The sequence below is a fragment of the Sorex araneus genome, chromosome 2, assembly GCF_027595985.1.
Source record: "Sorex araneus isolate mSorAra2 chromosome 2, mSorAra2.pri, whole genome shotgun sequence".
In the NCBI taxonomy this organism is placed as follows: Eukaryota; Metazoa; Chordata; class Mammalia; order Eulipotyphla; family Soricidae; genus Sorex; species Sorex araneus.
The window spans coordinates 182831854-182903375 of NC_073303.1; the positions used below are offsets into that span (position 1 = coordinate 182831854).

General features: G+C 47.2%; 1 protein-coding gene across 1 annotated transcript; it reads left to right on the forward strand.

Moving 5' to 3' along the window:
• The first annotated feature begins 3747 nt into the window (after nt 1-3747).
• Nucleotides 3748-56676, forward strand: CXADR (CXADR Ig-like cell adhesion molecule). Its single transcript, XM_055126061.1, has 7 exons — nt 3748-3923; nt 34888-35054; nt 42627-42831; nt 48433-48588; nt 49643-49765; nt 51418-51556; nt 53709-56676. The coding sequence occupies exons 1-7, from the start codon at nt 3881-3883 to the stop codon at nt 53971-53973; spliced, it is 1098 nt and encodes a 365-aa protein (XP_054982036.1). The 5' UTR covers nt 3748-3880; the 3' UTR covers nt 53974-56676.
• Nucleotides 56677-71522: the final 14846 nt, after the last annotated feature.

Consider the following 71522-nt stretch of genomic DNA (forward strand, 5'->3'; position numbering starts at 1 on the left):
GCAAATGCCTTACCTACTATACTATGGCTCCAGCCCTTTATGTTAAATAATAATATAATGAAGAGGTATTCACAGTGTCACTGTCATTCTGTTGCTCATTGATTTGCTCGAGCGGGTGCCAGTAACATCTCCATTCATCCCAGTTCTGAGATTATAGCAGTCTCTCCTTACTCGTCCTTCCAAATGGTGCCGTATTGGAGGCTCTTTCAGGGTCAGGGGAATGAGTCCCATTATTGTTACTGTATTTGGCATATCAAATACACCACGGGGAGCTTGCCAGGCTCTGCCATGTAGGTGGGATACTCTCGGTAGCTTGCCGGCCTCTCAGAGAGGTATTAATTTTGTAAAATTTACATTTTTAAAGGTATATTTGTTTAAAATGGATTTTGGGCTATACCTGGCTCTGTGCTCAGGGATCACTACTATAAGTCAGGTCACGAATGAAACCTGGGTCAGCCACGTACAAGTCAAGCACCTTACTCACTGTACTTTCTTAAAATTTTTTTTTTAATGTAGGAATACTGCTATTTATTCAGCCATTGATTAAGCTGATTGAATTGGGCATGAACTCCACATTGTACTATCTTTCCAACTCTAAAGTATACTTTAAAAAAGATGTAATGTGTAATGATTTGTAAGTTATTGCATATTTAAAAGATGAAAATATATGTCAATATATGTAATCTATAAGTTAACCTATGAATTTAACTCACTTGATTCTGTGAAAACTAGAGAATCTACTGTATACTTCTCTTTCAGGGGTCATAAAGTTGAATTATTGTTTTTTTTGGGGGGGGTCGTTCAAAAGTATTCTGAGTAAGAGAAGTGACTGTAAAGTATGAACATACCTATCATAGAAGGAAACAAAAGGTTAAAGGTTGTAGTAAAAAGAAAAATATATTAGGAAGAAAGGGTTTTAGATGCAAGTCTTGGAGCAGGACAGAGGTCTGTACAGCTTTTAAGGAGCTTGTGCACGGGCCAACCGACGTTTGATTCCACATTCGGTCACCTGAGTGCCACCAGGAGTGACCTCTGAGCCAAACCACCCACAGCGTGCTCCAAAAAAGGTGAAATTCCTCATTAGGTAAGCTCTAAAGACATTGTAGCAAGTGGTTAAGATGGCTTTTGAAGGGTGAGTTCAATTTCTACAGGAGGAGATTATCAAGATAGCAACTTTATACGAAATATTTACTCCAATAACACACAAACTACCAGAAGAGAAAGTGATGCTATGTTTCCTCTAAAAACAGCCTGAAACAGATAGGTACGATTACGTGTAGTCATACTCAATTCCATAAACTAGAAAGCGGTGAGTGAAATTTTAAGTTCCAAATGTCCTGTGCTTTTAATCAAGTTCAGTAGAATTCCTTTCCTTAATTTACAGGAAATCTCTACTGTTTCTCTGTTTGTTTTCCTTCCCCAAAGTTCAACCAGGATTCTACCTGTGATAAGTCACATCAAGAACTAGGAAGTGAGACTCAGCTACTGGTACTTGGTAAAAGTTCATTCTCCAGGTAGCTATATTTGGTTTCTGGGTCACACCTGGTGACTACTCCCTGCCCAGTGCTCAAGAGGCTGCTGGGGAGATGGATCCAGATTTTCAGCATGCAAATCGGTGCTCTGGCCCTGTGAGCTGTCTAGCCTGCCCTCTCCAGAGCGGCAAACTAACAAGCAGCTTAAATTCCAGTTGGTCAGTTTTGATTTTCCTATTAACTTTTTTTCTGGCTCAATAAGTAAAAATTTTCCAGAGGCCAGAGATAATTTTCCAGAGTACAGTGGGTAAGCCCTGGCTTTGTATTCGGCCAACCAGGTTCGATCTCCAGCATCTGGTTTGGTTCCCTGAGCACCATCAGGACTGATTCCTGAGTGCAGACAGGAGGAACCCCTTAGCATTGCCGGGTGTGGCCCCCAGACAAAAACAAAAGAGGAATTTTCCAATACTCACTTCTATTGTATCGAATATTTACTACTGTCAGACAGTCCCAAGCATTCTTGGGGGCATTATCTCCTCGAATTTTCATGAATAGTCCCGAGGGAGGTGTTATTTCTTTGTAGCTTAAGCAGTTCCAGCCCCGTTCCAGAACCTTAGAATTTAATTGGCTACGTGGTTTCTCTCCCCTAATTCGCTCCTGTCTGGGAGCTGCCGAGAATGCCAAAGCCTCACTGGCGCTATAAATAAGCGTTATCTGGAAAGAGGGACTGGGAACAGGCCACCGGGAGGCAAAAGGGACCTTGCAGGGCTGACCTGGTCCTTTCAGATCTTGCAATTCTCAGACCTCCGGGTCATGCGATTCCCCCCCCCCCCCCCCCCCCGCCACGCCTTTGCTTACTCCTACTCAGTCCCACATTCCAAGCTCACTGGTTCCTGCTGGTCAGTTTCGGGCCTAGAGTAACTTTTCTTGGTGCTGTGATTGTTTGGTGATATTTGGTTTGGGGTCACAGCCGTTGGTAGGGGGGATGGTTGTGGATCGCTCCCAGCGTTGCTGGAGGACAGGGGGTTCAGGGACCCATCAAACCAGAGCCACCCGCCTGCAAAGCACGCCCTCCTTAGTCCGCCCACTTTTTCTTTGGAGGTGTTGATTTACAATGGTGTTAATGTTACTGTGTTCCGCTATGCTGCGGGGTTTTGTTGTTTGTTGGCGGCCACCCCTCGCATCCCAGGGGCTATTTTCAGCTCTGCCCTCCCGGGGAGAGTGATTGATAGTGGTGGTGGTGGGTTGGGCACCCAGACTTGGGTACTGGCTCCATTTGAACACTGCCCGAGGCCTTTGAGGCCCTCTCTTCAGACCTTTCCTTAGAATAACTATTATTATTGCTATTATTTTTATTATTATGGTTTGGGGACCGCACCTGGTGGTGGTATTCAGGGTTTACTCCGGCTTCGTGCCAGGGCATAAACTTCTGAACCAAGGCCATGCATGGTCTTGCCCTAGTCCAGTCCCCTGGAATAACCTTTAAATGCCAGAGGTTAAAAAAAAAAAAAGAAAAAAAGAAAAGAGGGGCGTTTGCCTTGCACGCGGCCGATCGGAGTTCGATTCCCAGCATCCCATATGGTCCCCTGAACACCGCCAGGAGTAATTCCTGGGAGCAGAGCCACGAATAACTCCTGTGCATCGCCAGTTGTGACCCAAAAAGCAAAAAAAAAAAAAAAAAAAAAAAAAAAAAGAGAATGAGAAATAGGAAAGGGCAATCGGGTATCTTCAAAATTCGGGGCTGCAGATTTCGGGCTGGAAAAAAGGCATCTTTGGGGGTCTTCGCCTACCGCCTATCCAACTCAGAGAGCCGGGCACGATGCTCCGTTCTCACCTCCAAAGCCAGTGGGGACCCGCGGCCCGAGGTGCCCCACCCGCCTTTCCCGGAGGGTTGGGCGCCGAGAGCTTCCCCACCCCTCGCCCGAGGGTTCGCATCTGCCTCTCCTCCCGGGCCCGGGGGTGGGGTGGACTGCAGGGCGCGGACACCCTCGTCTGAAGACCGGGGAGTGGGGTGGGGTGGGGAGGCCAGACCGACCCTGCAGCCAACCCCCCAAGATTGAGCTCTGCACGCAGCGGCGGGCGCGGTGGAGCTGTCCGGACCGAACGTCGAAACCGCGAGCCCCGGGGGGAGGGGGGTGCGGGGCGCGCACGCACGGCCCCGGTTGCCACGGCAACCCCACGCGCCCGGCTCCGCTGGAGCGCGCCGCGGCCTCGGCGGAAGTGACGTCGTACACCTGCCGAGCGGGCGGGGGTGACGGGGGGGAGGGGCGGGGGAGCCGCCTCCGGGTCCCGAGGTGCCGTCGCCGCCAGCCGGTCGGGAGCGCGCGAGGCGCCGGCTGCCTGGAGGGAGAGCCGGGCCGAGAGCCGCCGCCGCCGCCGGGAGGGAGCCGCGGGCTGGGGACGCGGGCATGGCGCTGCTGCTGCGCTTCGTGCTCCTGTGCGGGGTCGCGGGTGAGTGTGCGGGGCGGCGATGCATGGGGCTCTGCTGGCCGCCCGGGAGACAATGAGCCGGGGGTGGGTGGGGAGGGGGGGAGGCGCCGCTGCTCGGGGGGCGCTGCGGCAGGCGTGGCGGAGCCCCGGGAATTGCAGCCCGTTCCTTTTTTTTTTTTTTTTTTTGCGGGGCGGTGCGTGATCCGGGAAGATTAAAAGCGGCTGGGAGGGGAGCCCGCAGTGGGGTGGGGGGCGTCCAGGAGGCCGGGGGCGGCTGGAGGGTGCTGCGGGGGGCCGGGGGGGTGGCTCCGTTGTTGGCGGAACCGAGGAGCGAGCCCCCGGAATGAGGGGCGGCGGTGCCAGGGCTCCCGGGGCGTTTGCACGGGTGCCCTTGGCGGCTCTCCCGGCCCCTTCTGGGCGGCAGGTGCGGACTTTGCCTTATTATTTGTCGGTGCCGTATTCCCCGGGCTGAGCCGCCGTGGCGATTTGTAGAGTCGCGGTTTTAAAGCCCCTTTGCAAATAATAATAATAATAATAATAATTAATAATAATAATAATAAAAGCCTTGGGCGGTGAGTTTTTTTTTTTTCCTAGGGGTGGCGGGGAGGCGGAATTCAGCAGGCCAGGATTGAATGCAGCCGGAGCGTCTCGGCGCGTCGGATCTGCCGAGGTCCCCTTCGAGGAACGAGGAGCCCGTTTGGGGCTGGGGGTGGGGTGGATGCGGGGGGTGGGGGTGGGAATCTTAAGAGGAAATAGCCTCAGTCTCCCAATCCGTCGCGATCCCCCAGCGCGAGCTGGAGACTGGACGGTAACCCACGGTAGGACCTGAGCGTGGACCATCCGAAGGAGGTTCCTGCCTGCCGTCCTGGGGCAAAGTGCAAAAGGGATTTTTTTTCTTCTTTTTTTGCAACCTGGATTTTGAGTCTCTGCCAGTATCGATTCATTGCTCGGAGCGGGTGACAGCGGGCGCGTGCAGGGCGATTCCTGAAGGATTCACCGAGTGCTTCTCCCACCCCCACCCCCACCCCCACCCCCGACTGCGCCTTTCTCCGGAGTGGGAAGGAAAAAAAAATAAAAAAAGGCATCTAAAAAATGCAGCTCTTTGACACTTCAAACTCCTGGTCTGTTTCTACCGCAGTGCTGGACGAACCGAACTTGCGAGTCGGATGCACCAACGCCTGGTCGCATTTTGCAACCAAAATGATTTAACGAAAGGGAAAATCCATAGGTGGGACGGTGGGAGGCTGCACTTCGTAAAACCTCCGGGAAGAGTTTTTTTTTTCCCATACGTTTTCCCCCCCCCCTCGCCCCGCCCCCCATATGCCCTGCGGCAGCAGGATCGGTGGCCCTTGCGGTGGGGATGGCTCTCTGCTTCCTGTTGAAATGTTAATTCCATTGTTGGATGCCCCAGCTGTGAAGCAGTACCCTGGGGATCGTCCTATTAGCCAGTGTAATCTTCGAGCTGAGTCTAGAGCACTCACCACCACCTTTTTTTCAGTGCATAGCGGTTTGGATTTCCAAATGCTATCCAAATTTCCAAACTGAAATTTCCCAAAACCTTCCCACATGTTCTCTTCCCACCTTTGTTTTTTTGTTGTTGTTGCGGGACCAACTGGAAGCTATTTGAGCTCACAGTATTTGTGCTCTCCGTGGGGGGGAGAGGGATGTTTTAGGCTAGTCTAAGCAGAAAATGTGCTGGAGTATAAGCCAATGTAGGGCGACCCCCCAACCCCCTCTACTTCCTAGCTATCTGGGTAAATTGTCCGTATTTTACTTTTTTTCTGAATGTCTAGCATTTTTCGGGATTGGCGCAACCGTGGATATGAAATCATTTTGCTCAGAATCTTATTTCTTGTCAGCTAGACGAGAAGACTATTTTTATTCCCATTTCCAGCTTAGGTAACAGCTAAGAATGGTATAATTAAGGTATGGCTTCCAGCCGCTCTCCAGGTTCTTTTTAGAAATGAACTCAGCGATCATGTGATTGATCCCTGTAACTGACAGAACAAGGTAGAGACTTCCGTAATTAGAAAGCGCCTTGTTGTCGGTGGTAGTCTTCCTTTCCATCTTTGTGTATGTGGGTTGTAAAGAGTTTTTTGAGGTCTACTTGTGCTTGTTGGTGAAACTCATCTTGACGCGTTTTCCTGCCTTTCTACTGGATAGCAAGCCCTCCTGCTAGTAATCGCATTCAGAACGGAGACCGTGGCAGTTGAGCAGTGAGCAGTACTAGTGAAATCGAAGTCTTGAGGAGCGATAAATAACTGGTAGACACGGTCCTAAGACATGATGTATTTTTAACTAGCAGGAGAGTCTTCATCTCCTTGTACCTGAGGCGGAGTTGCTGATGTGACTGAACCATCCAAGGGCACACATTTCCTCTTCGATTTCCTGTTCACTATTGTATGCTACCTCTAAAGTACCTCCTCTCCTCTGGTGATGTCTAATGAACATCTGTGTGCTCTTCTGCGGGCGCTTCACACTAATCCAGTGTTTCTCAACCTGTAATGACCTTGGCTCCCTGTCAGCTTTATTTCCTTCCTGTGGCCTCCCAGGCCTACTGTGGTTGGCCCGCTAGGCTTGTACCATGACCCCTCCATTTATGCAGTTTTCACTTGTGACTCTTTGGCATGTCCTGGGAGCCCATATGCCCACCCCCCATCCCCTCTTGAGAAATGCTGCCCTAACCAATATTCTCTTACCTGTCACTGGATATCTGTTTCTGAAGCATGTCCTGTTGCTTTCCCAGTCAGGGAAGCATTTACTATCATTTCTTCATCTTGGTTGGATACTTTCAGGCACTGTGAGGACAGATGGATCCAGGGGGTAGGCTGGTGTGAGGAACACATGTGACCCGTGTACCAGCTAGTGTACCAGCATTGTCACCTAGGGTCTTGTTAAGGTTTTGGTCCTGTTCTGTGTACAGTGAATGATTCAGGTCTCTCAGCCAGCCACTTGCTAATCATTTGGTGTTTGGTGTTCCTCTCTAGACCGACTGACCCTTCCTTCCGGGTTCAGTTGCTTTGTATGCCAAGATCCCAGGGTCTTGAAAATTTTGCAGGAGCGCAGTGAAATGTTTTTCTCATTTTGCTTTATCCCAAGTCTTACATAAATATCATAAATATCATTAGGGCTGGAGGGGCTGGAGCGATAGCACAGCGGGTAGGGCATTTGCCTTGCACGAGGCCGACCCAGGTTCAAATCCCAGCATCCCATATGGTCCCCTGAACACCGCCAGGAGTAATTCCTGAGTGCAGAGCCAGGAGTAACCCCTGTGCATGGCCGGGTGTGACCCAACAAGCAATATGTATATATATATATATATATATATATACATATATATATATATATATATATATATATATATTAGGGCTGGAGGGATGATACCGAAGGTAGGGCGATTGCCTTGCACGCAGCCCACAATTGAATTCAACCCCTAGGACCCAAATGAGTCCTCAAGCCCTTACCAGGATTATCACTGAGCACAGAGCCAGGGATGAGGTGGATACGGACCAAAAACACAAACAAACAAGATAATTAGGTGGAAACTTTCCTCTCCATACGATCTTTTGGGGAGGGGAGGGGGGCATTGCACATAGGAATTTTCAGAGTCTACTCCCGGGTCAGTGCTTAGCCGGTATTTCTCTCTTAGACATTTCTGACAGAACACTCCAGAGTAAAATTTGCCCCTCCCCTTTGTGTTTTAGCACCGTATCCAACAACAGTCACTCTTGGTGGTGCTCCGGGGACAGATAAGGTGGGTGGGGGTGGGGAAATTGAGCTTGTGCAAGGCTAACATCTTAACTCTACGCTAGTTTCCCAGCTTGGAAAAAGTTGTCCTCTCTACTTTACAGTGGCAGCTCTTGACTGATCTCTTAGAGGGTCTACTAACGTTATCTCCCTGCATCCCCTCACAGGGGGCATTACCGATATTGTTTATTGTTCCACTCCCAATGTTAGCTTGGGTAGCAACTAACGCAGGTTGGCCGTCGACCCAGGTCAGCCGTGGGCCAGGCAGGTGCCCAAACCGCTGTACTATCTCCTTCCCGCCCCATGACCACACTTTAGGTGGGCGCGGGTCCGAGGGCCATGTCAGGAGCTTGAAAGGAGATAGGCAGTGTTTGAAGGTTTTTGTGTTGTCACCCCATCCCTTAGGCCATGAGGCTAATAGCTTGGGGAGACCCTACACTGAGAGACAGTCTGGAGTGCTGACTCTGTAGCGGGTAGAACTCACAGATGTAGCATCAGAATCTCCCTGGGACAACGCGTAGTCCCATTTGAAACTCGCCAGGATGACCTTGGGTGCCCTTTTGATCAGGGAAGTTATTCTGAGGGGGATGCAGTCGCACCTGCTAGCTGGTTGATGAAATAAGTGACAAGAGCAGCAGTCAGGCTTGTGACGGTGATGATGTTCCTCACTGGCGGGGAATAAACAGGAGAGGAGCATGTTTATAGGGCGGTACTGGTGAGCTTGAGTTTGGACAGGTTGGTATTGGAGGTGCTGGGGGGGAAGGAAAGTGAAGGCAACATACCCAGTAGGATGAATTTAAAAAATCACACTGGGTCTCAGGAGAGAGTGGAAATTGGTGATACAGAATGGAAACCGGTGCCAAGAGGCAGAATCTCTGTAAGTAGGACATACCGGCAGGACTAGGGACTAGGCATGTGATGGCAGCGTGACTTGGGAGAATATCAACATCCATTAAGATTAGGAACCCAGGACCCGAGAGATAGTGCACAGGGTGGGAGGCTTGCCGGGCACGCTTCTTAACCGTGTCCAGTGCTTGGTATATGTGTTGCCAAGCGAGCACCGTGTTCAGTCTTTGGCTTCTTCCTTTTTTTTTTTTTTTTTGGTGTAACAACTAGCAGTGCTTGGGGGGGTCATTCCTGGGGTGGTTAGGATTGCATTCCGCACAGGGGGTGGAATCCTGGCCTTGTAGCATGCACTGCAGCACTGTGAGCTATCTCAAGGCCTTGCCCCATCTCTCACATCTGCATCCAGGCCACTTGAATCAAGTTTAAGAGCCCCGCCTTGGGCTAGGGAGGTGCTTTGCCAAAGCAGTGACTAGGGCTTGGGCTTAGTATCTTGCACAAAGCTGCTTTGCCCCCCCCCCCCCCTCACACACACACACACAGTGGAGGGATGAATATATGTTTCGGTTCCAGTCTCATCTTGATTCCTTGACTGGACCCTGCTCGTCCCCTTTCCTTGTTTCTTCCCTTCCTGTATTATATTCAGATCACCAGGTGTACTTGAATAAAAGCCAGAATTGAGACTTTGGGATGTTATTTGGTGATCTGCGCGTGCTGACTCTGCACTTACCTGTCTTTCATCTGTCTCTTGGGTTTGTTGTTGTCGTTCTGGGCCTTACTTTTTGCTCTGGGCTTAGGGATCACTGCTGGCAGGCTCAGGGGACCACAGGGGGTTGCTGGGAATTGAACCTGGGTTTCCACGTGCACTGTACTAGTTCTCCAGCCCTGGTTTCAGTTTTTAGACCACATCTGGCTGTGGTGCCTGCCGGGTGTGGAGGACCAGGAGGGTTCAAGGATTGAGCCCGGGGGCCCCAAAACCTTTGAGCTGTCTTCCTTTATTCCTGTCTCGTGTTTTTAAAGAAAGCATACCTAGGTAGGATGCATGCAGCCTAGTGTGTGCTCTGCATATAAAGGCTGTGAGTTCAATCCTCTCCCCAACACACACACACACACACACACACACACACACACGTACACACACTAATATGCTTTGGAATTATAATATTCTAAGTAAAAATAAAGCACAGTAACCCTTTCTAGCTTTGGTTCCTTACCTTTTTTTTTCTACTTAATTTTTTTTTTGGTGGAGTGGGACTAAAATTACAAATGGCAGAGTGTGGGGGAAGAGGAGAAGGTCACTGGCTTGGATTTACATCTACAAGAAGCTGGTATAATTAATGATTTGCTTATTGGTATGATTAGTGGTGTCTTGGAGTTTCTTTTTTGTTTGTTTGTTTTCATTGTTTTGGGGCACAGAAGTGCTCAGCCGTCCTCCTGTGCTCTGTGCTCAGGGTTCACTCCTGGAGGCCCAACTTAGTGGCCGTATCGGGTGCCAGGGATTGAACCGGGTCGGCCGCAAGCAAGGCGAGTGCCCTACCTGCTGTACTTTCTCTCCAGCCTCTGTTGTCATTTCTTTGTAATTTATTCACTTCGTTAAATTCATTGATGTCTTTATTGAAGAATGGGAAGAAAGTTGGATGTTTTCTGTGCTCTGGTAATTTGAAGACATTCTGTCACTTACACTTCTCTCTGCACCCTTGCACCCTTCCTGGTTTGTTCTGTAGCCTTTTCCCTCTCACCTTATTACCTCACCACTCAGTGAAGAACCTAAGTTGGAGAGAATGTGACTCAAATGTTGCTTTGTGTAGAAGACTTTGTCTGGTCTGTTGACTTAAGGGGGAGGGTGGAGTGAGGAGAAGGTGTGAAATCAGCAACAAGCTTCAGTTTGTCTTTTGTTTAGTTGTCTTTTGTTCCTGGGAAGGGGATTACCGAACTAACCCTGAGAAGGTGTTAGTCTCTTTAGATTAGATTGCTTCCTTTCAAAGATAGATGTTGGAATAGGAATGACTTTGGTTTCCTGACTTCTAAGAAATGAAAATGTGCTTAGATTTCCAGAAGAAGAAAACACAAGTGCGCACGATTACTTTCCCCCGTCCCAATAGGGGGAGTGTATAATCCAAATGAATTTTAAGGAGTTTCTCCAGAGGAAGGATCAGGAAAGATGTTTGGGCTGCTCTTGAGAAATGCTCTCAAGGAATCTCAAGGAAAGGGCAGGTACAGTGAATCCGATGTGTTTGGCCTAAGCTTTGTTAAGCTGGAGAGTGACTCCTCCACCTCAGGTTTCTGAGGAGAATAAAGAATACCAGATGATTCCCCAGGGGGGGTTCTCTAAAGGCCTGACAAAAGCTTCCCTGGATTTTCTGCCCTGGGTAACTAACTCTCCAGTAAGAATTGAGAAGACTCTTTAACCTACTTGGTTGTTCTGTGTGAAACCTAATATTTTGAAAACCGAAGGGAAGATCTGGGCTAGAAATGCGATCATACCTGACTTTCAAAGATAATTTCACAAAAAGTTCATTTGAAGCCACTCTTCTAATAGCCTGGGGGTAGAAAGGACACATTGCACCGTAGTCTCGTTTATAGGAATCCTGTTGGAAATAAAGTCTCTGGTAGGTTTGGCTTTGATTGATCCATATAGTACTTTCCAATAAAAATATAATGCAAGCCATGTGGATTATTTCATTTTATTTATTTATTTATTTTTTGCTTTTTGGGTCACACCCAGCGATGCTCAGGGGTTACTCCTGGCTTTGCACTCAGGAATTGCTCCTGGCAGTGCTTGGGGGACCATATGGGATGCTGGGGATCGAACCCAGGTCGGCCGCATGCAAGGCAAACGCCCTACCCACTGTGCTATCGCTCCGGCCCGATGTGCATTATTTTAAAGTTTAAGAATTGGGGCCAGCGGATAGGACAGTGAGGGGGACCCTTGCCTTGCATAGGGCTGACCCAGTTTCCATCTCTAGCACCCCATTTGGTCCCTCCAGACCCTCAGGAGTGATCCCTGAGCACAGAGCCAGGAATAAGTTCTGAGCACCTCAGGGTGTAGCCCCCAAACAAACGTAAGTTTAAAATATTCTGGTAGCGACATTTTAGAAGCAAAGGTTGAAATGAGCTTGACTACATTTTATTTAATCCCATATAAAATATACTTTCCATGTGTAATCAAATATAACATGAACAGAATTTATAAAAGATTTACACTGGGACTGGAGCAATAGACAGCAGGTAGAGCATTTGCCTTGCACTCGGCTGATCGGGGTTCGATCTCCCACCATCCCATATAGTCCCTGAGCAGCACCAGGAGTAATTCCTGAGTAACCCCAGGTGTGACTCAAAAAGCAAACGAACAAACAAAAAATTTTTTTATCCTGTCTTTGAAACCTGGTTAATATTCCACCTATTCCACATCTCTTTGCAGGAGCCACATTTTAAATACCCAGTAGTGGTAATAGGAGATAAATGGGGAATAGCTATTTATTGGGTCGACCCAAATCTAGAGCTTGGAGCTTCAGTTCTGATTACCTGTCTTCCTCCACCTTAGAACATTCTACTAATTAAAAGGACATGGGTGTGGTATACCATCTAAGCATCTTTCTGAAATGGAACTTGCCTTTGGTATTGGTGTCCTGAGATTTTAATCTCTAAAATAATTGTTTGTGTCACATTGTGTAGCTGTATTGCTGTTGGCAACAATCTAGTCTCTTGTAATCATCAGAGTGTTACACTAAAAATTATGTCAGCTGCTCTTGATAGTTAAATATAAATTAACATTTTAGGGATAAGGCAGAACAAACAAATATGTGCATGGAAATCACATTTTTAATTTGCCTTTGAGGAAATTGAATGCATTTATGGAAAGGGGGAAAATAAGGATAAAATGTCCCTGCTAGTGGTTGCTTGGGATTTTTAAATTTACTTTGAGATATTAGAAAGTAATGCAGAGATTGAGGCAATCAAGTTAGATACACTTATTAGGCAATCCTTTATTAGACTCAGGATTTTCTATAAGGAGACACTCGTTCATAAGTATCTTATTTTACTGTAATATTTATTTCTTTATATCTTTTTTTGGGGGATGTTCTCTTCAGGAGACATTGCTCCAGTATTTGGGGGGTGCGTGCTGACTTTTTCCAATTTGTATTCAAGCGGTGAGCCTGACTGTTTTGTTTATAAGCAAGGAGAGGTGGAAAGCAGAATTCTTTTTCCTTGTTTTTATTTTTGGGGCACACTGTGCAGTGCTCAGGGCTTACTAGCTCGGTGCTTATTGATCACTCCTGGAAGTGCTCAGGGGATAGTAGGTGATTCCTGGGATCAAACCCAGGTCATCCATGTGCATAAGCAAGTGCCCGACTGACCAAACCCAGAGCAGATTTCTTAAACTGGAGCAATACATTATTATATTATCCTGCAGAAGGCAATGAAAATACTCACCATGGCAACCCATCCACTTATGTAAAAATCCCCTATTTGCACTTGCTTAGCCCAAGAATTCTGAAATTAGCATCGCATATTAGAGATGAAGGTGAAGGTCAGACACCACAGACTTCGCCACAACTTCCTTTGCTTTGGAATTGTGAGCCCCGTGCTCTCCTGACAGCAAGCCTGGATCTGTGGAGGGCCGAATCCCGCAGAGGGCATCTCTCTGCGGCGTCACATTCTGAACTTCGCCTCCGGCTCCCTGGGCCAGTTCCTTCCTCTCAGGTTGCTGCAGAAGTTCAAAGGGAGAGAAGTAATAATGTGTGCGTTATGGGCGGGGAGTTGTAATAGGCGCTTCTGGAAGTAAGCTCGGGAAACACCATCTGCACTTTGCCCACCCCGAGCTGCAGGCCGGAGCAGGGGCTGGCCACTGAGTCCGGAAGCCCAGTTACTCGGCAGAGCAGCCGGGAGCCGGGCGCGTGCTTAGAAAGCTGGGTTTCTCCGGGCCGTGTCCTCTCCACCTGGTGGAGCCACCCCTGAGCCGGTGGATTCATTCAAGTGACTTGGCTGCAGGACTGAGAAATGGCCTCTTTCTGCCTCCACTTGTGCCCCAGCCTGGCCATCACACCGTGGCATTCCAGTTATCAGCTAGCTCTGTGGAGTTCAGTTTTCTAGCACATCCCCAAGCCTCGGTACAGGGACTTTACTCTCCACTGTTCTTGGCAACCCTCTTCTTACACACTGATTTTTATTTTCCCCCTCTCTCTGAAGTTGAGAGCCTTTATTTCACTCTCTCCCAGCCTTGGGTAAACTTCTATCACCTCACCCAGCTACACTCTCTAGGCCCTTAACTACTACTTCTCTGCTTTGGTACATTCAAACCAGTGTTTCTCCCCATTCCCAAAAGTGCTCTTTTTAATTTCCCCCATGGGTTTATAACTGGTTTGTGATAGTAAGGAATGTGTCCTTGTTACCACGCCTAGCACCCCAGTCACCCAAGTGGCCCTTTAACTCATTCCTCACTTTCTCCTGGTAACCACCATCCTTTTCACGCAGCCCAGAAGTTTTGTTTCTTGATACTTTATTCGCTTTAGTAATCCAGATTCCATGTTCTGAGCAAAACCACCTGCAGTTGTTTTATTTCTATTTCATTTAGTTTAGCCACCTCAAAAGTCTTACTCATTTTGTTCCAGACTGCACACTTTCTCTCTTTTTTTTTTTTCTCTTTCCTCTTTTTGTATCGCTGGGGATTGACATCAAGACTTGACACATGCAAAGCTTGGCATACTTTCTCTTTTTTCTTTTCTCTTTTTGCATTGCTGGGGATTGAAATTAAGACTTTACACAGGTAAAGCTTGTGCCCTGTCTGTGGACCCCCTCCAGTCCTGGAATTGCAAGCCCGGTGCTCTCTCTCTTTTTTTTTCCCCCTTCCTTTTAGGGGCTATTCCTGCCTCTGCTTGGGACTGACCCTGGCAGTACTGGAGGAATATAAGGTCCCCTTTCTGGGCTGTTCACCCCCACCCCCGGTTCATCTTTTTGTATTGACAACTTAGTAGTTGTTTTGTCAATACAAAAAGATGAACCGGGGGTGGGGGTGAATATATATATATATATAACACCACAGTTTCTAAAATTAGATTGTTCTCTCATTTTGGACTACCACAATCCTGCAGGCCAGTTGCTTTGCTGAGAAAACCTGCAGGTGTGCAGCTGCGTGTTTGGGGAGACTTTTTGTTCTCCCATTTGGCCACAGTGTTTAGAAAACATATTTATACAGCTTCTGATCATTATACTCTCCCCCCACCCCCCAGTGTCATGTTCAGTGTGTGGCGTCCGTGGTCCCTGGTGCATGGCTGTGGGGCTTCCATCTAGTATCTAGCAGAGCTGTTGGACAGTGCTCTGTGTATATGGGCCCCCTGGGGATTGAACTCATGGCCTCATGCTTGTGAGCCATCGTCATGTCCCTGTAGGGATTTTTTATTATTATTGTTATTATTATTTGGGGGAGGACCACCCCCAGTGGTGCCCCCAGTGCCTCGTTCATTCCTGGCTTTGCACTCAGATCACTCCTAGCTGGGCTTGGGAGACCATCTGGGGTGCCAGGGATAGAACTTGGGTCAGCCCTGTGCATGGCAAACGCCTCCCCGCTGTACTACTGTTCCAGCTCTGTAGCCTTCTTTTGTTTTTATTACAGAATAGTTAAAAAAAAATATTAAAACTGTGTAATGGTGTGAAATCCAAATTTTACCTTTGTTCAGGTTCATCAGCTATTCCCTCATCTTAGGTGGAGTCATGATACGATTCTGCAGTTGTTAACGTCTTTTACCATTTTCACAAATTTTTTTCAGACAAGAATGCAAAAATCCTCTTCTGTCATTTTTTTTTCCCTTGCCTGTTTTTAGCCTAAGTGATGCATATATACTAAATTTGATAAAGAGAAAATAGAGTCTCTCAGATACACATTATCCTTTTCTTTGGTTCTCTCCAGACTTTCTTTTTTTTTTAACCTTCCTTTTTGGGTCAGACCCGGCAACGCATAGGGTTTACTCCTGACTTTGCACTCAGGAACTACCACTGGCGGAGCTCAGAGGACCATGTGGGATGCTGGGAATTGAACCCGGGTCAGCCGGCGTGCAAGGCAAACACTCTACCCATTGTGCTATCACTTCAGCCCCTCCAGACTTTGTCTTAACTGTGGCCATGTTATGTGTCCTTCCCTTCAATCTTATTTACCTTTTATTTCATGTTTTATTTATTGTGCTTTGGGACCCAGCTGGCCTTGCTCGGGGCTTACTCCACTCTGTGTGCTCAGGGTCTCCTTTGATGGTGCTCCGGGCACTGGATGCAGTGTCTGGGGTCCAATCGGGGTCCAGGCGCGTACAAGGCAAGCAGCTAAGCCCTCTACTGTGTCTCCAGTCTTCACACTGAAAGGGGTCTTAGATCTCATGTCCGAGGTCTGTCCTTCGGTCTTTTACTCTGTGTAAAAGACACATTAGAAGACTGTGTGTATCTTTATATATCTATATATAGATATGCACACAGTAGGAGACTGATTGAAGGACATATATGTGCATATATATTATTCATATACATAAATATACACACATACATAATATATATTATATATATATATGGCTTTTTGGGATACACCCGAAGATACTCAGGGGTTGCTCCTGGCTCTGTACTCAGGGATCACTCCTGGTGGTACTCAGGGGACCATATGAGGTGCCAGGGATTGAACCTGGGGTGGGCTGTGTGCAAGGCAAATGCCCTATCTGCTATACTTTCACGCTGACCCCACTGCTGTATACATTCTTAGTATTTAGGCTTTTTGGGACACTCCTGGCGATGCTTAGGGGTTACTCCTGTCTCTGCATGTAGGAATCACGCTCCTGGTGGTGCTCAGGAGACCATATGGGATACTGGGGATTGAACCCAGGGCACCCGTGTGCAAGGCAAATGCCCTACCCGCTGTAGAATCGCGCCAGCCCCTATTCTTACATTTTTATTCTCTCCTACTCAGTTTGTTCTTTCCGCTTGAGTCATAAACAGGCTCCACATTCATTCCAAAACTATGTTTCTTCACTTTTTCTCTCTTGTCATGTTTCTCAAAACAGTAGTCTCTTCTGTGTCTACACATGACTGCGGTATTCAGTTTGAGGTTTTGCATCCCCCAGAGCCTTTACTCAGTTTTCACCTGAGTCACCAGTGGTGTTTTGATCACCAGATCACAAAAATATAGTACATATATTTCAGAGTCATGTAGTTGCATGAGCAGATTTTGAATTGTTTATGTGAAATGCATCCCTGAGTGTGAGGGATGAAAGGCAGAAGTCACTTCCCAAACACTATAGTGTATTCCTAAGGGAATACAGACGTTTTAAGATGACAGTAAATTCTCAGCTCTTCTCATAGCTTCATGACAAGGCATTATTTTACTAATCCCTATAATGAATACTGCAGTAATAACTGCTCATTTTCATTTTAGGATAACAGTGAGTTAGGGAGCTGGAAAGAGAGTGCAGCAGGTAGGGCTGTTTGCTTTGCACTGGCTGACCTGGCCTTGATCCCCAGCATCTCATATTTTCCCTCTGAGCACTGCCAGGAGTAAGTCCTTCGTGCAGAGCCAGAAGTAACCTCTGAGCACTGCCATGTGTGGCCCAAATATAAAGAAGGAAAAAAAAGAACGAGTGAATTAAAAAGACTAGAAAATGGACTAGGCCCAAGCAGTTTATAAAGCTCAGTTTGAATTTAAATCCAGATTTCCCTGTTGATTCCATGTTTTAATGGGTGGAACTACACCCACGGTCCACTATGCTCCTGTTAATTCTAAATGTTTGCCCCCGTGACTGAGCCCTCCGACAAGCAGGACTTGTGCTTTTGAATTGTAGGGGGGTCTTCAGGAAGTGGAGGGATGGATGTCAAGGGAAAGCTTCCTGTTGGTTGAGTCACTTAGGGCATATTTAGATCTGAAGTAGAACATTGGGGGTGGGCGGATGTGAGCTCAGGGGACTGTGTGCTGCCGAGGATTGAATTGGGTCAGCTGTGTGCAAGGCAAGAATCTTAAGCCCTGTACTATTTCCCTGGGCCTGGAAATAAATAAAATAGGTCAACACTTTTAATTTATATTTGAACCATAAAGAGTAGCATGTCCGAAACGATAGAGCATTTTTGTGAAAAATTTCACTCAAGAGATCTAATCTGATACTCATTAATTATTACTGCTGTGAAGTAGCACTGTAGCACTGTCATACCTTTGTTCATCGATTTGCTTGAGCGGGCACCTGTAACGTCTGCATTGTGAGACTTGTTACTGCTTTTGGCATATGAATACACCACGGGTGCTTGCCAAGGCTCTGCCGTGCGGGTGGGATACTCTCGGTAGCTTGTCGGGCTCTCTGAGAGGGTCGGAGGACTCGAACCCGGGTTGGCCGCATGCAGGGCAAATGCCCTACCCACTAAAGTAAAGAAATTTTATTAAGAGGGGAGAAAGATAAGGGCTTTTCTAAGAAAGGAGATTCTCCCGGAAGGAAAGAATAGGATTTGCTGCTTCCTAGTCTGTATGTCCTGGATTAACAAAAAAAAAAAATAGCCCAAAGGGTGGGGCCTTTGCATTCTGGGCCCCTGAGTTCAGCCCGAGGCACCTGAGCAGGACTGCATGGAGGGAGATTACTGGCCTCCGACCTCATCTTTGGAAGAGTTTCTGGGAGTTAGGAGTTAGAGTTCATACTGATAGAGTTGGGCAGAGTTTCTCACCCAGGGCCAATGTTCAGTCACTAGTAGTGTTTATTGTCGAAGATGCAGATTTCTCCATTTCTCTCACAGTTCTTTACTGGATGCCTGTTCTCTGAATTTCCCACTGGGGATGGGAAGCTGGGGATTTATATTTAAAAAAAAAATGAGAAAGCAAATAAGTATACTTAATGTCACTTCTCTTTGTTATTAACCTATCTGACTGTAAGCATTAATTTCCTTAGCTCTAAGTACATATTAGCATATGAAGAACACATGGGAATTAAACAGCTAAAACTCCAGGAGAGCAGTGTGTCTAATTTCTGCCTTCTTGTGTTTTCTTCTCTGCTTTAGGATTCTTTAAAAGCTTACTGGAGTAGATAACTATTATTAATATATTAACATATTCAAAGTGGGTTTTATTTTTCTTTCCCCTTCTAGAAATAGCATTTAGGTGATTTACAAAAGAAATTCTTACCTATTTTTTTTTTTCGGGTCACACCCGGCGATGCACAGGGGTTACTTTTGGCTCTGCACTCAGGAATTACTCCTGGCGGTGCTCAGGGGACCATATGGGATGCTGGGATTTGAATCCGGGTCGGCCGCGTGTAAGGCAAATGCCCTACCCGCTATGCTATCACTCTAGCCACTCTTACCTATTTTTATCCCCTCTTCCCTTTGCTGTTATGACCGGGCTCTTAGTACACACGCCTGGTTGTAGTGCCTAATCACTGTATCACTGTCATCCCGTTGCTCATCGATTTGCCCAAGCAGGCACCAGTAACGTCTCCACTGTGAGACTTGTTACTGTAGTGCCTAATATCTTTTCTTTTTCCTTTTAAAATTTATTTTATTTTATTTTATTATTTTTGCTTTTTGGGTCACACCTGGTAATGCACAGGGGTTACTCATGGCTGTGCACTCAGGAATCACCCCTGGCGGTGCTCAGAGGAACATCTGGGATGCTGGGAATCAAACTCGGGTCGGCTGCGTGCAAGGCAAACGCCCTACCCGCAGTATTATTGCTCCAGCCCCTTAAAATTTATTTTGAAAAAACGTTTTCGGGGATTGTGGTGGGGATTGACACAACCCACTGGTGCTCGGGTTCCTTCCTGGGATCACTCTTGGGGCCATGGATCCAACCTGGGGTTGCCTGCAAGGCAGATGCTCTCCCTGCTGTACTGTCTCTCCAGCCCCCTAATGTAGTTTTTGGTGATCGAGGCTCTGTGGTTTACAGTCCTGCTCTTGTGTTCCGACGAGTCTTTAGCTGTATTCTTGAGTGGTCGAGCACTGAGCACTGAGCCGCGGCGCTGTCCGAGGTCCGCGCCCCTTGAGTTGCGGCACCGACAGCCACGCGCGCATGCGCTCGTGGGCCCGCGGGCCTGGCTTTGGTGCTTGCACCTTTCCTTTGTCCAGTTGCTGTGCGCACTGGAGGTTGCCCCCTCTTCTGTGAGTGCAGCCACAGTGTCCGGCCGGGGTGCGACCATCCGTTGCCCGCGGTGTTCCCGACCTCCAGGGTGGCGCACGGTGTGGGAAACGGGGCTTTTGCTGACTGTTCCCTCGCAGGGCGGGTCCTGTAAGCCCTGTTCTCAGGCCTTCTGGGTGACGTTTTGGAAGTCTTAAGCTCAGAGCGGCTTTCTGGTGAGAAGGAAGTTGGCACAGGTTGAAGTCTGGTGAAGCAGGAAAGGGAAACTTTTTTTTTTTTTACAAGGCTTGGAATATTCCAGTGCATAGACATCTGTAATTATTAGACAACCAAAGCTGTTGTCTTGATAAAGCCCTTAAACATATGGGGTTCGCTCCTTTTACTTCTTAGTATTGTTTTATTATTTCATCATTTTGCAGAATTGTGGTGGTTTTTTTTCTCAAAAAAAAAAAACCACTCAATGCCATATAAGGTTTTTATAATTCAGGTCTTTATAACACACACTTTCTTAGGAACCAGAGTAATGCACAAGGCTTTTCGAGTGTAGGGGGCTGGCGCGATAGCACTGCGGGTAGGGCGTTTGCCTTGCACATGCCCAACCTGGGTTTTATTCCCAGCATCCCAGATGGTTCCCTGAGCACCGCCAGGGCTAATTCCTGAGTGCAGAGCCAGGAGTAACCCCTGTGAATTACCGGGTGTGACCCAAAAAGGAAAAAAAAAAGACTTTTCAAATGTAAATTAATTTTTTAAAAATTTCTGTAGGGAAAACATGCATAAGCACAGGCACTTCTCTTAATGTTAACTTATTAGTTCACACTTAATGTTACTTTTCTTAGACCTTCATTTGATACCATCCTATCTGGTCCCTTTAAATCGTGTGAGTCTGTCTTAAGTAGAAAAAAGTTTTAACTTTAGCCCATGTTAATTTCCCCTGCCCCTCACTTTGTACATAAACAATCTTTCATCTCTGATGAATACTGTTTCCCTTCTCTTACTTTTGCCTGTGACTCTTTTAAAAAATTTTATGATTTTGGTGCCACACCTGGCAATGTTTGGGGAATAACTACTGGCTTTAGGCTTGGGGGTTGCTCCGACAGAGCTCATTGGGTCACTCCTGGGGGCCACATGAAGCCAGGGATTAAGCCCAGACCCCCCTGCACAGAGCTTGCTTTCCAGCCACTGAACTGTCTCTCTGGCTATGTCTGCCTGAAAACTTTTGTTCTGCTAAAGGAAATCAATAATAGTTAAAAATGATCCCTCCCACCTTTACCCCCATGCTGGGATCAAACTCAGGGCTTCACAGATGAAAGGTATGTGCTCTGCTGCGTTTTCTCAGCCCATTACAATGGTAAATGAATTTGAAAATCTTCCCCGAAATGATGTCATTACCAAAACATTCCTGGAGGATTATATAGAGGGTTTTAATTCAGCCCTTGTTTGACACAAAGATTGCTTTCTTGGAGAAGTACTAACCTGAGACTAAGGTAGAAGGAATTAGTGTACGAGAAGGAAGTTGACATAAAATAGTGTGGGTGCTTAGTAAGGGGAAAGATGAAGAACTGGCTGGAGCACACACACCCGGGGGCGGGAGATACTGAGAAACCAATACAGAGGATTTTCATGAGAACTGGATGTCTGAGTCATTGTGCAGCCACAGAAAACCCCCCAAAACAAAAACCAGTTTCAGTGAAAACTCTCTTAATTGAAATATGGAAATGGGCAGAACGAGGAAGGCATATATGACGGAAGTCTGTTTTAGCAATCAGTCCCGTGTCCTTATGACGCATTAGTCACCTGGACTGAGAAAAAGACGGTACAGTTATTCCCTTCCACCCCCTAACCTCTATGGATGGTGGTAGTTGCTGTGACCAGGATTTGCAAGTTGCAAATCTGAACAAAAAGAACACCCTCTCCTGGTTGTTTAGTGTGGGGCCTGCGAGGGGGTGAGGGAGCAGTGCGTGCGGATGTCCACTTCTTTTATTTTATTTATTTAGTTTTTTGCTTTTTGGGTCATACCCGGCAATGCACAGGGGTTACTCCTGGCTCTCCACTCAGGAATTACTCCTGGCGGTGCTCAGGGGACCATATGGGATGCTGGGAATCGAACCCGGGTTGGCCACGTGCAAGGCAAACGCCCTACCTGCTGTGCTATTGCTCCAGCCCCCTATCCACCTCTTCTAGTCGCTGTGCTTGCACATGGGCTGACCGGTCGGTCTCCACACTCTTGAATTGTGGGCCGGACATCTGACTGTGGTGGCACTGGAAATGGCTCAAAGTGGCCCTGGGAGTCGAAGACAGCAGTGTGTGTGTGTGTGTGGGGGGGGGGGGGCGGGGGGAGCTGCCAGGGCTTAACCTCAGCCTGATGTTGGCACGGAGGGTGTTTGGGCCAGTGAGCCAGCTCCAGCCCCCAGCGGGCCGGACACCAATTCTGATGTGTATTTCCCTACCACCAGATACCGCTCAGACCTTGGCGAAGGGGATTTGATCTCTTTTTCCTCCCTTAATACTGGAACCTGAGCGGCGTGTGCTCAGCTACTGAGCCACACCCTCCGTCCACTGCCTGGGCACTTCCCACGAATTAACACCGTGGACACTGAGGGTATCCTTTGATCCCACAGATAAAGAAGACTTTGTGCTGTAATGGGGCCAGGGTGATTGTATGGTAGGTAGGGCGTTTGCTTTGCCTGGGGCTGGCCCAGGTCCAATCCCCAGTATCCCATGTGGTCCTCCAAGCTCACCTGGAGTGATCCTGAGTGCCGAGCCAGGAGTGAGCCCTGAGCATCACCAGGTATGGTCAAAAAGAAGAAAGAAAGTGCTGTAGTACTGCTGCTACCCTGTACTGCTGTGGGGGATAGGGTGCCCCACAGATGCCAGTTGCGAACCCAGAGTGACACTAGTATTCTGACCAACTGGTCATAGGCCAAAGGTTCCCCCACCCCCAGAAGACATTCTGCGTAGTAGATCACTCCGTAATCTAAACGAGGTTATAAGTCAGGAACAGCCAGACGGGAGAGATTCCTTGGGCAGATTCAAGGGCAGTGCATTCACTGCCTCGCCCCCCCCCCCCCCCCCCCCCGTCTTGGTAGCCTCACCTGATCTTCGACTCTCTGAGCACCCACCTTTTGGGGTTCTATGGAGGCTCCTTTGCACACCTATAGTTGATTAAACTCTTGGCCATTGGTGAGAGAGCACAGTTCAACAGTTCATAATCTAGTCTTCTGCAAAGTGGTTTATTACTGGCCAGAGAGATACAGTGGGTAGGGCATGTGCCTTGCATGTGGCAGGCCTGGGTTTGATCCCTGGCACCACACATAGTTCCCTGGTCACCACCAGGAGTAAGCCATGAATTACTCTGGATGTGGCCCAAGCCAACATTTTTTATTATTATTACTATTATTATTATCATTTTAAAATGAGCTATATTTATTTAGGGTTTTCTTCCAGCTCTGCACTGCACTCAGGAATTATTCCTGGCCGTGTTTGGGGCACCATATGGGATACAAGGAAGCGAACCCGGATTGGCCATGTATAAGGCAAATGCTCAATTCGTTGTACATTGCTCTGCCCCTCCATATTTATTATTGAAGCATACTATATGTTAGCTCATGATTCAGTGTTGTAAAGCTAACATATATGTTAGCTTTATGTTAGCTATATGTTAAGGGCAGGAGCGATAGCACAATGGATAAGGCATTTGCCTTGCACGCAGCTGACCCGGGTTCAATTCCTCCGTCCCCCTTGGAGAGCCCAGCAAGCTACTGAGAGTATCCCGCCCGCACAGCAGAGCCTGGCAAGCTACCTGTGGCGTATTCAGTATGCCCAAAATAGTAGCAGTAAGTCTCAAAATGGAGACATTTCTGGTGCCCACTTGAGCAAATCGATGAACAATGGGATGAATGGGACGACTGCGCTACTATATGTTAAAGATTGTTTTCTTCAGCTGTAGATTACTGATTGATGACTCGCTTTGCTGAAAAATGAATAGAACGAAACTGTAGGTGTCAGTGTTTTTAAGTATATAAATGCTCATACAGTTTTAAAAGGAGCATTCCCCCGGCAGCCCGTGTCTGTGTCTGCGCCCCGGCCAGTGGCCTTGCTCTGTCGCCGGGGGTGAATGTCCCCGTGTCCCCGTCTGGTCCGCTACTCCCAGGGGCCTGTGCAGTGAGCTGGAGTTGGCGGCTGGGAGTTCATGGTCCTTCGTGGCCGTGGCCTGGCGCTGGCTCTGGCAGTGACCTTAGCCCGGCTGGTTGGAGTGGGTGGGCCTGGGGCCGCTGCTGCCTCAGGAAACCCCCTGCACATCAAGACAAAGCAGGCTGGGCCGTGGTCAGGCGCCCGCGGCGGCGCCTCCGACAGGGCAGCTCCGAGAGGAGGCTGGCGGCTCTCGCCAGCTGCCTGGGGGCAAAGTCTGGTGGCCCGGGACGGAGCAGCCAGTGGGGCGTGCTTGCTAACGAGCAGTCCAGCTGTGGGCACTCCACGGGGTGCTCTCTTCCTGGGGGGGTGTGGGTGCCTCGCGCGGTGGTGGCCCTGCCAGGGCGAGGTCTGTTTGTCAGGTAGGCGGAATCTCTCCCGATAGCGCTCCTCCCCGCCCTGGTGACTGGAGTGTTTGCCCACATGATCTGTTCCTGTGGAGACTAATCCTCTGTGTGTGTGTGTGTGTGTGTGTGTGTGTGTGTGCGCGCGCGCGCGCGGTGTGTGCATTAGATCTGTTCCTGTGGAGAATAATCCAGTGTGTATGTGTGTGTGTGTGTGTTAGATCTGTTCCTGTGTGAATAATCCAGTGTGTATGTGTGTGTGTGTTAGATCTGTTCCTGTGTGGAGACTAATCCAGTGTGTGTGTGTATGTGTGTTAGATCTGTTCCTGTGTGGAGACTAATCCATTGTGTGTGTGTGTGTATGTGTGTTAGATCTGTTCCTGTGTGGAGACTAATCCATTGTGTGTGTGTGTGTATGTGTGTTAGATCTGTTCCTGTGTGGAGACTAATCCAGTGTGTGTGTTAGATCTGTTCCTGTGTGGAAACTAATCCAGTGTGTGTGAGTGTGTGTGTGTGTGTGTGTGTGTGTGACTGGAGTGTTTGCCCACATGATCTGTTCCTGTGGAGACTAATCCAGTGTGTGTGAGTGTGTGTGTGTGTGTGTGTGTGTGTGTGTGACTGGAGTGTTTGCCCACATGATCTGTTCCTGTGGAGACTAATCCAGTGTGTGTGTGTGTGTGTGTGTGTGTGTGTGTGTGTGTGTGTGTGTGTGTGTGTGTGTGTGTGTGTGTGAGATAGCGCTCCTCCCCGCCCAGGTGACTGGAGCGTTTGCCCACATGATCTGGGCCTGTCCTTACGCCTGCCCAGTTCCCGCCTCCCCTGCCAGGGTCCAAAGTTTGGGGCCCAGGGTTGGGGTGCCCAAGTTTCTTGTTCCCCTCCCCTTGCGCTCCCCAAGCGTAGACCCCTGGGAGCTCGCTTCCTGGGCCCAGCTCGTTGTGGGGCGCGGCCGGGCTTGTTCCTGGCGAGGGCGGCCCGTGGGGAGGCGGTGATGGCATCTCAGGTGGGCCGAAGGGCAGCCTGCTGAGATTGCAGGAGGCGGTGAACGGCCAGTTCCCCCTGTTGAGCCGCTGGGGCCGCACCCTCCCAAACTGAGCCTGATGTGTCAATATTTAGTCAGGCTTGTGTTGATCTGAGGCGGAGTTGGCTCTGACTGCCCCCCAAAATCACTTCTTTTGGTTTTTTTTTTTTTTTCTTTTTGGGTCACACCTGGTGATGCACAGGGGTTACTCCTGGCTCTGCACTCAGGAATCACTCCTGGCGGTGCTCAGGGGACCATATGGGATGCTGGGAATTGAACCCGGGTAGGCCGCGTGAAAGACAAACGCCCTACCCACTGTTCTATCACTCCAGCCCCCCCAAATCACGTTTTCATAGGGAGTTTTTGCTGCAGAGAACTGCGGTTGACCGAGGCTCTTTACCCAAAGCTCTTTTTTTGTCTCAGCTGGGTGAGCTTCGTGGGGGTCCCCCCTAATTTGCCCGCCTGGAGGCATTTTGGGGTGTCATCAAAACAAACTGTTTCCCCGCCACAGAGCACTTCAGTTATTAATGTTCTCGACGTGTTGGCTCTTGTGAGAGTGCGCCCAGCTCCCAGACACGGGCTCGCACGGGGATGTTTCTCAGGTGTGTCTGAGGTGTATGAATTTGTGCCATAGGCTGTTTCGGGCACTTTGCCAAGCTCAGACTTCTGTTTCCTGCTGGCGCCTGTGACCTTGGCCCTGCCTCCTCTCCTTTTCCCATGGCCCAGACCTGTGCTCTGTGGACTCGAGGCATCCAGAATTGCCGGATTGTTGCTTTATTCCGCTGTGTGTTTCCCTGAGTGGGCAGTGCTGCTCCTGGGCGGGGAGTGGAACAATCCAGGGTTGTTGCAGTCCTCTGGAGCTGGGGGTGCTGTCTTGAGTCAGTCAGGCAAGGCAGGTTTCCAGAGGGGTGCCGAGTTATTTCCTGAAAGGGGTTGTGTAGGCCCAGTAAGTTTGGGAATCTCTTCTGTGAAGTGCTTTGTAGTGCTTTGTAGATCTTTTTCTTCTCTCTCTCTCTCTCTCTCTCTCTCTCTCCTTCCTTCCCTCCTTCCTTCCTTCCTTCCTTCCTTCCTTCCTTCCTTCCTTCCTTCCTTCCTTCCTTCCTTCCTTCCTTCCTTCCTTCCTTCCTTCCTCCCTTCCTCTTTCCCTCCCTCCCTCCCTCCCTCCCTCCCTCCCTCCCTCCCTCCCTCCCTCCCTCCCTCCCTCCCTCCTTTCTTTCTTTCTTTCTTTCTTTCTTTCTTTCTTTCTTTCTTTCTTTCTTTCTTTCTTTCTTTCTTTCTTTCTTTCTTTCTTTCTTTCTTTCTTTCTCTCTTTCTTTCTCTTTCTCTCTTTCTCCCTTTCTTTCTTGCTTCCTTTCCCTTTCTTTTTTGCTTCCTTTCCCTCTCCTCTCCTCTCCTCTCCTCTCCCCTCCCCTCCCCTCCCCTCCCCTCCCCTCCCCTCCCCTCTTCTTGGATCCAGTTGCCTATCTCGTAATTCACACCTAGGTGAAAAGACCCAGGCTCTGTCACTAAATTCCCAACTCACACATTCTCTCTAATGCTTTTTGCATGTGCCATCTCTGCTCAGAGTTGACACTTGCCATCTTGCTGGTATAAGGAACAACAGACTTTTATTTTCCCCAGTAACAGAAGCACAATCTTTTCTATAGCACATACCTGTTGAAACTTCATTTCCTGCCCTAAAATTTTTGATAGAGTTACATTTGTCTTTTTCTTTCTCTTTTCTGGAGCCACACTGCACTGCCCAGGATTTGCTCTCAGCAGCCTCAGTGATCACAAGTGCTCTGAACTGAGCCTCAGGCCTCGGACCCAGACAGAGCAAATGCTGACCATCTAGCCACATTTATGGCCCCTGACTGATTGCTTTCTTCATGGTTTGTGTTCCCTATATTTTCCCTAAGGTTTTCCACATTAAAAATTCTCATCTCTAATTTCTCTCTCTCTCTTTTTTTTTTTAAATCAGTTTTGGTTTTGTTAGCACTTTCCAGCATCCTGATTTTAACATTGCCAGAGGGAACAGATAACTGAAGACCGTCCAAATGAACATGTAGTTAAAAGCTGAAATCAGTGAAACCAGGGCTTTGATTTTTGAAGCAGTTCAAACATAAAAATTTAATAAAAATTTTATGTGTTTTTAATTTTTAGAGGGAATCTTTGTGGGTTTTTTAATTTTTTTTTTTTTTTTTTTTGCTTTTTGGGTCTCACCCAGCAATGCTCAGGGGTTACTCCTGGCTTTGCACTCAGGAATTGCTCCTGGCAGTGCTTGGGGGACCATATGGGATGCTGGGGATCGAACCCGGGTCAGCCGCGTGCAAGGCAAACGCCTTACCCGCTGTACTACCGTGCCAGCCCCATCTTTGTGGTTTTGGGCCATACCCAGCACTGGCTCAGAACTAGCTCCTGGCTCTACACCGAGGGTGCCTTATGAGGTGCTGGAGCTCGAACCCTGGTTGGCCACAGGCAAGGCAAACACTTTAGCTGCTGCACTATCTCTCCAACCCCTAATTTTTAATTTTATTAAAAAAAGATTTATTAGTAGGCACCATGGTTTACAGTGCTCTTAAAGATAGGGGTTCCCTGTATAACACACACCCTCACCACACCTCCCCCCGAGTCTGCACTTTCCTCCTCCGCCGTTTGCCCCAGTCTCTCCTCCCCAGACCCCCTCATCCTAATCTCTCTCCATCCTTCCCCTCGGTCCAGCTTCCCACTGAAGACTGCTGCTCAGTGTCTGCTGCCTTTGGACACTGGTTATCTGTCGACTGTTTCTTTGGCTCCACATATGAGAGTGCTCCTTCCGCCTCTGTCCCTCTCCTTCAGGCTAACTTCACTCAGCTTGATATTCTCTATTTTTTTTTTAAATTTATTTTATTAGTGAATCACCATGAGACAGAGTTACAGACTTACATACAGGTTTTCGTGCTTGTGTTTCAGTCGTACAATGATCGAGTACCCATCCCTTCACCAGTGCCCATTCTCCACCACCCATGGTCCCAGCATCCCTCCCACCACCCCCACCCTGTCCCCTTCACCCCACCCTGCCTCTGTGGCAGGGCATTCCCATTTGCTCACTCTCTCTTTGTAGGTGTTGTGGTTTTGCTACAGAGGTATTAAGTAGGCATCTTGTTCGGTCTGTAGTCTTATTTTCAGCCTGTATCTCCCATCCCTAGTGGGCCCGCCTACCACCCTTTGCTTGGTGATCCCTTCTCGATCAGAGCTGCTTCTTCACCTAGCATGTGAGGTCAGTTTCCAACAGCTTGATATGCTCTAGATTCATCCACACAGCAGCTCATTGCATAGTTCATGGCCAAGGGTGTAGATGTGCCATAGTTTCTTTATCCGATCATCTGTTCTTGGTCACTTGGGTTGTTTCCAGACTCTTTCTGTTGTGACCAGAGCTGCAGTGAACATAGGAGTGCAGATGTCTTTTCTCAGTAGATTTTTTTTGTGGGGAGGGGCTCTTGGGGCTGGTGCTAAGAAGTGCCGTTGCTAGGTCAGATGGGAGCTATTTCCTAGTTTTTTGAGGAGTTTCCATATTGTTTTCCATAAACACCGGGTTGATTACATTGCTACCAGCAGCTAGTGAGCATCTTTTTTTTTTTTTCCACAGCCACACCAACACTGGTTGTTTTGTTTTTATGGTGTGTACCCATTTTACAGGTGTGAGATTCCTCATTGTTTTGATTTACATTACCCTGATAAGTGTCAGGGGGCATTTTTTTCACATCTTTTGATCATCTGTATGTCTTTGAAGTTTCTCCCCTAAAAATATGATCCTTCGTTTAGAGAAATAGTGCTTTCCTCTCCTTAGTTCTGCTTCATTTTGAAAGTAGAAACAGTTCTTCCTAAGGCCCCTAGATATGAGAGCGTATTAAGGGCTAAAAAGAAAAAATCCTGAATTCATTAGTATTTTGATATCATTTTGGTATCATTTTGATATTCAGATGGTAGTTAGGGTAGGGACTATACACCTTTAAGATCCAAATGGGGGCTGGAGCAATAGCACAGCAGGGTAGGGTGTTTGCCTTTCATGCGGCTGACCCGGGTTCGATTCCCAGCATCCCATATGGTCCCCCAAGCACCGCCAGGAGTGATTCCTGAGTGCAGAGCCAGAAGTAACCCCTGTGCATCGCCAGGTGTGACCCAAAAAGCAAAAAAAAAAAAAAATTAAGTGATTTGGAATATGAAGATATAAAAAAAAATTAGACGGGCTGGAAAGAAGATAGTACAGTGGGTAAGGCGCTTTCCTTGCCGGGATCAGCTCCTTGAGTACGGTCCCCCAAGTCCTACCCAGAGTGATCCCTGGGCACACCTTGGAGTAAGCCCGGAGCACCGCCAGGTGTGACCCAAACACACATCATTAGAAAAACTGGCAGATGTTACTTCAGTCATTGCCAGAATGGGATCTAGTTTATTTATTTAATCTGGTGCTGAGCACTTATTAACTGGACTCAAAAATACCTTGTGGTTGATAATGTGTAACGTGTCATCATGCTTTGAATGTAAGTTTTGAATAAAGATTGAAGATTTGTCACTTATTTTTTAAACCATGTTTGAATCTCCAGGTAGTTTGCGAATTAATTTATCACTCATTTTACCGCATAAATAGAATCGACCAGTGTCAGGAAAGATTCCCCAGAGTCTCTTGTTGGAGGCCCCGTGTCTGTTTCTTGTCATCAGCAGTTGGTGACTGTTGAATGTCGACACTGAAAATACTCAGCAAAGAGGCCCCTTCAGTGTTGCTAGGAAGTCGAGTAACTTTTTTAGGATCTTGAAATTTTTGTTCATTTTGATACAGTACAATGAAGAGCAGTTGAATGTTGTAAACATTTTTGAAAAGAAATTTCTGGAAAGCCAATTCAAAGTCATACTTAAAGCTTCCTCAGTCATGCACATAATTTTAAAAAAATCACAGTGTAAACCAAATAATGGGCAATCACTTTACTTAAAATCCCAGTTGTCAGAAACAACTGCTGCTAACACTTTGATATGTATCTTTCTAGGCTATTTTTATACATGTTACTTTTCTAAAGTTCTCTTTTAAGGTAAAAGTGATTTTTTTCTTTTTTTTTGCTTTTTGGGTCACACCTGGCATGCACGAGGGGTTACTTCTGGCTCTGCACTCAGGAATCACCCCTGGTGGTGCTCAGGGGACCATATGGGATGCTGGGAATTGAACCCCGGTTGGCCGAGTGCAAGGCAAATGCCCTACCCTCTGTGCTATTGCTCCAGCCCCGATAAAAGTGAATTTTAAATATCAAAAAAATAAAACAAACCAGGATGAAGATGCTATCATGAAAATGAGTTGCATTTTATGCTAAGATTTTGTTTGAAACTACTTGAGAGCCTGAGTTAGGACTTGAAGTTTAGCTAATTGATATAATTTACCTTTGTGTTTTTTGAGGGGGTGTTTTGCTTTGGGGCCGCATCCAGCTGTTCTAAGTGCTTACTCCTGGCTCTGCACTCTGGGAGTTACTTGTGGTGGTGGGCTTTGGGGGCCAAATGAGGTGTCAGGGATTCAACCCAAGTCAGCCGTGTGCAAGGCAAGCACTGTACCTACTGCCCTTCTTCCATTTAACTTTTTTATTTGATTTTTACAGATCATTGATGAACTTAATTTTACTCAAGTAATTTAATTGTATTTATAAAGCAAAATTACATTCACAATTATTTATTTTTGAGTTTTAAATTTTTCAGCATATTGAGATTGTTCTAATTTTCATACGTAATCGGACAAATTGTTATTAAAAATGTTATTAAAAGAAGTAGCTTAGGCAACATGGTTCCAATGGTGGTAACATTCGCGATTTTGATGTACAGAATGACTTCACCTTGATGGAGTATTTAGTTTTAGTCTGCCTCTCTGTTCCCCTCACGCCACTGCTGCTTGGCATCTGAATTTCGTAACCAAAGGCGAAAGCTCTGCCATCATTCAGTACTGTCTGTTCCTCCTTTCTCTGCAGGCCACAGATAAGTGAGGTCAGCTGGTATCTCCCCATCTACCCTTGACTTATTTTGCCTAATAGGATGCTTTCCAGTCCTGTTGATCAGCAAACTACAAGTTTTCAGTTTTTCTTATAACTTAGTGGTGTTCTGTTTTGTATACCACAGCCTTTTTATTCATTCATCTGTTGGATTTATTGGACAAATTAAAAGCTGACAATAAATAATAGTCACGGTGGAAAGGAGCTATTCATGTAATAGGCTCTGCTTCCTGTGGAATAGAGCTTTCAGTATTGTAGAATTGATCACACTTAACGTCCCCAGTTCTTTATACTAACGTGCATGGAGCTCCCATTAGTAAGCAAAGGTGCCCAGTTTCTGTGTTAATGTAACTAATGAAGTAATAGCAAATCAGAACCAACATTTTAAAAATTCACTTTAAAATGCACGGCTTTATGGGAAAAAGGTAAATTCATCGGCTTTTGGAAGACGTAAGAGAATCGCCTTTTAGCCAAGTCACCTTCACTATAAAATCTACTAAGCGGGAGGAGAAATGAGATAGTATATGTTTCGTTCCAGTTAGGTGGTACTGATAGCAGATGGTAAAATACTGTGGGCTTTCATAGACACTCAGCAAAAGTAAAATCTGGAGAGGTAGAATATCTTAGTGAATGAGGCAGGAATGGAGCTGAATTTTTAAAATAAATTTTTTTTTTAATATAAGCTGTTCACAAGATCGAATATTGATTCAGGAGAGTCAAGATTATACAAAAACACAAAATCAGAGTTCAAAAAAAATGTGGGCATGAATGGTGATTGGGGTAGGAAACCTGAGATAATACGGGAGTCCATTGGGGTTGAAAAAATTGTTTGGGGGCTGGAGTCATAGCACAGCGGGTAGGGCGTTTGCCTTGCACACAGCCGACCCAGGTTCGATTCCCAGCATCCCATATGGTCCCCTGAGCATGGCCAGGAGGAATTCCTGAGTGCAGAGCCAGGAGTGACCCCTGAGCATCGTTGGGTGTGACCCAAAAAGCAAAAAATAAAAAAAAGTCGTTTGGATGATGCAGGACGATTAGTCTCCGTGGTGTAACAAGCTTTAAAGAGAGTTTCCTAGAATCCTAGGCTGCCAGTGTAGACCAGACTGAAACGGGCCATTCTCTTGACTCTGAGGGCTGTGGCCAGCTGGTCCAGGCACAGTGTCCCGGTGGCTGTCTGGTGGACAGTTGAAGCTGTTGCTCCGACACCTTAATTCTCGCCTGTGTCGCTTCTTCCCGCAGAGGCAGTGGCCGCGCTCAGTGGCTGAGGCCCAGCCTTGGGCGTGCCTGATGGTGTCCGTGCTGTGACTTCACGGCCACGGCAGGGCGGGCCTTTGATGCAGGGACGCGGAGGAGCCGGGTGTGGCTCACACAGGGATGCTCCGGGTTTTCTCCCTTGAAGAAAATGTTGAGGTCAGCTCTTCGGGGAAAGTGAGGTAGAGGCGAACACTCTGCAAATGGACGTCAGCGTCTGATGCGTAGACATGTTTAAAAGCATTCGACAGAACTTAGTCAAGTTTATCACAAATTTAGAATGCAGTCTTTTAAAAATTTTATTTAATTAAAAAAAATTAAAACCTTTTGATTGAATCACTGAGATAGACCCTTACAAAGCTTTTTGTGACTGGATTTCAGTCATACCGTGTTCCAACACCCATCGGTCCGCCAGTGTACATCTCCCAGCACCAGTGTCCCCAGCTTCCCTCCCATCACCCCTGCCCCCTGCCCCCCTGCCTGCCTCTATGGGAAGCGCCTCTCTCTCTCTCTCTCTCTCTCTCTCTCTCTCTCTCTCTCTCTCTCTCTCTCTCTCTCTCTCTCCCCCCCCCATCCCCCTCCCCCCCTTTGCCCTTTTGGGCATTGCTGTTTGCAGTATTGATACTGAAAGGTTATCAAGACTATCCCTTTACCTACTTTTTTTTTTTTTTTTTGCTTTTTGGGTCATACCTGGCGTTGCACAGGGGTTCCTCCTGGCTCTGCACTCAGAATTACTCCTGGCGGTGCTCAGGGGACCATATGGGATGCTGGGAATTGAACCCGGGTCAGCCGCATGCAAGGCAAACGCCCTACCTGATGTGCTATCACTCCAGCCCCCCTTTACCTACTTTTAACCCTCAGATTTTGAGGTCTTGTCTAGCGTGATCATTCCCAGCTATTATTGCCATACTGGTCCCTTCTCTCTCCTACCTAAACCTCAGCTCCACACACACTTGTGGTTAGTTCCAACCCTGGACCAATCCTCCTAACCCCTGTTTGCCCTGGCCGTGAAATGTATCAATCAGTAAGATATTTCCCAGTCCCAGGTGTTCACCGCACCTTGGCAGGTGTTGAGTCAGTGAATGCCTGTCACCTGGAATTAGCTGCATGTGGTCTTTGTATTAGCTTTAGCGTGTTCATTTCCATCCTTCCCTTTGTTGTTGCTGTTGTGTTGTGTTCTGTTGTATTGCATGGCGCGGGGGTGGGGGGGGGTCACAGGCAGTCTGCTGGTCACATGGACACGCTCACACTCAAGTTCCTGGTGACAGGGCTCACATACTGGGGTCCTACTTAGGGACTACACTGCACTGCGGTGTGTGGAGGCCGAGTACTCCACTATGCCACCGCTGCCCCAAGACCAGCGCTTGTGGGGCCAGCCCCGGTGCCCTTTGGCGGCATGGAGGGTTGAACTCACATCCTCGCACTTGCACGGCGGTGGCCTATACCCCCGATCTGTTCAGATCCCCCAGGATGTAGCTTTAGGCATCTTGGATAGAAAGCACCATCCACTAAGAAAAACTTTTTCCCAGGTTGGGAAGTTGACAGAAGTATTCACTACGGGGTATTCTCCTGCGAGATTGAACTGCAGGTTTAAGGCTGGGCAGAAAGCTCCCAGGGCCCTGGGTTTGACCCCCAGCTCAGCATAGCCTCCCTAATTCTGCCTGCTGTAGCGCCCAGCCCCAGATAAGAAACGAAGGGGGGAAAAAAACCAACAGATCAGGGAGACAATTCAAAAATGGATTCCCTCTTGATGTTGGGAGGACCCACTCGGGTTGAAAGCTGCGTGCTGAAAGTGGACTATAGACCGAACATGAAGGCCACTCAATACCTCTATCGCAAACTACAACACCCAAAAGGAGAGAGAACAAAAGGGAATGCCTCAGAAGCAGGGTGGGTGGTGGGGGTTGGGATGGGGGTGGTGGGAGGGATACTGGGAACACTGGTGGAGGAGAATGGGCACTGGTGGAGGGATGGGTAAGCAATCACTGTGTGACTGAAATGCAAACACGGAAGTTCATAAGTTTGTATCTACCTCATGGTGATTCACTAATAAAAAAATTAAAAAAATCATTCATTGCTCATCTACAGTGATGTGATGAAAGAATATAAATATTTTTTGGACTGAAAAAAAATAAAAGGATCCCCTCTAGCACTGTGCCAGGCATAGCCTGTGAGCACCACTACGGTGGCCCCGTTACCCCGCCCCTCTGACGCCACAGACTGCGGACTGCTTTAAGCTTCTTTTTTTTTTTTTTTTTTTGCTTTTTGGGTCACACCTGGCAATGCACAGGAATTGCTGCTCTCAGGAATTACTCCTGGCGGTGCTCAGGGGACCCTATGGGGTGGTGGGAATCGAACCTGGGTCGGCCGCGTGCAAGGCAAACGCCCTACCCGCTGTGCTATCGCTCCAGCCCCTGCCTTAAGCTTCTTGACTATGTCGCCCACGTGCTGCGCTCCCCGTGACAGCTGGGTTCCTCCTGGGCCCGCTCCAGCCCGACAGCAGGTGCTCAGTCCTTGCCCGTGCTTCTTTCTCCAGATCTTGCCCGAAGCTTGCATATCACCTCTCAGGAGCAGATGATCGAGAAGGCTAAAGGGGAGACGGCCTATTTGCCCTGCAAGTTCACCCTGGACCAGGAGGACCAGGGCCCTCTGGACATTGAGTGGTTGCTCTCGCCTGCTGACAACCAGATCGTGGATCAAGTGGTAAGTCTTCAGCGCCTGCTTACTCACCAGGTGTCTGTGGCACTAGCCCTACACAGCACCTGCATTTCAGGGCCGGGGAGGGGCCAGGGCCGTTGGGACCATGAAGGGAGCCCCAGATGTTTCAGACTGGGTTGCTGTCTGGGTAAGGAGTGCAACCACTGTGAGTCAAAAACAAGGACATCGAGGGGTGCACCTGCCATGAGGTGAAATGGGTCAGTAGCCAGGAGGGGTAGGGACCAAGGGCGACCTGCCAGACGCCTTCGAGAAAGCTCTCAGGGCCGTTCAGAATGTCTGATGAGGAAGCGTGTGGTAGACTGGGAGGGAATCGAGGGAGACGCGGTGCCGGCACTCGAGTGGCACGAATGGATCGATGAGTGGCACGGATGGATCTGCATCTCGTGCTAGGCGCGGTGGAGAAACCGAGATTTGGCGAAAAGTTAGAATTGAGTTCTTAAAATGTTCACGCAGATTGTGTTTCCAATGTCAATGTCACCCGCTCTAACACAGTACAACAGAGCCTATCTTTGCTGCTTCTTGAAGTTAAATATCCTACCTAATAACTTTTTGGTTTTGGGGTCACACCCCAGTGGTGCTCAGGGGTCTCGACTGGCTCTTCACTCAGTTACTCCTACTCGGGCGCCATATTGGGTACTTACTCAGCACACTTTTTCTGTTCGTGGTGCCAGCATATTTTAGTTATCTGTTGTTCTGGGTTTTGTTTCCTGGGGCCACACCAGGCAAGTTCTAGGACTTACTCCTGGCTCTGTGCTCAGGGGTCCTTCCTTCCTGGCCGTGCTGGGAACCCTCAGGCAGTGCTGGGGATAGAACCCAGGCAGTCACGTGCAAGGCAAGTGCCTTGCCCTCTGGACTGTGGCTCTGGACCTTACATTTTTGCTGCGCTGGGGACAAACAAAACCTGGGATTTTACTTAAGTGAGTCAGGTTCTCTTACCACTGAAATGCCCCAGGATGTTTGATTTTTTTTTTGGCTTTTTGGGTCACACCCGGTGATGCTTGGGGGTTACTCCTGGCTCATGCACTCAGGAATTACTCCTGGCGGTGCTCGGGAGAACCATATGGGGTGCTGGGAATCGAACCCGGGTTGGCCGCGTGCAAGGCAAACGCCCTACCCGCTGTGTTATTGCTCCAGAATGTTTGATTTAATTTAAAGTGTTGCAAATTAGTTTTGCCTTGATATGTTTAAATTACAAATTAGAAGAAAGGAAGAAATCAGTGTCGATTATAGTAGACCAGGGCCAGAGAAAAATAAATCCAGTTTTATATAATCAGAGGAATGTGGTCTTCGGCATCTGTTTGGAGTTATGGTGTTTTTGTTTGTTTATTTTTGGGTCACACCCAGCAGTGCTCAGGGCTCTTGGCCCTGAGCTCAGGGTTCCCTCCTGGTGATGTTCAAAGCACCATATGGGATGCTGGGGATCGAACCCGGGTCGGCTGTGCGCAAGACACCTGTGTCTTGCTTGTACTCGCTCCAGCCCCTGGAAGAGAAATTTTTATCTTACTTCCTTATGGTTCATATAAAAGCAGGGGCCTGTTTGGCCAACTTAATGACCATGTTCGAGCGTAGCTGGCCAACTCCTACTTTTGGGCCAACCTGGCACTTTGCTCACAATACGTGTGTGAAGAAAATAATCAAGGTACTTTCCTGAACTGCGAGTGATCCCGGCTAGAAACAAACCCTTGTGTGCTGCGAGAACTTCCTTCTGCCTCCCTAAGCAAAGTCGCTTAAGCCTGACTCACTGCGAGCGCTCAGCCCACATACCTGGGCCCCGCTTTGTTCTTTTCTTTACTGTCTGTGTTGGCCACGGGCAGAATACAGGCTTCCAGCCGAACACACACACACACACACACACACCCTTCACTCCCTCCCCAGCATCACACACACCCTTCACTACACACACACACACACACACACACACACACACACACACACACACACCCTTCACTCCCTCCACAGTGACACACACACACACACCCTTCACTCCCTCTGCAGCATCACACACACACACACACCCACCCTTCACTCCCTCCCAGCATCACACACACACCCTTCACTCCCTCTGCAGCATCTCACACACACACACACACACACACACACACACCCTTCACTCCCTCCACAGCCCTTCACTCCCTCCGCAGCGTCACACACTCGCACACACACCCTTCACTCCCTCTGCAGCATCTCACACACACACACCCTTCACTCCCTCCGCAGCGTCACACACTCACACACACGCCCTTCACTCCCTCTGCAGCATCTCCAGCATCTCACACACACACACACACACCCTTCACTCCCTCCGCAGCATTACACACACCCTTCACTCCCTCTGCAGCATCTCACACACACACACACTCACACACACACCCTTCACTCCCTCTGCAGCATCTCACACACACACACACACACACACACACCCTTCACTCCCTCCGCAGTGTCTCACACACACACACACACCCTTCACTCCCTCCGCAGCGTCACACACTCACACACACCCCCTTCACTCCCTCTGCAGCATCTCCAGCATCTCACACACACACACACACACACACACACACACACACACATATCCTTCACTCCCTCCGAAGTGTCTCACACACACACACACACACACACACACACACACTTCACTCCCTCCGAAGCGTCAGTCAGTCAGGCCCACCCTTGGACTTTGGGGACTGGGAATGTGGCTCAGAGGTCGCCCGCCCGCTTTGCTTGGTCAGTAGAGCCCTGGGCTGGATTCCCATCACGGCCTCCCCACAGGAACAGTGTGTGTAGAGCTCAGGATTCGGTCCCGTAGGAATGGATGGAGAGCAAAGGCCTGAACTGCATCTGGCTTACCACGCCACCCCCGCCGCAGGGTATGTCCGGAGACCGAGCGTGGTATGTCCTGCCGCCGCAGAAAGAGGACCCAAAGTTACTCATGCGGAGTGTGGGCAGTGATAGCCTGGCTGTCCGGCAGGGCTTGGTGCGAGGCCCGGGACGTGTAAGCCAGGTGGGAAGAGAGAACTGGGCTTCCGTGTCTGTGTGTGGATGGTCCGAGTCTCTGTATTAAAATACAAGAAAGCGCAAGGAAAGGGGTTCAGTGAGAGGTTGGCATGTAAGCGCGTTCTTGTCAGTTACATTATTTACTTGGAATTGTGTGGGTGTAAACCCAGGTATCTAGGATCCCCTCTCCTGGCCCCACCCTTGTTAACTCTGCACCAGGCTGTACTTGTATAAATTTCTTTTTCCTTACAAAGTAAGACCTGCTGCGGGCATGGGTACAGCTCTCGGAGAGCCCGGAAAGCTACCCAGAGTATCCCGCCCGCACGGCACAGCCTGGCAAGCTCCCTGTGTCGTATTCGGTATGCCAAAAACAGTAACAACAAGTCTCACAATTGGAGACGTCACTGGTGCCTGCTCAAGTAAATCATGAACAATGGGACGACAGTGCTACAGTGCTAGAAAGTAAGATAGGCATGGGTGGACCAGCCTCTCAGCATTATGATAATGCTTATGTGTGCAAGCTTTTGGTAAGTTTGTAATTGCTCACAGGGCTGGAGTGTTAGTATAGCGGGTCGGGCATTTGCCTTACATGTGGCCGACCCAGATTCGATTCCCAGTATCCCATATGGTCCCCCAAGCAATGCCAGGAGTAACCCCTGAGTGTCGCTGGGTGTGACCCCCAACCCCAAAACAAAACAAAACAAAGAACTTGCTTAGAAACACCAACAAGGTCCGTTTATTCTGCGAGTCCAGATCATTGGGCTGTGGGGCCTTCTATAAGATGTTCGTGGGAGCCCACAGATAGAGCGTAGGTGATGCCCCCAGGCCTGCAGAGTGAAGGAGAGGAATCGAAATCGCTTGGTAAATGTTAGTTTCCGACTTGGGGCTGGGGGAGGGTGTGCATAAGGTTTACACAATTGCTAGCAGTGCAGACATGGCTCTCCTGAAAAGGCTGGCAAGGGGCCTCCCTCCTGGTCGGTCCCAGCTGCCGCCTCGCCCTACCTGTGCTGTGAGAAGGGCCCACCCCACAGCGCCTGCCCCACCGTCTCTTGCTGCTGCTCCTCCACTCCTGGGGAGGCTGGCCTCTCTCTGCCTGGTATCCGCTGACCTGTTCCGAGTGGGAGCTCACAGCCCCTTTCTGCCCGGATGGTCCCAGCAGCCACCTGTGCTACGTTAAGGGCCACCCCACAGCTCCTCAAGTGCGCAGCCGCAGCCGCAGCCACGACAGCTCCGCTCCACACAGTCCATGCTGCGCACGCTTCCGTCTGTGTGCGAGGAGAGAAGAAGGAGCAGCCGCCAGCTTCATCCCTCAGTGGCTTCCGGGGCAGGCGGCTGCAGAGGCTCAGCCCCCTCATAGGACCACTAGAAAAGTGGTGGGGGAAGTACAGAGAAGCCCGCCAGGCTCCGGGAGCAAAGCCAGTATCGCCGAAGGCATCAACAACACCAGGTCCTCAGGCAGCGTCTCCACTGACATGTTGATGAGGGTGTTCGAGGAGTTCAAAGAAATGATAGCAGATAGTCAAGTACAGCAGAGTATGAGTTGAAATGAAGGATCTACTACCGTTAGACCCGGGTTCCATTCCTCCATCCCTCTCGGAGAGCCTGGCAAGATGCTGAGAGGATCCCGCCCGCACGGCAGAGCCTGGCAAGCTCCCTGTGGCGTATTTGAGATGCCAAAAACAGTCACAAGTCTCACAATGGAGATGTTACTGGTGCCCGCTTGAGCAAATCAATGAAGACAGTGCTATCGTGCTACTACTGTCAGAAATGACAGAAATAAGAACAGTAGAGGCTCTGACCAGCAGAATAACAGAAGCTGAGCAAAAGATCAAGGAGCTCCCAGGAGAGGAGGAGGAAACTGCCAGAAAACAGCAGAAGGTGGGAAATAGTCTGAAGAGAAATGAACACATACCAGAGAACTGTGGGGTGACTTCAAGAGGAGCAATATGAGAATCATTGGAGTCCCTGAGCAACAGGAAGGCAAATGTGAAGAAAATAATAGTTAAGCAAATCATCAATAAGAACGCTCCAGAGTTAAGGATTACAGGCACCGAGGTCTAGGAGGCCTGAAGGGTCCTGGTGAAAATAGACCCAGTTGGGAAAATGCCGAGACACACAGGATACTCAAAATGACAAAATTCAAAGATAGAATATTGAATGCTGCAAGATCAAAAAAGGAACTTATATATATATAAAAAGGAAAGCCTGTAAGATATATATAGCAGATCTATCAAATGAGCCAGAGTAATGTGGTAAGTACAAAACCTCAATGTGATCACTTCATCAAGAAGACCAGCTAGATTATCATTCAGATTTTTTTCTTTTGCTTTTTTTGGGGGTGACACCTGGCAGTGCTCAGGGGTAACTCCTGACTTTGCACTCAGGAATCACTCCTGGCGGTGCTCAGGGGGCCCTATGGGATGTTGGGAATCGAACCCGGGTCATCCGCGAGCAAGGCAAACGCCCTACCCGCTGTGCTCTCGCTCCAGCCCCATCCTTCAGATTTGAAAGAACTCTACAGAGCTTCATCGCAGCAGTTTAGGGAATTCCCAGCCTTGAAACCAGTTTTGCAAGAGGCATTGAAAGAACTCCTTTAACGTACAGGAGACACTCCCCATTGGGGAGCACTGAGCAGGGCCCTCACTAAGGGCTGCTTGTGGTTGTCCTCTACTAGATTGAGAAAGGCTAAAGGCATAGAGCAGCTAATCACCAGAATAGACTGTGTACGTCCTGATACTTCTATTTGCCATTCCTTTTCCATTTTATTAGTCCAACTAACCTGAAATAAATTTGTTTACGTGCTTGCGCAGGCGGCAGACTGAGAGATGGAGGGGACCTGGGGCTATTGGTGCAGGGACGGGGGCTGATTGGTGCTGAAATGATGTATGCCTGAAACAACACTGATGAACAAGCTTGTAAATCACAGGGTCTCAATAAATATCCCTGGAAAAGGAATAAAACATGATTACAGAGAGAAAGGAGTGGGGGAGGGAAGAGGTTGCAGATATAACAGAGTGAGCGTTAAGCGCTTCACAACAAAGGTGTCCATAGTCAAGTGCAGTGGAAGGTATGACCATTTCTTCCCAGGTGTTTTCACCGTTACTGCTGACAGGCGGGTGTGACGGGAGAATAGAAGAAATAATGACTTGTTGTTGACTCAAGCGCTTCTTTCAGGTCTTAGCAAACTCCTAGAGTGCCAGCTCCATGCAGCCACCTCGGGTGTGAGCCAAAGACACTTCGTGGGTGAAGCGTGGACTCAGCCTGGGAGGGGAGATCAGCTCTTTAATTTATAAGTGACGTGCTCGACGTTCACTTGGTGACAGAGCTTCACTCGAGTTTTGTTTTTTTTTTTTTTCTTTTTGGTCACACCCAGCAATGCACAGGGGTTGTTACTCTTGGCTCTGCACTCAGGAATTACTCCTGGTGGTGCTCAGGGGACCATATGGGATGCTGGTAATCGAACCTGGGTCGGCCACATGCAAGGCAAACACTGTGCTATCACTCAGCCCCTTCACTCAGTTTTTTGTTTTGTTTTTGTTTTTGCTTTTTGTGTCACACTCAGCGATGCTCAGGGGTCACTCCTGGCTCTGTACTCAGGAATTACCCTTGGCTGTGCTCAGGGGACCATATGGGATGCTGGGAATCGAACCCGGGTCGGCCGCGTGCAAGGCAAACGCCCTACCCGCTGTGCTATCACTCCAGCCCCCAGTCCTTCACTCAGTTTTAAGCCAGAAAGGAACCCATGTCCTACAGATAACCCTTGTTATTAGGAAAACTTACCTGTCATCATCTTGTTATTATCGTCTCCGAAATTGCCAGGTGGATACTGCAGTTGTATTTTCTGAATGTTTCTTTGGGGGGGGTTGGCACCATGGCTCTTTGCACCTTGGGTCACAGATAATGAAATTTGGAAGATTTTATTAGCAGATCTGAAAAACGATCAAGACACGTGCAAGACAAGAACCCCCACCCACTGATCAAGTGTATCCAAATAAATTTTAGTGATAAAGATTATTGTTGAGATTCCCTTCAGGTGAGGTTTAACGCAATTTATCTTCTCTCTAAATCTAACTTGGTTATTTTTATCCAAGCCCGTAATAGCGGCTCAGAAAACCCAGTGGGATTAGACATGTGTCTGCTTTCTGTCACACAAGATCTATTGAGAGACTGTTCATGTGGAGAACATAACTTAAGAGGTTTATTTTAGAATTTTACTTAATATTCTACAACCCTCAGCTGTTTCCAGCTTCGCAAAATTTTAACTCTTGGGCTGTGGTGGTGTGAATGTATCAGGTTTTATATACGTGATTGCAACTGAGAAAGAGTGTCTCATAGTGGACAAATCTATGTTCTTATCCAGTTTTACCAAATGATTTTTTTTAACCTAGCCCCCTGGCTATATGAGGGTGGGTGTTGGTTTCCCCATTTAAAATACAAGTATGCAACCACTCCACAGGCGCTTCCTGTGGGATTACAGTAATTGTAGTTCTCTTCATGTGCACTCCTGTAGTGAGACAGAAGCTTGGTTCTCTTAGGATTGTTTTTTTGTATTTTGGTTCCTTTTAGATTATTCTATATTCTGGAGACAAAGTTTATGAAGACTACTATAAAGATCTGAAAGGACGAGTACACTTTACAAGCAACGATCTCAAATCTGGCGATGCATCAATAAATGTCACAAACCTACAGTTGTCAGATATTGGCACTTACCAGTGCAAAGTGAAAAAAGCCCCTGGTGTTGGCAATAAGAAGTTTCAACTCAACGTTCTTGGTAAGTGACTTGTATTCGATCTATTGAGAGACTGTTGTTCTCTATATTCGAGTTGCGTGTTCAAAGGATGAGCGCTCACAATGTAGACTATGAGCAACATTTACATAATAAAATAAAGCCTGATGAGTTTCTTAGAACAATCCAAACATTTGATGCAGTTCTGCTGTCTTTTAGATAAAGTGGAAGGTTGACACACTGTGTGTGTTTTTTTTTTTAATTCATTCTTTTATTGAATCACCATGTGGAAAGTTACAAAGCTTTCAGGTTTAAGTCTCAGTTATACAATGCTCGAACACTCGTCCCTTCACCAGTGCACATATTCCACCACCAAGAATCACAGTAAACCTCCCCCCCACCCCCCCACCCTGCCTGTGTAACTGATAAATTTCATTTTACTTTCATTTTACTTTGATTACATTCAAAATTTCAACAAAAAACTCACTATTATTGTTAGGAGTTTCTCCCCCTTAAAGTTGGACACACTGTTTTATTTTATTTTATTTTATTTTTGCTTTTTGGGTCACACCCAGCGATGCACAGGGCTTACTCCTGGCTCTACACTCAGGAATTACTCCTGGCAGTGCTGGGGGACCATATGGGATGCTGGGAATCGAACCTGGGTCGGCCGTGTGCAAGGCAAACGCCCTACCCACTGTGCTATCACTCCAACCCCCAACACACTGTTTTTTTTAAGTAGAAAAATAAGATATCAATTGTGAATGTTATTAAAGGTTTGAAGGACATATTGGTTGTGGGAGAACCCCATTAAGATGGCAGGTTCTTGAGGATTCCTTTATTTCCCTGGGTCTCACCCCGCCTTTTGAAATACTGAAAGATTTACTCATTAAACGGACCTGTCTGATTACAGTCAGTTCAGATCTTTTGTGTGTTAGTGGGAGCTTTGTTTTCAAATCACATTATTCAGTAATACATGAGATTTCTGCGATGTACAATTGGAGAGCGTTTCGAATGTCGGAGATGGGGTGAGGGAAGGATTATTGAGTTGGCCCGGCCGTTGGTAGCCAGCCCTTGAACCTCGCCGCGCCTCCATTTTATTATCTGTCGGGAGGGGGGATTGCGAGAAGGATAGATGGTCTCTTTTGCCTTTTGTACAGGGGCGAGGGGCGGGGTGGGCCATACTCAGTGATGCTCAGAAACTGCTCCTGGCTCTGTGCTCTGGGGACCAGACGAGGACCAGCCACATGGGAAGAAGATGCCTTAACCTCCCTCTGCTTCTGTACAATCTTTAGTTTTGCTGTTGGGGCCACACCTGGTGATGCTCAGGGGTTACTCCTGGCAGTTCTTTGGGAACCCTACGGTATGCTGGGGATTGAACCAGGTCGCCCGCATGCAAGGCAAACGCCCTACCCGCGGTGCTGTCGCTCCAGCCACGTGTCCCTATCTTTCTCACCCGCCTTCTCCCTGACCTCCCACTGTCCCTTGGTGCTGGCAGTTGAACCCAGTACTGCAAGGCAAGTGTTCTTCTTGGGCCATCTCCTTGGCCTCACTGGTAGGTTGTCTTACAGTGCTCTCTCTCTCTCGCTCTCTCTCTCTCTCTCTCTCGCTCTCTCTCTCTCTCCCCCCTCCCTCCCTCCCTCCCTCCTCCCTCCCTCCCTCTCCTCCTCCCCCACCCTCTCTCTCCCCCTTCCTCCCTCTCCCTCTCTCTCTCTCTCCCTCTCTCTCACTCCCCCTCTCTCCATCTCCCTCTCTCCCTCCCTCCCCTCTCTGTTTCTATCTCTTGACCTCCTTCTCCCTCCCTCCCTCCCTCCCTCCCTCCCTTTTTCCCTCCCTCCCTCTCTCCCCCTCTCTCCCTCTCCCCCTCCTGTAGACTAGGAGACAATGGAAATGGCAGTCTTTGCAAGTTCAAAGCCTGCATGTTTATTATCCTCCTCTACACTCTGTGCTCTTGTGTAAAAACACTAGCAACCCCCCATCTCTGAAGGTGATTATTCATTAATAGCCGTGTAAAATCCTGTTTTGCATGGCCTGCTCACACTCTCAGGATTGCCCACTCCTTGTTTCTGTTTTTATATTTTTATTTTTTTTTTCTTTTTGGGTTACACCTGGCGATGCACAGGGGTTACTCCTGGCTTTGCACTCAGGAACCACCCCTGGCGGTGCTCAGGGGACCATATGGGATGCTGGGAATCGAACCCGGGTCGGCCACGTGCAAGGCAAACACCCTACCTGCTGTGCTATCGCTCCAGCCCCCCCACTCCTTGCTTCTGGAGTGCACCCTTCGGCTTTCATCTTTCTCCACGCCTTGGAGTATGCTCTCTGGACCGAGTGTGCTCTTTCGCCCGCCTTCATAAAATGTGTTATTCTACCCGAAAAAAAACACACCCTCCTGTGGTACATGTGCTGCACAAGTGGCGGGTGGTACCTTGTAGTAAACAACAGTTCTGTCTAAATCCCCTTTCTGCACCCTGAGATCTCTAAGACGTTCAGGGACGTTTTGGGGGGACCCATTTGGTACAGTAAACGCCGATGGTCAGAGTTGTCTGCCACAGCCCCGTAGGAAACTAACCAAGGCACGGCTGCCCCGGATCATATTTTGCCTCTTTCCTTTCGAGACCCCAGATTGGGGCGGGGTGCAGGGAGACAAGAAGTTGAGGCCTAATTTGAACCTTCCTGTTTCCTAAAAACTAAGGAGAGAGCCTGGGAGCCAGAATGTGGGTTGTTGTGGAGTCTGGTGGCACCTTCGTGGTGCCCAGGCTGCGGGAGCCGCCGCCTGCCTCCAGGTGGGGGGTGTCATGCAGGGTCCTGCGAGCGGCATTTCCACCTTCAGCATGTTTTTTTTTTTTTTTTCTTTTGGGGTCAAACCCAGCTATGCACAGGGGTCACTCCTAGCTCTGCACTCAGGAACCACACCTGGCGGTGCTCAAGGGACTATATGGGATGCTGGGAATCGAACCCGGGTCGGCTGCATGCAAGGAAAACACCCTACACGTGTGCTATCGCTCCAGCCCCAACACTCAGTTCTTTTGTCCAGAGTGTCATTGCCAACTAGTGTTGTCTTAATGGACCTTCCTCCATCTTAACGACCCTCTGTCTCCCACACTGTTGAACAAACATTTTTGGTTTTGTGTGTGTGTGGGAGGCTGGGGGGGGTCACACCTGGCCATGCTCAGGGCTTCCTCCTGGCTCTGCACTCAGGAATTACTCCTGGCGGTGCCTGGGGGGACCATATGGGATGCGGGGGATTGAACCTGGGTCGGCTGCCTGCAGGACAAACACCCTGCCGGCTGTGCTCTCACTCTGGCCCTCCATTGAACATCCACTGACCAGTCCTCCGGCCCCATTTTCCCTGGCCTTGGATATTAGTTTCCTACCGGGTTGCTTCTTCTTTAGTCCCACAAGTGAATGCAGTCATTCCCTATCTGCCCATCTCCGTCTGACTCACTCAGCACGATACTGGTCAGGAGAATTTCCTAACTGGCCCTCTTCCGTGTTTGCCCATGAGTCACGACTGCCACTGGGAAAACCCCACCTGCATTTTCGCTGCAAGGTGAAAGCTGGGAGGAAGGGATGCTCGCTGCGAGGGACTGTTCAGCGTGGCACAGGAGAGACAGAGGCTCGCGGTTCCGGGGCCAGCAGGACAGTGGTCCCGGGGCTCATGCACGGGGCCAGTGGCCCTTCCTCTTGGCTTGTGTGTGGGAACCCTAGGAGCTGCCACCGGCGGTTCACACAGTGTGAATCGAAGGGTCGGGGCTGTGTGTACAGCATCCAGCGTGGCACAGGTTCAGTCCCTGGCATGACACCCCCCCCCCCCGTACTCCTCGAGCACCACCAGGAGTGAGCCCTGAGCACAGAGCACCTCTGGGTGTGGCCTGAAGCAGAGCAGAACATCGATTCACGGGGCCAGGGGTGGGCGCCGTGTGGAAGTGGACCGGAACGGCTGTTGGCAGCCTGTGTGCGTCGGGCGCCCTGCTGCCCCAGCCTGCCCCTTCGGGGTGGCATGCCGGTGGCTGCCTGTAAACCACAAGCTAAAGGAGCCAAAGGGGCTGGTGACAGCAGAGAGCGAGGATGGCCACGCTGCCCCCACACCTTCCCTGGGGCCTTCCGAAAGGCCCTTTGGAGCCCTTGATGCGAGCAGCTGTGTTCTTTCCACGGCAGAGCGGGCCCGATGAACAGTTGCCCGGATGGCTCCTGGGGCCTTCTGAAGAGAGCCAGCGGCAGTTGCAATTGACCCGGGCTCCGTCCACAGCATACCATGGGGTCCCCCGAGCACTGCTGGGAGCCATTCCAGAGAGCAGAGCCAGGAGTAATGCCGGAGCACTGCTGGGTGTAGCACAAAAACAAACGAAAAAGAATTCTGGTCCGTACACTGGTACGGAGTCCCTCGGAAACCACACAGCGAGGCAAGGAAGCAAGACTGGAAAGTAGCTGCTCTGTTGTTCCCATTCTGTGGTGCGCGGTCACACGCGCCCACACCTGGAAGGCTTACCGCTACTTTTCAGAGAAGAGTTTATGCAGAGCATCGCACTTGCACCCGAGCTTGTTAACACCCCCCCACCCCCGCCGCGAGGACCCCCTAAACCCTCCATGAGTCCCAGGAAGCCCTAGGGGGCAGCTGGAAAACTAGTCTAGTCATCTCCCCGGTAGAGATTTCTAGGGCTATGACAGGAACCTTAGCGGGGATGGGGAGACGGGTGAGGCTTTCTTATGATGGCTGCTGTTGGGTTTTGGTTGGTCGGTCGGTCGGTCGGTCGGTCGGTTGGTGGTTGGGGGGTGGTGAGGGGATACATCTGTCTGTCTCAGGGGGTACGCCTGGCTCTGTGCTCATGAATCACTTCTGGCAGGACTCAGTATCGTGTGGAGTGCCAGCACTGTGTGTGTGTGTGTGTGTGTGTGTGTGTGTGAGAGAGAGAGAGAGAGAGACAGAGACAGAGACAGAGAGAGAGAGAGACAGACACAGAGAGAGAGATGTTCATTTTATTGTATGCATGTGAGTCTTGATTAAAGTTCGGCAGAGACGTTTGATGAGCCGCCATGGGGTTGCCCCAGTCTGGAGTGCCTGGGGAGGTCGAGGCATCCCTGAACAGTCACTCAGGAGCACCCGAGCCTCCCACCTCAGAGCTCCTTCCGGCTGGCTGGTTCGGGGTTACTGGAAATGCAGAATGCTAATTGGTCCTTGCTGCTGTCCGTGTCATCTGCCTCGTTTATTATTAATCCCACCGCCTGCCGTGGCACCCGAGGACTGTGACACGGCCCGTGCCCCCAGGAGGCTCCCTGTCACGGCCAGAGTAGAAGAATGAATGGGTAAGGACGGCGTCGAGGGGGTCGCTTCCTGGAGTCTGCAGCGGTTTGGCTTGCATCAGCCTCGCTTCCCGTGGGCGTGCCCCGGGGCCTTGCCCGCCGCCTGTGAGATGCGCCCAGCCCCCGCCTGCCGTGGCTGCCTGCCTGAGCTCCTGCGTGCGTGCTCCGTGCCGGGCCAAGCTGAGCCAACGCGTGTTGACGGCCTCGTGTATCTGTCGGTCCTGCCGCTGACCGGGCCAGCGGTCATGCGGTTATGCGGCATGCTGTGTGTCTAAGCGGTTGTCGGATGCAGACAGCATGAAGTTTCTGTTTATTTTAAAGTTGCTTATTCTCTCTTCCCAGTGAAGCCCTCGGGGACGAGGTGTTCCATCGATGGATCAGGAGAAATCGGAAACGACTTTAAACTGAAGTGTGAGCCCAAGGAAGGTTCGCTTCCATTGCGATACGAATGGCAGAAGTTGTCGAATTCACAGAAACTGCCCACCTCGTGGTTAGCAGGTACTGTCCACGGCCTATCTGTACCGACTTAAATCTATGTGCGAATATGCATGTGTGTAAGTGCAGTTCCTGAATGGACACATACTGCCCAGCTCCTGACAATTGTGCCAACATTAAGACTTTAATTGAAACACTGTGTGAGAATGATAGACTTAATTCTGTATGTGTGTGTGTGTATGGGTAACTCCAGAATAGACACAGAAACTGCCCACCTCATGGCAAGTGTGCAAAAGACTTAAATTGAAACACTATGTGAGCATATTATTGTCCGTTTTCTGTACTAAATAATCTGGATTCCATGGAAATTAGTATGTTATAATAACATAGTGCCATGCAACATAAATAAAAATGTTTTTATAATGATTTCACCTTTTAGGGGAGTTTAGTCAATCACTTTGGTATGTGCTGTTTAAATTGGTGGCAATACTGGATAGAAAAATGTTTTCATTCATAAATGAGTAGCTAAGTTATAGCAGGAGTTGTGTGTTTGGTATTTCGCCAGGATTCACATTGAAGATGTGATCATTTATGTGTTGCATGTCTTTATAAAAACAAAAGCAAAAAGCAAACCTGGAAAGCTTCATATTGGTGAATCTGTTTTTACCTGTTAACGGGTTACCGTGTTCCTCTCTCTCCACTCTGATTTTAGATAGAAGTTTTTTCTCTTCTGCTTTCTTTTCCCCTTGAAGTTAAGAGATCAATCTGTTATTCAAACCTTTTCCTGACTTTCTTTTGTGTGTTATCTCCCATCTGGGGCCTAAAAATTGGTTTTGTGGATCTTCCTGCTGCTTCCAAAGAGCTTTTGTGGCGTCGGGTATTTTGTCAGCATCTGTGGCTCTGCCCCAGCTGCTTCTCTCTCCCGGTCGTGGTTGCTTTTGTCTCGAGACAGATGAGCCCGGGCACGGCACTGAGCATGGGGCTCCTGGCAGTTTTGCTCCCGTATTAAGTCTTTGTCTCACTTTTGCCGTATTGTCTAGTGGGGCAGGGTTTGCCTTTCCTAAAACAATCCCTCCGTCCAGTACTGTGCAACTGAGGTGTGCTTTTCTTTCCCTAGATATGAATTCACCAGTCATCTCAGTGAAGAACGCCACCACGGAGTACTCTGGGGTGTACAGTTGCACGGTCAAGAACAGAGTGGGTACCGACCAGTGCATGCTCCGCCTCGACGTGGTTCCCCGTACGTATCGTCACTCCTCCTGTCGAGATGACGTTCTTTGGTGTTCCTTCAACGGCTGCTCTATCTACTAGCAGCTTCTCCTGAGTTTTAGGAGCTGTCAGCTGAGGAGGGCTTCCTGTGACGTGCTATTGAGCTTTTTCTAAGTTACGGAGAGAGGAAAAAGGACCTATTTTGTTTTTAAAAACATTCTTCATTACGGTAGCGACACGAAGCGGGTAAACATTGTCAAGGCACGCTAAACTTACATCTGGCTCAGGACAAGCTATTTAGGATTTTCTCTTTAAAAGTTAGTTTTGTTGTTATTATTTGGGGTATGTGTGTGAAACAAGACAGCTTTCATGGAAACTTATTTAGACAGACGTAAGGGGAAAAAAAGAGTGAAGAATGTGTTCAAGCGAGAACACAGGCATCTCCAGAGTAGAAATGAGCAAGCGGAGAAACAGACAGGCGAGATCCGTGTTCCAGGGGGCGCACGGGCTTCAAGAGCACGTCTGTTTAGGGGCCGGAGCGATAGCACAGCGGGTAGGGCGTTTGCCGTGCACGCGGCCGACCTGGGTTCGATCCCTGGCGTCCCATATGGTCCCCCAAGCATCGCCAGGAGTAATTCCTGAGTGCAAGGCCAGGAGTGACCCCTCAGTGTCGCTGGGTGTGACCCAAAAAGCCAAAAAAAAAAAAAAAAAGAGCAAGTCTGTTTGGAATATTCTCACAGACCAGAGGTAGTAGGCGGGTATGTGCTAGCCTATATCTAGCTGACCCAGCTATGATCCCCTGTACCTCATATGGTTCCCCAAGACCTACCAGGGGTGATCCCTGAGCACAGAGCCATTGAGTGTGTGCACCTCTCCCACCACTGTATTACTCTTAAGTACCAAGAAGATAGTTAAAAAGATTAGCATCTTAGTCTAGTTTTATCATTTATTATACAGGCACACCCCAAGTATTTCTGGTTGGTTCCACCAGCCGTTTTTTTGTAGAGTATTACTGGTTGGACCACAACAATAAAGTAAATATTTTTCTTTTCTTCTTACTTTTTGGGTCACACCCGGTAATGCACAAGGGTTACCCCTGGCTCTGCACTCAGGAATTACTCCTGGCGGTGCTCAAGGGACCATATAGAATGCTGGGAATTGAACCCGGGTCGACTGCGTGCAAGGCAAATGCCCTACCTGCTGTGCTATTGCTTCAGCCCCATAAAGCAAATATTTTCAATGAAGCATACCACAAGAATTCAGTTTATATAAAAGTTATAGTTTTACCGGGTATAGCATTAAATAAGTATATAGTATTATGTCTAAAATGACAGTGTGTATACCCTATTTAAAAATTACTAAAAAAATTGTTGCAACTTTTGGGAAAATGGCTCCAAGAGATTTATTGGATACTGGGTTGCCACAGGGACTTCAGTTTGTGAAAGTAAATGCAGTGTGGGTGAAGCACAATAAAGCGAAATGCAGTCAAGCCCGTGCCCGGAAAGGCCTGTAATGCATGTTGTTCAGAAGAAAGTCCCTTCAGTGAATGTTTGTCTCTATCAAAAAGAAGCTAATCTTTGATCTCAGTATTGAATCAATCAGTGCACAACCTTTTGATACAATGTGTAATTTATTATTATTATTATTATTATTTTTACTATTGATGCTGTCATCTCCATCTAGCTTCAAACAAAGCCGGGACAATTGCCGGAGCTATTATAGGAATTTTGCTGGCGCTTGTGCTCATAAGCATAGTCATCTTCTGCTGTCGAAGGAAGCGCCGAGAAGAAAAATACGAAAAGGAAGTTCATCATGATATCAGGTAAGTGGCACAAGAGTCAGCCGAGGTGTACAAAATACTTTATGTCTCCTCTAAGGTATGCTTTGGAGGGGGTGGGCGGGGAGTGGGCACATCCGGTGATGCTCAGAACTTACTTCTAGCTCTCTGTTAGGGATCATTCCTGACGGGGCTCAGGGGACCAGACGGGGTGCCAGGGATCAAACTCAAACGGGGGCCAGCCCCGTGCAAGGCAAGTGCCTTAGGCACGCACCACTTCTCTAGCCCAGGATTCACTTTCTTAAGTTTGCCATCTCCCCCGCCCCGCCCCCCCCAATAGATTAGAGGCCGTAGTTGTGTTTCCCCTTCAGCACATGCGGAAGCTTTGACTCTTGAGTGTCCACACCCTCCTTTTTGCTGGAGCCAGTCCACGTGCTTAGCTCCGGGTCATCTACCTTCTCTCAGTCAAACGCAGGCAGGGATCCTTAAAACATGGGACACTTGTAAAGTTCAAAGAAAAAAAAAGAAAAAGGAACATAAGACATGATGCAAATGTCTAGTTTATAGAACTGTTGGCAAGGTGAATTTTGTGGGTGTGTTTCTTCTAGTTTTACTCAGAGGTCATTGGCCTGTTAAGGAATGTAGCATCGATTTGACTTAGATACTATGAGATCATTGCTGCAGTGGTTTGAGCTACTACCCTTCTCCACCACCACCCCATTAAAAATAGGCTGAGCCGGGGCACCTCTCGCCCATGGACAGTGATTAGAAGTGTATATTGGACGACAGTGCTATTTTGTGGAGAGAGGCACACCCGTCTCTGCTCCGGGGCCGTTCCTGACTCTGTCTGGGGGTGCCTGCCCCTGGCTGTCCCCAGGGCACCAGATGCGGTTCCAGGGCTTTAACCAGCATGGACTGCATTGCCAGGCAAGAACCTTAATTCAGGTAATATTGAATTATAGTACTTTTTGAGAAGTTGGGGAAGGGGTCTGTAACTTATGTCACTCCCAGGAAATCGACACATGGTAGCCTCAGACGCTTCTAATTTTGAGACGCACCAGAGGTAAATCAGACATTTATATTGTCCGAGTGCTCAGTGTGAAACTTTTCATGTCAGATTCCCAGATTTTTTTTAGTTTTTTTTTTATTTGTTTGTTTTTATTTTTGCTTTTTGGGTCACACCTGGCAATGCACAGGGCATTTTCCTGGCTCTGCACTCAGGAATTACTCCTGGCCGTGCTCAGGGGAGCATATGGGATGCTGGGAATCGAACCCGAGCTGGCCACATGTAAGACAAACGCCCTACCCACTCTACTATCACTCCATCCCCCAGAATCCCAGTTTTTACAAGCTTGAGTGCTAAATTTTCAGCTACAATCTTAGATAACATTTGTAACAAGAAGAATTTTTTTCCTGTCTTGGTAGAAGTATCACAATAGTCATCAGTGTTTTATCAATGATAAAATATTAAATAGCTATTCATGTGAGTTGGTTAGTTATACCAGCTGGAATTAGTTGATAGATGTTTCTTGTAAAACATTATAGAATGGTCTGTATTTTTTTTTTTTTTTTTGCCTTTTGGGTCACACCCAGTGATGCTCAGGGGTTACTCCTGGCAGTGCTTGGGGGACAATATGGGATGCCGGGAATTGAACCCGGGTCGGCCGCGTGCAAGGCAAACGCCCTACCCACTGTGCTTTCGCTCTGGCCCCTGTATTTTTTTTCCACTTTTTGGGTCACACCCATCGATACTCAGAAGTCACTCCTGGCTCTGCACTCAGGAATTACCCCTGGCGGTGCTTGGGGGACCATATGGGATGCTGGGAATCGAACCCGAGTTGGCTGAGTGCAAGACAAATGCCCTGCCCACTGTACTATCACTCCAGCCCCATAGAATGGTCTGTATTTTAGTAAAAATTGCATTTCACCGTCTCTGAAGGTACAGACCTTGGAAAGCATAAATCCAGGGGCGAGGAACACCGTTCACAGTACCCCTTCATCACTGCACTGGCCTTGGTGCGTGTGCGACTACTCCGTTAGTCTATTTGTTTGTTTATCTATCTATCTATCTATCTATCTATCTATCTATCTATCTATTTATTTATTTATTTATTTATTTCTCTCCCTGGCTTTGGGGAGCGTTGGCTTTTGGGGATCGTGTGGTTTTTGAACTTGTTTCGGGCGCTTGGTTCCTCAGGGAAGACGTCCCGCCGCCCAAGAGCCGCACGTCCACCGCCCGGAGCTACATCGGCAGCAACCACTCGTCCCTGGGCTCGATGTCCCCGTCGAACATGGAAGGCTACTCCAAGACGCAGTACAACCAGGTGCCCAGCGAGGACTTGGACCGCGCGGCGCAGAGCCCGACGCCGCCCCCCGCCAAGGTAGCGGCCCCTAACCTTAGCAGGATGGGAGCGGTGCCCGTGATGATCCCCGCCCAGACCAAGGACGGCTCGATCGTCTAGAGCCCCGCCACCCCGCCGCCCTGCCGCCGCTGCGCCCTCCACCCCGCGCCTCCTCTTCCGAAATGCGAACGCTTGACTCGGTTCTGACTTTTATCACTAGCCTCAGAGTATATCGCGGAAGACGCTCACCACCAACCGTGAGAGAAGGACGTCCACGAGCGTTGGTTGGGTGGCCCTGAGATAGGAAAGGCATCCCGCTCACTAGAGACAGACTCCCCCGGTGGAAAAACCTCTTCCCTTTCGGAGGTTGGCTTCTCTAGGTTTCTAGGCGTCAGTGCTCGAGCCAGAGGTTGCACTGTCGAATATGAAATCGCAGATGAGAAACATTGGCCAACTCCTGTCCACCAGGGGGTACTTGAATCAGTTGGAAGTGGTCCTTTGGTGCTTCTGCTGGGATCTTTGGGATGCTTTTTCAAAAATTGATTTGTGGCCAATGATTCACTCCCCAACCTCGCCCCACCCCCAACCCCCTAAAAACGGTAAAGAAAAAACATATGGCAAAAATATTTATCGACATTAGTTTGCTCTGATATTTGTTTTTTCCCTTGGAAACCCCCCCCCACCCCAGAGTGCTTGGAATATCTCTAATAACCAAGAAAAACACTGCAGTGCTCTAGAAAATTGCTAGTTTTACATCTAAAGACTTGCGTAGATTTTGCCCACGAAATGATTTCTTAAGTATTTAATTGCTAGATTGTGCTAGAAACTGGGGGTCTGGTAAGCTCTTTTACATGATAAATAAAGGAGCACTGAGCAGATTAATTTAGAAGACTCGCTGTGAGTTCGTTATAGCTACAGCACATGGCAGGCAGTGGCTTGGCCTGGAAGTAGCTGATGAGTTATTACCCAGTGCCCCGAGGCCTGTGGTGTCTTCAGACCTCCAGAACAGTGAGCAGATAGATGAAAATACAGTATTTTGCAGTTCCAAACTGAATACTGGCTGTTCACTTCAGGGGATATTTTTCTAATAAGAAAGATGTAATAACTCAATTATTATTAGACAATTCTAAGATTATCTAAATAATCAGATTGACATTGAGCCAGTCTGATTACTGGTTCCAAATTTTAAGGCTTTCTACTCCTTTTTCATTGTGGTTTATTGATTTTTTTTTTTCTCCCCCTTGGGTGGTTGTCCCACATATGTTCCAGAAATATAACCCAATATTTATCCACTTGAGTGCAGCTCTTGGAGGATGTTTTCTTTTAGACCAAGAATAGTGAAATACTTTTAAGCTAGTGAGAGTCCTTCATTAATTCTGCCTTTCAGATTGGGGAGGATGTACAGTTGCTATTGTATGGCCGACATGTCTTTGTGTAGGTGCAGAAAATCAAGTTGAGCTTTGAGTCTTAGTTTTGTGAAAGTGATTTATTCTTTAAAACAAACAAGCAAAAAAAAAAAATTTAAATGAAAGGAAAGGGAGTAAAAGTTAATACTCCTAACTGCCAAACGTGTTAAATACTGTTTTAGTAGGAGAAGTGAGTTCATTGTATTTCCCTTAAGGTTGTGAGGGGCTGTGGCTATAGTCGAGTGAGCCAACAGACAGTTTCTTTATAGTAAATAAGGTCTGCAATAAATTATTTCACTAGCTCTAAAACCTTTTCCCTAGATTTTCATAGGGAGTTGGTTTCTGTTATCTCTTTAGGTGCTGTGGTAGAAATGCTACATTATAAATTAATGTGGGCATGGATTTACAGTCGGAGTATTGTGTATACTTTATAGTGGTAAAATTTAAGCTGAATGACTGTGTAATGCATTAGTGTATAGGTACACATATTTGGAGACATTTTTAAAATAGATTTTTAACCTTAGGTGGTACTACTTTTATACTTGCGTTGACATTTTCATCTGTGCCTTTGGGACAATTTAATTTTGATTATGAGTTTCTGATGCCTGTGAGCTGGCTATCACCTGAACGGTGCTTAGAGGTGAAGGTACTTCCTTAGAATGCATCACTGGACACCTTGCTGCCACCTTTTCAGTCTTGCCCTCTCCTCTCTGTTCTTCTTGGATGCAGTTTACCTAATTGCATTATTCCTAAAGATTCTTAAAATCTTAGCACCCAACACACTGTGTTTCGGATTTCAGAGCAGAAACTAATTCTGAATGCCAGTTGTCTGGTGTGTTTTATATGAACAAAATTTATTTACAGGATGTTACAAGAAAGGGCACAAACTTTTCATAGTGCAATTTTTGCTCCTTCCCAGTCTGTTTTTATGTAATGTAGATTATGAAAGGCTGGACATCTATCAATTTTCCTTCTGTGGAACTTCAGAGTTAGTCTAGAATTTGACCCTAAGTCAACCATTCTCTCTCCAGAGCACTTTCCTTTTGGGTTTGTATCACCTGAGAAAACAGCTCCTAAAATCTGTGTGACCTAAAGAGATGTAGTGAACACAATTATCAGGTTCATGTAGTGAACCTGACAGAATTCAGGTTTAAGATTTTTGTCACCAGCTACTCTCATTTGAGTTTAATAATCTAAAGGTCTGAGACTACCGGTTCAGTTTCTAAATAGTTCTCACAGATGATTGCATTTGAAGCAGGGATCAAAAAAAATTTTTTTTGTCAGGATTGCTACTAGTAACGATCAACACTTCAATAAAAGATGATTTTCCCAGCGTTTCCATTAGTGAGCCAGATGCTGTCAGGGAAACACTGTTGCTTCAAGCGGAACTACAGGCTGCCCCTGCGTAGTTTGGCTTTGAGTCTTATAGAAGACTGGAAAGGAATGTTCCTGTATATAGTTCACAGGGGTCTTCTTTCTTTTCTTTTTTAATTCAGGTAACCTTGGCTTACAGCCTTGCTCTTTTTCTTACTGACAGTTTCACTCATAGTCTTCTTACCAATTGTTAACCATCATCCCTGCCCCCCCCCCCCCCCCCCCCAATTTCACTGGCCGGTGAGTCCCTGCAGCTCAGGCCCCTACCTTTGGGCTGTCTTCCATGGAGCTGTGACAAAGGAAACACAGTGTGAGTGTGCTGGGGACCAGGGGAGTGGCAATGACACACTTTCAAAGGCCATTGGATGGCGAATATGAAATGTTTTGTTCAGAATCAATTGCTAGGAGTGATTATAGAAATGTGGAGCACATGAAGAGGCAAGCGAACTTTTTGAATGAATGCAGAAAGAGCTCATTGCATGAAGTTGGATATCAAGATCTGATTTCTTCCAGTAACTATTTATGACTTTGTGTGTGCATGCAGCATGTCAAATTGAAGTTGTATGAATGTTCAAGTTGTTCTCCCCGCACCCCACTCTCCATCTCAGCAGTGTTTAGGGCTTTCAGATGCCTTCTTCATCCATTTTTTTAGGTGGTCAATGTTTTGATGGATCTCATAGGAAGAGTTTGTAGAAAATGTTGGCACAATTTTAACTTTCAGTGACTTGTGACATTATATATTATATATATGTACATATATCTTTATAATATTTCTGTGTTATGTAGTACAAATGTTCTGGGCAAGTTTTGATATTTCAAATGCCTTTGGATATTCTTGTAATAAAGGCACCATGTTCTGCAGTTGATTTTTTTTTTTTTTTTAAACTGGGTTGCCTGTTTTGACACTAAACTATCCTTAACTGAGCACAAATTCTACTTACAAATATTACAGAAGCAGGGAAGAATAATCAAATGAATTTGTGAATTGTGGTTCTGTTTATGTTATAGATGATAATGGATGAAGTGCTCGCTGTATCTTATAGCTGCTATTCATTTAAACCAAGTTTAAACTAAATTCTTATTATACTCTGAAGAGTTTGATGACTTAGGGAGGTTTATTACTGGTCACGAAAAACAAACGTTCCAGTCAAGAGAAAACTGGTTTTTATTAATTTAATAAGAACCACAATTCATTGATTCGCTTATTCTCATCCCTTACTGTGAAATTTTGTAATAACTACGCTTGTATTCCTAAGAAAAAGAAATATTTTGACACTTGACGTATAGGGTAGAGAATGTTAAGTGTCAGTTTCAAAAATGACTTTGTATTTAAGGTTTCTGGCTTAAGTATCTAATCATGTAGATTTTGAAATTTATAAGAACAACATTTTCTTTAAAAATTAAAAACTTGCTCTAGTTTTGTGACCTTGTGTACTTTTGAAATAAAATCAAAAAAGTAGTTTTCCTGCCTCCTGGTGTGGCTTTACTGTGCCTTTTAAACTTTTTTCCTACGACTTCAGTGTGCCAGTACTCCAGTCCCATTTTCTGGAAGCGGAATAAAGAACGCAATAGACACAACAGTGAAGACATCAGATATGTATATTTCACCACCACCGCATTTAAATAATGGTATATAGATATGATCATTGGAGTTCAAGTGCCCACATTCAGTGATGGTTTTAAGATTTTTAGTATGAATTTTGTTTTTTTCAATGTGCTTGTTATTATTATTTGTGTGTGTTTCTTTTTGGAGGGCCACCTCTGGCGGTGCTCAGGTCTCAGTCATGGCTCTGCGGTCAGGGTTCACTGACGGCGAGCTCAGGCGACAGTGAGGGGTGTCGGGGAGCAAACCTGGCCTGACCATGTGCCCTGCACACCTCCCAGTGAGAGCTGGTCGAGACCAGCCTGCGGTTTTCTACTTACTCACTCAGAGAAGAGCACGGGCCTTGGAGTCAGCTCTGGCTAAACACCAGCTGCTGATAATATGCTTTACTTAATTTGTGTCTTGTCCTTAAAATGGAGATCGGAAGAAAGAAAATAACCTGTGTTCTGGGGGAGGGTGGAAGTTCTGTAACAGAACTGAGGGGAATTTTGGATGCTGACCATGAGACCCAAATTTCCCCTCCTTTGGGCCACACCGAGGGTCTTTCTCCTAGCTCTGCACTCAGCAATCACTCCTGGCAATGCTCAGGGGACCCTATAGGATGCATGAATTAAAACCATGTTGGCGGGGCAAATGCCTTTTACTTGCTGTACTATTTCACCGGCCCCTGAGGCCCTGATTTTGTTTTTAATAATCAAAAAATTTTATTTTTATAAAGTTACTCCCACTAGTTTATTCCATTCAATATTTCAACACCAATCCCACCACCATTACACCTTCCCACCACCATTATTTCAAATTTTCCCACCGCCGCTCAAGCCTGCCCCACAGGCAGATGCTAGCTAATTTATTTTGTATTGTTTGTTATGAATAGTATGAGATGTCTGTAAAGGTCTATCGCACAGCGATTCAACAAAAAAGTAAAAAAAAAAGTAGTAGATGTTGCACGGTCGCACTCCTGTAATTCTAAAATTTTAAAAATTGGGGTGCAGAGACATCTCTGCAGAGAGCTGCTCTGCTCGAGATTCATTTGTGAGTGTCTGGATCATGGCTGTTAATGAGCTTCAGTGGCCACCTCAGGCAGTACGTGGAGGCTCTGATTTTTAAGTCATCACGTCGATAATAAAATTTACTTAAGAGAATCTACTAAGTATACTTTAATGCCTTTTATTTGAGCTGTATTTTAATTTTGCAGATTTTTTTTTTATTTCCACTTTTGGGTCACACCTGGCGATGCACAGGGGTTACTCCTGGCTCATGCACTCAGGAATTAATCCTGGCGGTGCTCAGAGGACCATATGGGATGCTGGGAATCAAATCCGGGTCGTATGGGGTGCTGGGAATCAAATCTGGGATGGCTACATGCAAGGCAAACGCCCTACCCACTGTGCTATTGCTCCAGCCCCCATAATTTTGCAGCTTTAAAGGCTGGGTCAGATTTCTGGTTAATTCCATACCTTATAGGGGGATTGGTGACATGAAGACCAAAATGAATGTCATTTGTTCTCAGACATGAATGTTCTAGTTTTAAGCCTGAGACATCAGGAAATGTAATTCCTGAGTGCAGGGAAGGCCGTGGGGAGGCCAGGAAGCCCGGATCAGGAGAGCCGTGTGGTTTTTCTTGCTGGTATTTCTACAATGTTTCTTATCTTGAAGTGATTTTCTAAGTGGTTTACTTTAAGTGACTTTCCTAAAACTTATAGCCATGTAAGGAGGAAAAGTCCTTGCGCTAAGTTAACTGCAGAGACTTAGAGCTTAGAGACTCAGTTAGACCCCAAATAAACTTCAGTCTAGTCTCGCTCGGACTCAGCCCTTCAAGCATTTGCTTCTTATTTCCGGGCTGAGCTCTGAAAACTCCAGTTTGAATGGAGAAATGGAAGAAGATACTGGAAGTAATGGAGGTCACTTATGGTGGCTGCCGGTTAAGTGACAGCCATCATTAGCTGTCTTTCCAACTCACTAAGAACCCAGTCTGAATGGATTGGTTGTCTTAAAATATAAATAAAACCATGTTAAACACCGGATCGTATTAATCTGTTAAGACGTGCCATTTGGGTTCCATTTCATTATCCGCACCTTATTTTTCGGACTCCGTGCCAGGCTGTTTTCACTCGGGGCGGCCTAGAAGGAGGCGGGTGGGAACCCTCCCTGCCCCAAGGGACCCAGCCCAGGCAGCCGACCTCCACTACCCAACCGCTGCCGGGCTCCAGGCCGCTTTCCTGGACACATTATAAGACACTTCCTACCCATTTTCCATAATTACCACACCATATTTGATGGGGTTCAGACAGCAGGCAACAAATCATAGTGTGTATACACACCACACACACACACACACACACACACACACCCCTCTTGGAGAGCCTGAGAATAACTTGCCCGCACAGGCAGAGCCTGGCAACCACACACAACACCACACACCACACCACACACACACACACACACACACACACACACACACTTATACACACCCCTTCTGGAGAGCCTGGCAAGCTACTGAGAGTATCTTGCTCTCACAGGTAGAGCCAGCACAGGCAGAGCCTGGTGAGCTACCCATGGCAAGCACACACCACACACGCACACCACACACCACACCACACACACACACACACACACACCCTTCTCTTGGAGAGCCTGGCAAACTATTAAGAGTATCTCGCCCACACGGGCAGAGCCTGGCAAGCTATCTGAGGTGTATTTGATATGCCCAAACCAGTAATGATAGGTCTCATTCCCCTGACCCAGAGAGAGCCTCCAATCATTGGGAAAGATGAGTAAGGAGAGACTGCTAAAATATCAGGGCTGGGAGGAATAAGACGTTACTGGTGCCCACTCGAGTAAATCGACGAACAGTGGGATGACAGTGACTGTGATACAGTGGTTTTTGCTGTAGCTGTACTCTGTGAACATGTCATTTCTTCAGCTAGATGACAGTCCCCCTGCTTTGCTCGTCTAATATTATATCTGAAAGCGGAAGTCCCAATGCTAAGCTCCTTTGTGTCTTTTTTCCTGATTATTACTCTGGTTATTATTTCAGCAGACATGTGTTAGGGGTCTGCCTGGGTCTTCAGCATTTACCAGTATAGGCTTTTTGTAGTCTGTTTTTGTGTGTATGTGTGTTTTGGGGCCCACCTGATCGCTCAGGGTTTATTCCTGACTCTGCACTCAAGGAATAGTACTGGCAGTGCTCCTGGGACTAGATGTGGTGCTGGGGATCAAACCCTGGTGGGCTGCGTGCAAAAAAGCAAGTGCCCTACCCACCATACTATCGTTCCGGGCCCCCAGCCTCAGATTCTTTTGATGTAGTTATAAGTAGGATCGTTTCCTGATTTTCTGCTAGTTGGCAATTTTGTTGGTGGTCTTGGTGTTGTTTGGGGGCGGGGTGGGGGACTTCCAGGCAGCGCTGGAAGGTTTGGGGATCCCCCTGGAGATTACCCATGGTTCAGTGCAGGGGATCAAGGATAGGGTGCGGCTCAGGCCCTGTGCCTGAGCTGGGGATGACCACAGCCACATGGTGGTTTGGGGGCTTCCAGGGCTGCACCCAGTGATGCCAGGGGGACCACGTGGTACATGAAATCCAACAGGTTGGCCACATACAAGGCCTGTGTCGTCTCTCCAGCCCCTTTGCTAGTTCATTACTTTTGCGTAGACATCACAGATTTTTGTACATTAATTTAGGCCTGCCACCTTATTTCTAATAACTTACTTATTAGTTTGGGGGATTTTCTTTGTTGGCAACTGTAAAACAGTGATAGGCTGACTTGAAGCATTTAAACTACATTTCTAAAATCATTCGCTCTGCACCAGAGAAGATAGTACAGTGGGTAGCACACTCGCCTTGCACATCACCAACCCGGGTTTGATGCCTGACACCCCATGTGGTCCCCCAAGCACTGCTGGGAGTGAACCCTGAGCACCGAGCCTGGAGTTAGCCCTGAGAACAGCCAGCTCGGCCCCAAACACAAAGAAAAAAAAAAAAAAGAGAGAATGGTACTCTATCAGTTATGAGTGAATCGCCTATAATTAATGTCTAGATGTAATTAAGTTGTTTTGCTAGGTTTCTTATAACAAATTAGAGGCTTAAAAGAAATGTTTTGTCTCAGCTTTAGAGACCTCCGGAGCATGTTGTTAAATGGTTAGGGGTAAGGAAGGAGATATTTGCTCTCTTCAGCTCGGAGCTGGCTGGCAGCCAAACCTTCTCATGCCACCTCTCTGTCTTTCTCCTCATTTTCCCTTATTCGGACACTCGTCTTATAGAACTACCCTCACGACTGCAGCTTAGCTATCTGGAATGACACCGTTTCCAAGTAAGGTGCTGTTTGGAAGTACTGGGGAGCAGAAACCTTGGGGCTCAGGGTTTAACATGTCACAGTGAAGATGATGTGGAGAGGACGAGCCTGTTTAATAAAGAACCGGCATTTAAATGAAGTTGGGACTGATGAGCTGTCGGGCACATGCTTGGCTGCAGCCCTCATACTGCAGCCCGGGTTCCACCTGTGAAGCCACTCGGTCCCCTAAGCACTGGCAGGGTGTGACTCAAGCAGATGTACGGACAAAAAGGGTAAAAGTTGGTGGAAAAAGAAACTGTCACTGTCATCCCGTTGCTCATCGATTTGTTCGAGCAGATACCAGTAACGTCTCTCATTGAGAGACTTATTGTTACTGTTTTTGGCATATCCAATACGCACGGGTAGCTTGCCAGGCTCTGCCGTGCGGTCTCGATACTCTTGGTAGCTTGCCGGGCTCTCTGAGAGGGGCGGAGGAATCGAACTCGGGTCGGCCACGTGAAAGGCGAAAGCCCAACCGCTGTGCTATTGAAACATTCCCAGAAAATTTTATTTCAATGTAGGATATTTAAAAAAAATCAGTAACTATATACATATGCCAATCTACTTCAGAGAACTGTTTCATAGTTCGGAGTCTTCCCCCATCCTTGTCCCCAGGACTGACCAGAACGCCTGGCTGACCTCACACCAGCTTGGCTAGTGGAAACAGGAGTCCAGGGCCAGAGAGAGATGCAGCAGGTAGGACGTTTACACCAGTCACAAAATTCCTAAGTTCTGAGTAGGGAAAAATCAATTTCTTTTTCTTCTAGGAAACTCTTCCCTCATCATATAGACACTGTTTACTATTTTGACTAGTTCATAGCAAAGAGCTGCGCGTGGGGGCAGGAAGATGTATTTAGTTGTTGATAGCACCTTATTTGAAAACTAGAACATTGAGCTGAGAAAGAGGGTGTAGCAAACTCGAAGGAAAACTCCCCCCCCCCCCCCTTTTGGGTCACACCCGGTGATGCACAGGGGTTACTCCTGGCTCATGCACTCAGGAATTACTCCTGGCGGTGCTCGGGGGACCATATGGGATGCTGGGAATTGAACCTGGGTCGGCCTCGTGCAAGGGAAACACCCTACCCGCTGTGCTATCGCTCCAGCCCCTCAAAGGAAAACTTTCACCATGCAGCATTCAAGGCCATCTCTTGGTGTCATGGCAAAATGAGAGTAATTACAAACATGGGCCTAAGTATAGAGCTCAAGGCAGGAGATAAAAATAATTGTTCAGTCATAATGATGAAGGCAGATTTTTCAAGACAAGAACAGAATCAGTGTTCATGGCAGAGTGTTAAAAGAAGTCCTCAGGGGGGCTGATGGCCCGATTCTTAAATGTTTGTTTGGAAGTTAAGCAGTTCAGTTTTGAGCATGTTGAGTTTGAGAAGTTTGTTAGATCTTTAAATAAAGATACTGAATTTTACAACAATCGGACAAGTGTGTATTTACAGTATTACATTAGATGTATGCCTCTAGAATGTGAGAGACTGGGCTAGAAATAGGAGATTGGGATTCACGAGCATTAAATGTTGGCAATTACTAGGGAAGTGATGGAGATGAAGGCTTATGACGACACTATTCATTTGCAGAGAAAAGGGGGAAGATAAAGGGAAGAAATAGGCTGGCCGCTACGCTGGTGTGGATTGCGGGGTTCAGTGCTGCCATCTAGTGGGGAGTTTGACAATTTGGGGGGAATGGCTGGATTCCTCCTGCTGTTTCACCCGGTTTTAAAGGTTTGTCTGGTACTCTTCAGAGTATAAAATCCCAGTGTAATTTTTTATCTAGATTTTATTTTGGTACTAAATGCTGTGAGTGTAGGTAGAGGGTTAACCCAAACAAGGGTAAATAAAATGAATATGGGAGACGTTCAGTTAGAACAAGCTTAGACAAACCCTTCATTTTGACAGTCGCTTTTCTTACCAAATGAGACTAGACTTACCTGGTTTAGCATTGTTAAGTCAGTGTGAAGCACTTGGATGGGTACATCCATGGCTCTGCGCTGTGTAGCTATTGGTTGCTGTTATCATCGTAGCAGAAATACCTCATCTTCCTAATACAAGAGAAGCTGACTGTTGCTCAGGTCTTATGCCTGCCATCTAATTACTAATAGCAATAAACCTTTTGTGTCTCTGGTTGAAAGTGTCTCGGGTTGAACAATGGTTAGCCTACATTTGTGGTTTCAGAGTGGCTCAGAAGTAGATTTTTGGTGATACTGTGTTCAGGAGGAAGGAAAGGTAAGGTTCAATTCCCCTCTATTAACTAAAACAAGTCACCAATATAATTATAGTTAAATATGTTGTTTAGGGGAAAAAACTCTCATACATGCCAAAATACAACTATAAGGTGTGGTGGTAGCATTTGATATGTTACATAGAAACATACCAATAGGAAACAACGGACTTCTGTCTCTATAAGCCAGGATGAGTTTGACTCATTAAAGATTACATATTTGAAAGTCATCAGTGAACTCTTTGGGACAACTCCTGTCTCCTTGTTAAGACTTAATGAAACAACAATCAAGGTTTTATTGGTGGTGCCTGAGATTAAACTCAGCCCACCTACATTTGAGGCATGTGCCCTTCCACCAGCCACGGAACCCAGGCTAATAGTAAGTTAATATGAAGATTTCACCTTAGTGACTACTACAAAACGAGTTTATTTTTCTTCTAGTATATTTGTATATACTTCATGAAAGTATATGTACTTTCAAGTATATGGGGTTTTCTTTTCTACCAGTATTGCCTAACAGGCACTTCACTTGAAGGCTTATTTTTGTTTGTTTGTTCTTGGCTCACACCCGGCAGTGCTCAGGACTTAATTTACTCCTGGCTTTGTGTTTAGGGATCACTCCTGATCGGGCTCAGGGGACCATAAGGGATGCTGGGGTGGAATCTGGGTTGGCCATGTGCAAGACAAGCATCCTACCTGTTGTACGACCAGCCCTATTTTTAATATTTTCCCCCTCATTTTGTCTAGTCAAAATTGAAAAAAATTACTTTCAGGAGCTGGAGCGATAGTTCCATCGGGTAAGGTGGGGCGTTTGCCTTGCACGCAGCCGACCCGGGTTTGATTCCCAGCATCACATATGGTCCCCTGAGCACCTCCAGGAGTGCAGAGCCAGGAGTAACCCCTGTGCATCACCGGGTATGACCTCCCCCCCAAAAATTACTTTCATTTTAATGCTTATTTCCCTTCTCTAGAATTGGTATTTGATGGATGGACCTGTAAGATGTGAAAGTACTGTATATTTTTCCCACTAAATTTAATGAAATATGTAGTTTCATTAAATCCACGGCAGTTATTTCCCTGTTGAATAAGCTCTGCTTAGAAGCTAAAAGCTTACTGCATATGTGTGAATTAAAAAAGGTAATAGAAGTTTAATTGCCCATTTATTTCTGGAACCAAAAAGATTCTACAGCCCCACCAATAAAGGTAACAGATGAAGGTATTTCCAGAGGCATATACAAAGCATTAAATGCAAACCATGTTTTGGATAAACCAATGGTATCAAGAAATGTTCTATGATTTTGAAATGTCTGACCAAAAAATGGATGTATTTCATAACAGTACAGTTTAGGAGTAAAATGAAAGCTCCCTCTTTTCAGCAGCTACCTCCCACTAAAATAGTAACTGAAAGTTGTTGGAAGGGAAAAATTCATGATTATAATGATATTTTTGAGTGCTTTTAGTTATTCTTCCCTAAATGAACAATCACGCTTCATTATTAACAATAGGAAGTCTAGTAAGTCTTTTGCTGTATAGAATAGCTAGGACATACTGAAAATTCCCTGTTACCAATGGTAATTTCAACATACAGCTCTAGGAAAGACAATGATTAGCGTTTGGGCTAATACTTTTCTTTCTTTCTTTTTGGGTCACACCCGGCGATGCACAGGAGTTACTCCTGGCTTTACAGTCAGGAATTACTCCTGGGGGTGCTCAGGGGACCATATGGGATGCTGGGAATCCAAGCCTGGGCCGCTGCGTGCAAGGCAAACGCCCTCCCCGCTGTGCTATTACTCCAGCCCCTGGGCTAATACTTTTCATGGAGAAGGAAGTTCATTTGCAAATACACCCCTTAGTTTGGAAGCTGAAAAAAAGTATCTGATGCCCTCTTGTGGCCAATATATTTTATAAGGTGATTTATTCCTCTCCTCTAAAGCCCACTGAAGAACACTCCGTGAGAGAAAGCTACAAGGTTTTGGAGGGATGCAAAACACAAGGTTCTCCCTATTAAGCCAACTTGTCCCAGACTCCCCATCTGAGTTTTATTTATTTATTTATTTATTTATGCTTTTTGGGTCACACCTGGCGATGCACAGGGGTTACTCCTGGCTCATGCGCTCAGGAATCACTCCTGGCAGTGCTCAGGGGACCGTATGGGATGCTGGGACTCGAACCCGGGTTGGCGGCGTGCAAGGCAAATGCCCTACCTACCTGCTGTGCTATTGCTCCAGCTCCCCAAAACACTATTTGGAAAAAAAATATTTGCACCCCTATGTTCATTATAGCACTCTTCACTATAGACCCAAACTGGAAACGGTAACCTAAGCGTCCAAGAACGGATGAGTGGACAAAGAAACTAGGACACATATACACAGTACTACTCAGCTGTTAAGAAAAGATGAAATCATGCAGTTTGCTGCCCGATCCTCCCTCTGAATGTCTCAGTGCTCAAACTTTGTTATTGATTGCTCACGACATGACAAGTGTATACAAAATCTACCCATGAAATCTCTAGCACGGAGAGAGATGCTCCCAGCCTATATTCCCTACAGATGTATCTACTACATACATATTCAGGGGCTAGAGACGCGACACAGAGCTCAATGTGTTTGCCTTTAGAGTGTAGCGGGCAGGGCATTGGCCCGGCACACCGCTGCCCTGAGCTCAAGCCCTAGAGCTGCACATGATGACCCTGGGCACCACCAGAGTGATCACTGAGTTCAGAAGTCAAGATTAAGCGCCAGCAACCCCCACTCTTTTGCCCTAGCCTCGCCACAAAGTACTCTCCTTGCACATAGGTCCCCGTGTTGACCCTTTGCATATGGTCCCCTGAGCACTGCTGGATGTAGCGCAAACCCTCACCCTCTCAATACATATGATGACATATCTATATCTATATATCTATCTCACTGCACTGTAGCACTGCTGTCCCATTGTTCATGAATTTGCTCAAGCGGGCACCAGTAATGTTTCCATTGCGAGTCTTTTTTTTTTTTTTTTTTTTGCTTTTTGGGTCACACCCAGCGATGCTCAGGGGTTACTCCTGGCTTTGCACTCAGGAATTACTCCGGGCAGTGCTTGGGGGACCATATGGGATGCCGGGGATCGAACCCGGGTCGGCCGCGTGCTAGGCAAACGCCCTACCCGCTGTGCTATCGCTCTGGCCCCCACCATTGCGAGTCTTGTTACTGATTTTGGCATATCGGATACGCCATGGGTAGCTTGCCAGGCTCTGCCGTGTGGGCGGGAATACTCTTGGTGGCTTGCCGGGCTCTCTGAGAGGGACGGAGGAATTGTTGGGCCATGCCTGGCAGCTGGCAGTGTTTGGGGATTACTCGCAGCTCAGTGCTGAGGGAAACGTGTGGTGTCAGGAATTAAAGCCAGGAGGCCTCCCACATCCAAAGTATTTACTTACCTTCTAAGCTATCTCCCTGGCCCTAGAATATCTTTCAATGTTAATGTTTAACCTCTACGTCTTTTTAGCCAAGTTTCCAATATCCTAATCTGGAGTACAATCATTAGTTTTATTTGTGCTGATCATACGCTTTAAGGAATTAATATCTAACCGCCCTGTCATGGCACTACTTACAAGTTCTAATGTAATTTTGCTTTGATAAAGGTTATGTGTTGTTTCCATCTTATTGCTTGGGTAACCCTTAACATTGTATGTAAGAACAAAGAAACCTTAACCATTGCATTAAGCAGTGCATGAAACCAGGGGGTAGAGGAGGCTTTCTGCAGTGAATAAATGGTACTCACGTCAGCAGGTACAAGAGTCTGCCCTGTAACCAAGGCTGTGTGTCAGAGGAATGGATGGTGTAAAAGCCCTCTCTGCAGGAGCTTCCCTGAGACTCAGAGTTGGTGCCACACAACTGGAATACAAATCCCAGACTATTTAAATACCGTGCATCATTTTAATCATCATTTTAACTAAGAAAAAGTCAAATCTGTGATTAACTCAAGCATGACGAGTATCTGTTTTGGGATTTTTTTTGGGGGGGGGCTTTTGGGGTCACACCTGGCAATGCTCAGGGCTGACTCCTGGCTTTGCACTCAGGAATCACTCCTTCCGGTGCTCGGGGGACCATATGGGATGCTGGGAATCGAACCTGGGTCGGCCACGTGCAAGGCAAACGCCCTACCCGCTGTACTATCGCTCCAGCCCCGTTTTGGGATCTTGCCTGAAATCACGGATGGTTTCTCACTTTAATCCTTAGATGAGGCTAGACACCGTAATGTCCTTTGTCGTTTGAGTTACAGGTCAATCTAATAAAGTAGTTTTCATGATTTGTCGCTTCCGATTGTTTTTCTGGCCACACCCAGTGGTGCCAGGCCTTACTCCAAGCTCAGCATTTGGGTCACTCCTGGCTGAACTTGGGAATCAGAGTCCTGGGGATAGAACCTGGGTCAGCCATAAGCAAGTGTCCTGTCTGCTGGACTCTTCTCCAGTACTCGACTCTTTCATGCTACATCAATCTTTGTTACTTCTGTTTTGGTAATACACCCATGGTGCTCAGGGGACAGTAATGGGGCACCGGGAATAGAACCCTGGTCTGCCACTCGCAAGGCAAGCGCCCTACTATCATTCTGGCCCCTGTATATTACCTTTTTCAAACCCTGACCTTAAACTGAAATTTAACTAATTAGAAATTGGTGGAATTTATAGGCAACACAGATCTAGGGTATCAGGGAGCATGAGTTTTGTCTGGCTTGGTTTTTACTGAATTTTTTTTTTTTTTTTTTTGTGCCATAGCTGCTTGTGCTCAGGGCTCACTCCTGGTGGGGATCAGAGTATCAAATGGGGTGCCTGGGAATCTCGTCCCACCCGCCACGTGCAAGGCAACGCCCTGCCGGCTCCAGCTCTGGCGTGGTCCTGAAATCAGGGCTTTGTTAGTTTTCTGTGATCTTGGGGATTTTTAACTTCTCTGAAATTTATCAAAACTGAATAACAATGGCACCTCAGAGTTTTCATCATGATGGAAGTTGTTGGCACACAGCAATTAAAAAAAAATGAAACAACTTGACTCTGATTTGTAAACTGGGATACAGTGGCTCTTTTTAAAACAAGGTAAAATGCAGACAGCAGGTGTTCTCATTTTCCCTTTTCCCATCACCAATAAGATTACTGATGTGAAATCACTATGAAGGCTAAGAGGAAGTCAATATAAATGCTTTGATGTTTTAGCTGGAAACCACAGATGTTTGCTGAAAAGTTAGACTTTGAGGTAAATATTACACTTGACGTCCAGACACAGACCCTTTTAGAACTGATGTAATAGAACTTACAGAAACAATTTTGCATTTAAAAGTGCCTTAATGTCCACTTTTAATCTCTGAAAATCTGGAGCTATGCGGTATGTCTACAAATACAATGGCTAAATGCCTTAAATTATAAGCATTCAGACATAAACTATTCCTGCTGCAAACAGCTGCTATGGCTGTCAAGATAAAATTATGCAGCCACTGTCTCAGTGAGAGCGGGCCCAGGACACAGCCCACAGCCCTCCTATAGTCTTGTTATTCGGTGAACCTTTGGAGCTCCAGATAGTTTATTAGTATGAATTTAAAAATCCAAATATGAAAAATCATTTCTTGCATAATGGGTTGGAAAGGCTGTGTGGATGGAAAAACGAGAAAGATGGGAACTTTCTGTGGCTTTGAACTTTGGAGTAAGGTGGGTGATGGTTAGTCATAAGACAGAATCCTCTACAGACAGTACATTGAATGTGCTATCTTTAGAAAAATTCAGAATTGGCGTTTCCCCCAGGGAACTGCTATGTAGAGGTTAGCGTTGAGATTTAGGAGATGCCGTACTAATCTAACATGGAAGGGTTTGGTCACTGAGCAGATTCCAAAAATACTTCCCTTCTTATTATTAAGAATTGCACTTTTGAATTTCCCAGCAAGTTCCCCCAAATGAGCAATCTAATAGATCAAGTATTACCTCCCAACTCCTAATAACACAAAACTTGAAACTGTTACAGTTGCCGAAAAACTTGTCATCATTACACAAAAACTCTCCAGAACCCCTAGAGGGAACAATTACAGTTAAAAGTTGTTTAAAAATGTAGATAAGATGAATTTCCCTTGTCATGTTACTTTAAGGAAATTATGATCAAGTCTTAATTCACTAACTACTCTGGGCGGGGGTGTGTTTTGTGAGTGTATTAATTCAGAAATATTCTTAAAAGTGGTATATGGCTTAAAGAGTAAAATCTGAACATTAAAACTAAAAGAATCTGTAAAGGTTAAGTGTTGAGTTGATTTGCAGACACTTGGTCCCACATCCTTTCAAATCTTTGACATACACCCCACGACCTGTGTACCTTTCTGACATTCTGTACTTCAGCTGAACTTACAAAACAAATCTACACTTAACATTTTTTTTTTTCCTGATAGACTAAGTCTGATAATTTCTCTGATAATTCACTCAAGATCAGAAATTTAAAGATATGGGCTATGAGGGAAGGCACTGATATAATTTTAAAAAATTCATCTTTGGGAAAAATCCAAAGTTCTTTTATCTTTTTTTCTCGTTGTAGTTCCAGTATGCTTTCAAGACTGATGGCATTACCGTGGTATAAGTATGAAGGACCGCTGAAGAATCTCAAGTACTGTACAAGTTGGCTTCATTTTAGACCTCTATTTAATTTACTGGGGGAAAAGCACAAGGCCAAAAGATTACAGAGTGGCTATAAGAAGAACATGCCTGCTTTTTGCAATGGCATTAGGCAT

Excerpts from the sequence above, each read along its gene's own strand:
- CXADR (XM_055126061.1), top strand. The coding sequence starts at position 3,881 with ATGGCGCTGCTGCTGCGCTTCGTGCTCCTGTGCGGGGTCGCGG. Across the intron at positions 49,766-51,417 it reads CCGCCTCGACGTGGTTCCCC|CTTCAAACAAAGCCGGGACA; the intron begins GTACGTATCGTC and ends ATCTCCATCTAG. Across the intron at positions 51,557-53,708 it reads GAAGTTCATCATGATATCAG|GGAAGACGTCCCGCCGCCCA; the intron begins GTAAGTGGCACA and ends TTGGTTCCTCAG.